The 72,089-nt window shown below is 44.4% G+C and overlaps 1 protein-coding gene and 1 pseudogene across 1 annotated transcript; both read left to right on the forward strand.

Annotated features, from left to right (window-relative positions):
• Positions 1 to 11,544: 11,544 nt before the first annotated feature.
• Positions 11,545 to 14,994, forward strand: Prr15 (proline rich 15). The gene is made up of 2 exons (XM_052172539.1): positions 11,545 to 11,979; positions 13,880 to 14,994. The coding sequence occupies exon 2, from the start codon at positions 14,030 to 14,032 to the stop codon at positions 14,408 to 14,410; it is 381 nt and encodes a 126-aa protein (XP_052028499.1). The 5' UTR covers positions 11,545 to 11,979; positions 13,880 to 14,029; the 3' UTR covers positions 14,411 to 14,994.
• Positions 14,995 to 48,798: 33,804 nt separating this feature from the next.
• LOC127677460 (ATP synthase mitochondrial F1 complex assembly factor 1-like) lies at positions 48,799 to 49,800 on the forward strand (annotated as a pseudogene).
• The last annotated feature ends 22,289 nt before the right edge of the window (positions 49,801 to 72,089 follow it).

A 72,089-nucleotide genomic window follows, 5' to 3' on the forward strand; every position in this document is an offset into this window, starting at 1 on the left:
CAGAGTGATTCAGAGTGAATTCTCATAAATTACATATTCCACAGTAAACGATGTCCTTGGGGGCAGGAACTGGCCATATCCAATAATATTGACAGTGCTTATGAGACACTGATATTACTTTCAAAAATATTTTGGAATTGATTGATGAGGGTTTTTTTTTTGGTTAGTTGGTTGGCTGACTGGTTAGTTGGTTAATTGGTTAACTAATTGCTAATAAAAGAAAGCAGTCAAATAAAAAGTCAAGCATTCACTAGGTCTCTATTATAGGGGCATTATGCCAGGGGACTGCTAAGTATCTTGTCTACTTTGATCCCCGCTACTGCACAGAGAAGTGATAGAATTGTCCCCACTTTACATATAAGAAAAGCAGAGCCTGAGACTGTTTTGGGCATTTCCCCAACGCCACCCAGCTAGCATCCAACCGAACCACCAAGTCTTTTTTTGTGCAAGAAACTCATAATATTTTGTGCAGAAACTCCTGGAGCTAGTCTAAGCTCTGTTTGAAGGTCTCTGTGTTCCCTGAGGGCATCACCAGTTAAGCAACCACCTGTGGTTTAGCTTGTATGAAAGGGAAAGTTAGAAGATAATGAACTAATCAGAATTTTTGAAGTATGACTGGGCTCTTCTGACAAAATAGCCTTGATAACAACAAAGGTTTATTGATCTAATGATTAACTAAATGCACGTTAAGACTTGAGTAGGCATATGGAGGAAAGACTGTCCTAGGCTCAAACTAACTGGCGCCTATTCAAAATCGCTCCGCCTCTAAGTCTGGTGACCTTGAGGAAATTGCTTCAGTTTTCAGGATGAACCTGGGAGGCCGAGGCTGCCCATCTCTTCAAGAGGCTCTGGCCACTGAAAAATGAGACGCCTGGAGTGAGATTTGGTTTACTGTTGCCACTAAGGTGCTTCCTCTTGCTATGTAAATGAAACGGCCTCTGTGCTCAGAAGCTTGCATGCTCACTGAGTGAGAGTATGCAGAGGAGATGCCCCTGCGTTTGCCCTGAGGACACATGAGCACCCTAAACTTCACTAACCCCCTCTGACAGCCTGAAGAAAGGAAAGCAGCAATTCCCTGTGTATTGCTATTCGGAACATTTGACAGTGGCCTTCATAGAGGGGAGGAAACCAAGAGGTCACCATGCATCAGGTTACCCTTTCATCAGATAACCACCTCTGCTAGGCCCATGTGACGCACAGTGCAGACACACCAACCAACCAACCAACCAACCAACCAACCACAAAAGAGAAAGCACAGCCAGGCAGACGGTGCATAACGGAACTGACACTTCGCATTGGGATATGACCAACAGTAGAGAACAGGTGACCTTTACAAGGAGCCAGGCACCAGGCCTGAGCTGGAATCAGGTAACCAGAGGAGAATCTTGCATTTAATAACAGCATGTGACTTCTACCCACATCAATGGCTTTCTGGCAAATAATAAAGGTGAATTCTCTGTTTCCTGAGCAAGCTCAGAGATCTTATTGTGAGTCTTGCTTGGGACAATCCTGCTCCGAATTCCTTAACAGTTTCAATCAAAGCTTCAACAACTACCCTCTAATGTATTGCCCCTGCATTTCGCCACGTAAACCATTTCTCTCTGGTGTTATTTCAACATGATGGTTTTCTTCCGATGTGTTAGCAACAGAAACAAAGCAAAAGCTAGGTTTGCTCTACCAACCACATTCAGAGTTAAGGAGAAATCAGCTGTGATCACACAGAATGACGAATGGAAAGGTGCTTTTCACTGCTGCTTTATTGCTTTTCTTTCCCCCAAATCAATCATTTTATAATCAGAGAATCCATATCTGTGTGGTCTGTGATTATTCATTCAGCAGTACTGAGGGCATTACTACAGAGCACCATGCCAGGGGCAAAGGCTCATCAGTGACACAGGGCTAAGTGGTGAGCTGTGTCGTGTCTTCCTGGGGTCACATGTCAGCTCTGAGTCCAACCAGCTTTGTGACCTCTACCAAGTAGGAAGTTCTTCATCCCTCAACTTCTTGATCTGTAATAAGATAACATCTGTGCTATGGGACTTTTAGGAAAATGAACATTTATAGTATGCTAAGAGTTGATTCTAGAACTACACTTGATACCAGCAGGTATCATGTAAATGATGGCTACATAAAATGGGGCTATTATCTAGCAAAGGAGTCATGTGATTAAACAAGTAAATGAACAAGAAAGCCCAAGCGATGATGATGAACACCAAGGGAGCCGTGTAATATGATGAAAGCAGCACACTCACTACCCTCAGTGGGAGTCGGTCACCGGAAGCATTCCCCACTGAAAGAGTCGAACGCAGAAAAAACTTCTGTCTTGGTAGCTTCTGGAAGAAAAGAGGCCATGTTCACAAGGCAGGGACTTACCTAAGGTAAAGATTAACAGAAGATGCTGTCCTCATTAACTCCGAGTCCCCAGAGGCCTGATGACTTCAGTGGGGGCATGACATAGCAAAAGATCCCTCTGCTCATCTCCCACAGGTCTGCATGCATGGTTAAGTTACAAAAGAACAGAAAAGACTGGCGGGGATGGGGGGGATGGACCCGTGCCCAGAGATCGTGAATGCAGACTCCTGCTCACCTGAATCTTAGGAATCTGTTTCCTTAAAACAACCCCGAGCTGTGAACTCCTGGGGCACCTGGAGTTCAGGGCTCCCCCCGAGCTCCTGAAAATCCCTGTTAAAATAAATAAGATTTTTTTTGTACCTTAAACAGTCAATAACTAAGGAAATCAAAGAACAATGTATACTGTTTGTATACTTTGGAAATAAGACTGTGTATGAGAACTATCAGGAAAAAAAAGGTAATAATTAGACCTTTAGATTAACTTCTGAATAATTAGTGCTTACAGCACAACCACATAGTTTGTGTGTTTCTATACATATATATATATAATTATGACATATGGCATATGATAATGTATTATATATGATAATTTATGATATATGATTTATGATATATGATTTATGATATGTGATGTGTGTATTTTACATTATTGTATAATATATAATATATTTTATATATTGTATATTGTGTATACATATACATATTCATTAAATGTATGTAAAACTTAAAGAATTAGGTCACTATAAGGTCAGGACATATCTGAAGTAACTAGGAAAGTATCCTAGTAAACTAGGGAGAATGTTATCAAAGATGTAGTTACAATGAATAAACTACTGAAGATATTTAACAGATTTTTAGGTACAGTATAATAGAGATGATATATCAGCATATAAATCAAAAGAAATAATCTAGAACACATCATAGAAAGCTAAAGGGTATGGGGGAAGAAGGTAAATTAGAAACCATAGCTGCAAAGTGAGTTCCAGGACAGTCAGGGCTACACACAGAGAAACCCTGTCTCGAACCTCCCTCTACCCCCAAAAAGAAAGCATGTCTGGGTAGACTAAGAAGGCAAATCAAAAGAAAGAGGTGGGTGGTAATGTTTGAGAAACTGGATAAAAGTTGTCAAAAGTTGAGCAAAGCACCAAGTAAGCTAAACCATGCAATCCTGAGAAATTATCCAAACGTAAATACTGAGAAACAGAGAAAAAGGTCCAAGACGATGAGAAAAATCTTAATAGTGGAGGTGGGATAGGAGACCAGTTACCTTTAAAAGATGTTACAGATCGACAGTTTACTTGTCAACAGAAATAATGTAAGGGGTGTGTGTGTGTGTGTATGTGTGTGTGTGTGTGTGTGTGTGTGTGAGAGAGAGAGAGAGAGAGAGAGAGAGAGAGAGAGAGATCTTTAAAAATACAGTGACCTAAAATTGGTACCCATCAAAGATATCATAGCAGAACTGAAATAAAATAGTGACAACAGCCTAAGGAGATCAGCAACCACAGATCATTGAGGAAGAGATGAAGAATGGCTAATCTCAATTGTCAATTTGAAGGGATGCAGAGCCACCATAGGAACAAATGTCCGGGCTTGTCTGTGAGGGATCATATCTAGATTCGGTTCTTCAGGGTAGGAAGATCCACCGTGACTATGGGCACCTCCTACCCGTGGGTCTCAGCGGGATGGGAAGGAGTAAGAGAATAAATGGTAGCATGCATTGCTCTCCGCTTCCTGCCTGAGTATGAGGTAACCAGCCAGCCCCTGTTCCAGCTGCCGTGCCTTCCCAGCTGTCCTGGTTAGTTTGTTGGTCAACTTGACACAAGTTCGAGCTATTCAAGAAGAAGGGGACCCATGACTGAGAAAAGGTCCCCTCAAGATGGCCCTGTGGGCAACCCTATGTGCAGTTTTGTGATGATTGATGTGGGTGAGTCCAGGCCCTCCCCGCCCCCTGCCAAGGGCTTGAGGGGAACTGACCCTGAGCATGTGTGTAGTCCATGGAGACCAAGCCATAAACAGCGCTCCACCAGTCTCTGCTTTAGTTCCTGCCTTCAGGTATCTGCCTTAAGTTCCTTCCCTAACTTCCTTTAATGCTGGACCGTTACCTGGGGTGTGTAAGCTGAACAAACCCTTTCCTCCCCAAGTCGCTTTTGGTGGTGGTGTTTTATCACAGCAATAGAAACCCTAACTAAGACTCTGCCTGCCAGGAAAGCCTGTATCCTAGAACTATGCAGGACATTGTTTTACCAGGTGTTCTGTGTGGCAGCAAGACAAGTGACTAATACAGATCTACTTCAGAGAAACCTGCTCTACGGCAGAGTTTACGAGGTGTAAGGACTGCAGAGCAAAGGAGGCTCACCGGACACCAGTGAGCCGTGAGAAGTAATCCGGGCAACCTGGATTCAGTAAGTTATCTATGCGACGTGGCTTTGTAGGGGCAAGTGAGCTGTCACAAAGATTTCACTGGAGTGACAGAGGTCAGTGTGACTGAAGGGCAGAGACTTTTGGGAAGAGCAGAATGAAGTGGATGAAGACTGCTGTCATGTGACCATGTTGTGTCATGTAGGGGCACAAAGTGTGTACAAAGTACAAGGGGGCATTACTGAGGGGCTTTAAGCATAGAGGTTGTTGTTAAGTGACCACTCTGGCTACCACGTGCGTGCAGGGTGAACCAGGGACAGAATAGGAGAGGGCCTGCAGATAGGCCTTTTTGTAGGTTCAGTTGAAACACAATGATGGTTTAGAATTTTTTAATTTCATTTTTAAATTTTTTTAATTAGATATATTCTTTATTAACATTTCAAATGATTTCCCCTTTCCTGGTTCCCCCCTCCCATAAGCCCTCTTCCCTCCCCCTGTTCCCCAATCAAACCCCTCCCGCTTCCCTGTTCTGGTATTCCCCTACACTACTGTATAGAGCCTTTCCAGGACCAGGGGCCTCTCCTTCCTTCTTCTTGGGCATCATTTGATATGTGAATTGTGTCTTGGGTATTCTGAGCTTCTGGGTTAATATCTACTTATCAGTGAGTGCATACCATGTGTGTTCTTCTGTAATTGGGTTACCTCACTTAGCATGGTATTTTCCAGTTTCACCCATTTGCCTAAGAATTTCATGAATTATTTGTTTTTAATATCTGAATAGTATTCCATAGTGTAAATATGAGCACAGGAGAAATTTTCCTGAACAGAACACCAATAGCTTATGCTCTAAGATCAAGAATTGACAAGTGGGACCTCATAAAATTACAAAGTTTCTGTAAGGCAAAGGACACTGTCAATAGGACAAAACAGCAACCAACAAATTGGGAAAAGATCTTTACCAACCCTACATCTGACAGAGGGCTAATATCTAATATATACCAAGAATTCAAAAAGTTAAACTCCAGAGAGTCAAATAACCCTATTAAAAACAGGTTACAGAGCTAAACCAAGAATTTTCACCTGAGAAATATAGAATGACTGAGAAGCATCTACAGAAATGTTCAACATCTTTAGTAACCAGGGAAATGCAAATCAAAACAACCCTGAGATTTCACCTTACACCAGTCAGAATGGCTAAGATCAAAAACTCAGGAGACAGCAGGTGTTGGAGAGGGTGTGGAGAAAGAGGAACACTCCTCCACTGTTGGTGGGATTGCAAGCTGGTACAACCACTCTGGAAATCAGTCTGGCCGTTCCTCAGAAAACTGGGCACCATACTATCTGAGGACTCTGTTATACCACTTCTGGGTATATACCTAGAGGATTCCCCAGCATGCAATAAGGACACATGCTCCACTATGTTCATAGCAGCCCTATTTATAATAGCCAGAAGCTGGAAAGAACCCAGGTGTCCCTCAGGGGAGGAATGGATACATAAAATGTGGTACATTTACACGATGGTTTAGAATTGTAAGAGAAAAGGAAGTGAATGGTGGCAGGGGAGTAAAGAGGCCACTGAGGACCAAGCTGACAGACTGGTCCACGCTGGGTCAGAACGCGAGCAAAGGAAGGACACGAAACACACCTTTAGACTGAACATTTACATCCTACCCAACAAGCAATGCTTTTTGCAAATGGGACCTTGTGACAGTATTGTCCCTGTCCAATCACAATAAAATATTAGTGCAGCAGAAGGCCTGTGATTGGATAGGGAAAGGGAGGCAGAGCTAGGAATTGAGAGCTTCTCAAGAGAGAGAGAAGAAGGCCACGATGGAGGTGGATGGACAGGAAGAAGAATCTGAACCAGCATGGCTTAAAACAGCCACAGGTAGTTATGATGTCATAAAGGTTCAAATAAATGGGATAACTTGTCTAATCTAGGTGGGCAGCTTTTATCATTATTAATTAGTTCTGAAATTATTGTATTAGCATCTTGTGAATTGAGAATTTATTGATACATAAATCTGTTCGGTTAATTATAAGCTTCTAGAGTTTTGTTTTTATGGGTTGCTGGGTGTCGGGTTGGGTGACCGCAGCACAGTGGACTGTCATTTTATGGGGCTGGAATGGCAGCGAAGGGAACTCAGGATCTCCTGCCCAGCAGGAAAGCTGGCCGGCAGAGAGCATCTCAGCTGGACCGTGCCAGGACAGAGTGGCCAGCAGTGATGCAGGAAGCCTGGCAGTCTTTTTTTTAATATTTCTTGCAACAGGGCCTTTTTCTATAGAGAGAATTAAGGATATTATGAAGGACACTAGGCAGCTCCTGGAGACCCATTTATGAGCCTGTAAGATGGCCAGATACTGGTGCTGCCTTGACCTTGAATTTCTTAGTCTTCAGAACTGTAAGAAATATATTTCTAGCCTTCATGAATTTTGAGTTACATTAGCTACTACTCCCAGTTACATTAGTTACTATTTGTTGTGACAAAATACACAAGGAAATCAACTTAAAGCAAGATGGGACTATTTTGGCTTAGAATTTGTGTAGTGAGAAATTTGGTTTCTTTAAAAACCCAGTGATGTTACATGAATATGTTTTTGTTTCAATTTCGGGTATGGAATGTCAGTCTGCTTCAGATTGGCTTTAGCACTAATTATGATTTGTCTCATGCTCTAGGAGGGGTGTGATTTTTGCCAGCTGCAGATAGTTTGATCCAGGGAACTCCTGGAGAGGGTATAAATGAGAGAGTACAAAGAGAGCCTGTGCTGGTAACCACTTGCCTGTTGCTGCTGGCTGTTGTTGTAGTGGTCTGTCAAGTGGTCTTGATCAAAGAGAAGAAGAAATTGGATATCCTGACCATGAAGATTGGACTTGCCTCAAGGAACTCAATGCCCCAATAAGTAGGAGGTAGTCTAAAGAGATCTAGGTCCTATTTCTCCATTAATCTTCTTTCTCTCCTACCTAGTGTTGGAGGGTTGGAAGGGGTCGGAGTGGAGATATAAGAACCCAATAAAGTAACAAAAGGTACAGTGACAATTTTGAAACCAGCATGGTGGGGAAGTCCTGTGGCTTAAGTTAGGTTTCAATTGCTGTGGTAAAGACCAAGACCAAAGGCAACCACGAAAGGGTTTATGCTACTTATAGCACATTATGAACAGAAGTCAGGACAGGAACCTGGTGTTGGTACTGAAACAGAAGCTACGGATAAATTGTACTTACTGGCCTGCTCCCCAAGGCTTGCTCAGTTTGCTTTCTTATATCAGTCAGGAACAGTACTGCCTGTAGGCTTAGATGTTTTTAAAACTTATTAAAGTTTTTAAATTTTATTAAGGCTTTTAAATGCTTTGACTGACCACAGTGGTCTGGGCTCTTCCACACCAATTTAGAAAGTGTCAACAGATTTGCCTATAGGCAATCAAATGGAGACATTTTCTCAACTGAGGTTCCTCTTCCCAGATAACTCTAGTTTGTATCAAGTTGACAACAACAACAACAAACAAACAAACAAACAAACAAACTAGCCAGTACATCATGGCGGCAAAAATGTAAAACATGATATCACATCACAGTCAGGAAGCAGAGAGAGGCGAATGCTGGTGTTCTGTTCACCTTTTGCTTCTGTACGTTTTACTTGGTATTAAATCACACTCCATGAGCTGGTACCATCGGTGACAGTGTATCTCTTAGGTAATGTTAAATCCAGTCATGTTGATAACAAAGTAACCATCACACTAGTCTTTGGCACATGATCATAGCAGCCCAAATGGACTAAGACCAGTAGTTGTTAGTACTGAAAGAAAGAGCATATAGATAGCACCGGGCATGATACCAATCTCACCAGGGCAGCAATAAACATGAATGAGTGAATGAATGAATGAATGAATGAATACAGATTGCCCTGATATCAATGGGAAGGAAGACAAAGAAGGAGCTGCAGTGGAGAGAAGGATAAAGATGCAGAATAGTGAGTGTTTTGAAAGATAGCCAATGATATTGATATAGGGTAGGGGAGAGTGTCAGTTTGTGCTCTTTCAATTCAATTTGTGTATATATATGTTTGTATATACATGTTTGTCTATATATCTGTATATGTACATATACATCACACACACACACACACACAGCTGGTTTCATCTGAGAACCAGGCTGACGAGAAAGATGGTGGTTGGTTCTAACAAGAAGGAAGGAAGGCTCCGGAGTAGAGAGAGGCAGCAGCTGTCGAGCAAGCTCAAGCTCCAGTGTTCTAGCCTCAGCAACATGGAAACCAATCAAGAAGGTGAGCCAAGGAGATATGTTGCAAGAAGAAAGATCCAGCACAGACCTCATCACTCCTTCCCTGCAGAACAGCTGGATGAAGCCCTAGCCAGTTCCTATCACCAGCATTCTGAATGAAATCGCTTTGTGAAAGGGGGAGAAGAGGAAACTGTGAGTTCCCACCCTGTGGTGATCTGGTGACAGGATGCATAGGGGAAAGAGGGAGGAGTGGGCCTGCTCAAAGGCGTGGTGTGGGACTGGCTTGGGGAGAGAGCAAGCAGACTCTGAACAAAATCTGGCCTTACTTAGATCAACTGTTTAGAAAACCCTAAGAAAGGAACATCTATGGACACTCCAGTAACCTGGCAGGGAGACAAGATGTTACAATGTTTCATGCCGGGTTACAATGCTTGCTCTAAAGGGTTAAATTAACCCAACACTGATGTGAGCCCACAAAGAGCACAACAGAATGTTCAAAGGGACAGAGTTGGAGGCTGTGAAGGAAAAGGTTCGTCTAGCTATCAAAGGGCAGGGGTGACCATAGAGATGGAGAAGAACAGGAGAAAGACATGGAGCTAAAGATTCCTTCCCAAGCCCATCCTCCTGTAGATATGTAAAGATATGATCAGTTTCCCAGCCCCTTCGGAAATTTCAAGTTTGCTGAATAAAAATGTCAACTCTAAACGCCAAGATTCTGATCTTAGTTGCTAGCACCCAGTTCTAAACACTCATTTCTTAAGCAGGTGATCATTTATTGTGTGGAGAAAGCAACTGTTAAGAGTCTGCATTGGGCCACATTCATAGCTGTCGTTGAAAGTCTGTGTTGTACTCAGCTTCCCAGCGCCACCTCCCATGTCACCGCAGTCACTCTCTGTGCTTACATCACCCATCTGCTCTTTGAACTTCCAGAAGCCCAGCATCCTTCACACCTTCACACACACACACACACACACACACACACACACACACACACACACACTTTACCCCCATGCAGTGGTTATTTCATTTATAAGGTGCTTCCACTCAACCCAGGAGATGTTACAGAGACATTCGACATTGAATGTAAATCAGGAGCTATCTTATGGAGAAGCCAAAGATCTGTTTATTGGGAAACGCTGTGGCTTTGTGAAAGCCACACTGGATGAAAATTCATTCAGCAAGCGTGCGTCCTTTTCCCGGTGTCTTCGGTGTCTTCGGTCTTTCAACAATGTGCCTGACAACAGCAGTGAGTACCAGCCCCATAAATGGTGGTGACCCCCAGACAAGCTCTTCTCATCCTATGACATCTGCCTCTGGAAAGAGCTCTTCCTTTAAAGCTGGCGCCTGGTCTGTATCAAGCCCCAGAGTTATGATTCAGTGCACCCCACTTTAAAACTAACCTCAAGAGTCAGTGTTGGTGGTAAGCCAGAGTCTGAGGCCAGTCTTAGTTACATAGTGAAATTCCACCAATAAAGAAAAGAAGAAGGGAGGGAGGGAGAAGGGGGAAGAGGAGGAGGGAGGGAGGGAGGGAGGGAGGGAGGGAGGGAGGCAGAGGAGTACTGGTGGAGGGGAGTTCTTAATCCCTGGTTAGAAACAAATCACTTCCAAATACACAGTGTGTGTTCATCTTTTATTTTTTTAATTAAATCCAAACTGAGGCGTCAACCAAGTCCTCGTGTTTTCCTCTTCCCTACTGTATTGAAAGACTATAAAATTCCTGCCTGCTTATCAAATCCGTATTGCAAGAGATTAGAGTTGGGCGGTCTGTCTCTCACCAGGCTTGTTCTGCAGAAAGTGCTCATAGCAGATGCTCTGCCAGGACTTTCCTATCTTAGAGGCAAGGAGTCCTTCTTGTATGTCTGTGAGCCTAGAGACCCCAAAAATCTCTCTTTCAAGTTGTAGCTTCCGTTTTGTCAAATAATCGCCTAGCTAAAGCACCTTGCACGGTGCTGGGGTCCACTGGTTCACCCTTTCAGTGGCTTTGGGCTGGAGTAATATGCTTGGATGGGTGTCGCTGGGTGGGTGCGTGGTCGCCCAGACAGGAATGATGCTTTGTAGCATAGGTACTTAGTTATGGTATGAACCCAACAAGCTGATATGCTGGAATCAAACTTCCAACCCTGTTACTTCATGAGCAACCCTGGACAAACTATTTAACCTTTGCGATGCCAAGGTTTTTTGTTTGTTTTTTGTTTTTGTTTTTCTTTCAGAGAGTCATAGTGCCCAGTCCTGGGGCTTTCTGATGAGCAAATGAGTCAACACATTTTATAGGACTAGGATAGCGCCCGATGACAGCAATGACAAGGTTTTCAACTCTCAGTCTTTTAGCTAAGGGTGCTTGAAACTCCCAAACATGACCGAGTTTGAATCAGCTCTCTGAGTTAGAAAACTTGAAAGCCTTGGGACTCAAACCCCAGGGCAAGAACGGAACACGAACAGGGCGGGCGGCGGCGCAGTACAGCTTTTTCTCCAATCAGAGTCCGAAGGGCTGGAGCCAGGTTTGCGACCTCAACCAATCTGGTCCCCAGAAGGGCGGGGACGCCTACCTGCACCTGTAGCTAGGCCGCCGCCTCCTGACCCACCCTGACCCTCCCCTCCTCCTCAGTTTTGGTGTCTTCAGGCCTTTGGCCAGTCACCAGCAGGTGGGCAGATGTCTCAGCCCTGGAAAGGCGAATGCGCCGGAGTCAGCAGCCCCGGTCCTATCTAGCTGCAGGCGGAGAGGGAGCGGAGTGAACGGGAAGAAAGGACGCACCCCAGAATGTGAGACTCCCACCGGGAAAGGCTGACTGAGCTCGCCCTGGGACGGCGGATCTGACAGCCCCTACCACCTGAGCTGACTGACCTGCCAAGTCCAGGTTGATCCCACAGTGTGCGAGAGTCAGGGGTGTTGGACGAGATCAGCAACGATTCCTGCATCTCTCCTAGTCAGCGACAAGGGACTCTGCGACTAAGCTTCAGGCACCCGAGACGCCTCTCACCGCTCTAGAGAGCACCGGCGCGGCGAGGTGCCGCAGTGGCCCTGAAAGCCCCTGCAGGTGAGTGACCCAGAGTCCCTCTGCGTCTCACAAGGCGGACCCCCAGCGCTGCAGTGTCCCTTGGGAACGCTGTCTAGCGCTTCTCAGTGCTCCTTCTCCTGCTGTCGGAGGAGAGGCCCCCAGAACAGTGATCTGCCTTCTTTTGCCATCTTTTCCTTGCGCAATTCTCACAAAGCCTTTCCGTACACACCTAGTTGGTCACTGTGGAGAAGAAAGTGTTGGGTGGCTGCCCACCACAAATGCCTTGGGGTTGGGGCGGGTGTGTGTGTGTTCCCTCTGCAAAATAGGAGGGAATGAAGCGTTTGCAGACCCCTGCGTAGATGTGGGCGCCTTTCTTAGGGCTGGTTCTGCTTTTACGGTTTTCAAGCCCCAGCCCGAGTGTGTGTGTGTGTCCTCGGGGCATCCCCAGGGAGGAGATGGTGCCAGCGGCCGCTGCGCCGCCTCCCCGTAGGCGCAGAGACTTCCTCTATCAGGCAGTTCCGGGAGAACCAGCAACAACAAACACTGCACAAGTTTCCCTCCTGCGCACGGACGAATCCCAGGAGCGCCGCGGTGCGTGGGCTGCAAAGCTGCCGAGCTGAAACCTAGAAATGGGCGGTGCGCGCGAGCCCTGCCCACTCGCGGTGGCCGAGGCCAGTAGCACACTCACGGAAAGTGTGCCAAGAATCTGGCTTGCAGTATCAGGAGCGTTTGGCCTCCGTTATTCAGTGTTTGGGGAAGAATGGTTTTCTGGAGTTCCTGGTTGAGCTCTCTCCTTTGGAGGATGGAAATGCAACACGCGAGGGAAAGTAACAGAAGCCTTTGGATTATAAGAAGTAAAATCCTCAATAGTTGGAGAACTATGAAAGAAGGGTTGGGACACGCAGCCTTCCTGCAATAGATTGGCTCTAGGGAGTTAAAGGAAGAGTGGGATAGCTGTTTCCAAGGGAAGTTACATCTAGACAGCTTCTGAAAGGCACAAGGCAGAAGTGGTTTGAAGCAGTTTGATGTAAGCACAACCATAAGTTTATGCACCCCACTTTCACACTGGGATGCTCTCCCAGGCATCACTGCTCAACATCCTAGAGAAAGGTGTTACAGAAATGTGAGCCATGTTTATGGATTGCTCCTTATGACCTAACCAGACGTTCTTTCTCGTCTTTGTTTTTGTTTTTGTTTTGGGGTTTTTTTTGTTTTGTTTTTTGTTTGTTTGTTTTGTTTTTTCGGTTTTTTTTTTGTTTTTTTGGGTTTTTTTGGGTTTTTTTTGTTTTTTTGTTTTGTTTTGTTTTGTTTTGTTTTTCAAGACAGGGTTTCAGAATAGCCCTGGCTGTTCTCTGTAGACCAGGCTGACCTTGAACTCAGAAATCCTCCTGCCTCTGCCTCTGCCTCCTGAGTGCTGGGATTAAAGGTATGTGCCACCACTGTCCGGCTTTCTTATAGAACCCAAGATCGCCAGCCCAGAAATAGTCTGACCCACACTATTTGAAATGTATGAATAGTATGACCCAGAAATAGAAATGGGCTGGGAACTCCCTCTTGAATCACTAATAAAGAAAATGCCTGATCTTCATTCATCTGTAATGGGCAGGACAAGCTAGGCTCCCCACCCAATACCCACACAACTCCCCTCCTGGTGTTCCTCAGAAGGAAGGTGGTTCGAGAGCGGGTGGGCACCTGTAGTGGTCCTTATACAGTCAGGCTGAGTGGCAGGCCAGGCTGTAATCCCTCTGGAGCCAGGCTGATCTCCACTGGATAGCTATTGCACTTGCTTGGGGCCTAAGGCAAAGGTTGAGGCCAAGCTTGTAGATCAGACATTGTTCTGCAGGTGGCCAGTGGTTACAGAGTTGAGTGACTCTGAAGAGAGTAGAATGAGGAGCCTGTTACTTTGACCAACCCAAGTTCTGGTTTTCTCTCCCCACAGGGTGCTCCCTCAACTCCCAACTAGCAAACCTGCGTGGGAGAAGCCTGGAAGGGCTGGAGTGAACAGTCGGAGACCACGGAAAAGAGAAGAGACGTCCTGGCCCAGGCCCTACCCGACGCGGGCTGCCCGGGATCGCCCGGCCTACGGGCCATGGCAGACAGTGGCAGCTCCACCAGCAGCTCCAGCCCCTGGTGGAAATCGCTGACCAGGAAGAAAAGCAAGGAGGTCACGGTGGGGGTGCAGCCTCAGGTTCAGTCAGAGACTGGCCAGGATCCCTCACCACCTTACTCAGATCGGACTAACAGCTCACAGGAAAATCAGCACTCCAATGTCCTTGGGGACTCCGGAGAGCCCCTCAGGCCAGATAAGTTGTGTGAGGAGAAATCAGGCAACAGCCGGCGCAATTTGAAGATCTCACGCTCTGGCAGATTTAAGGAGAAGAGGAAAATGCGCGCCACACTGCTCCCTGAAGGAGACAGATCTCCCGAGGAAGCTGACTTCCCAGATGACCCCCAGGAGGACAAGCAATAGCCTAAGCAAGCAGCCAGGGTTGTCTCTTTGCAGAGAGAGACACACACTAGTAGACACCCCTAGACCTAGTACTTGGTGCCTGCCTCACCCAAGTTCAGAATATGCAATTGACCAAGGCCTTCAAGATTGACTATTTTATAGAAAGTGAAGTGTCAGCTGAGTCTTCAATATTCCATGACTCAGGGACTGAGTAAGTATTTTTTTTTTTTTTTTTTTTGTGGGAAGGACAGATGTCTACTGCCGAGGAAGTTGGCTTTTACGAAAGTTGCTCTGAGGTGTCGCTATTGTTTCTGTCACCTATGGGAATGGCAAAGCTGGATTGGTATTTCAGAGGCAATAAGTAGATGACCCACCTCTCCAGCATCTCAAATGAAGAAGCCATGCTCTTACTGAGGACTCTGGAGAGCAAATGAAGCACTGCTTTTAATGGCTGAGAAATGCACTTTAGGGTAACACCCTAGATTTATTCCTATGTGAAGGGATGGGTGGATCCTCCCAGGTAGAGGCACTGAAAAGTAATATTGCTTTAAGTGAGGACTCCAGGGCTGTATACCTGTTTAGTGTGCACTATTAAAACTGTTGAACTGTAAGACTTAAGGTGACTTTGTATGCTTTTTTTTTTCCTCTAAGTTTTGAAACTCGTCATACTTAAAGGCAGGCATGCAAGGTCTTAAGTGACAAGGTTAATTATTTACCACACGGCTCCTGCTGGAAAAGCTGCTGGGCAAAGAACTTTTCTAGAAATCAGCAACACCCAGCTGGAACCAGTTTGCCAGATATTCCAATTTGCTAACCAAATTCAATGAGAGGGAGTGGTACCAATTCACACTCCCTCCATTCTCTTGATCCTTGGTGCATTTCCACAGAGTAACTCACAAAGCCAATAATGTGTCCTTTCTAGCATCCATTGTGAACCTCACAAGAATTGCCCAAAAACATTTTCATACATGGACAGAGCTCATTCAGTTTGTGCAAAGATGCATTCCCCACCTATTGCTTCAAAGCCTATATCATGTAGTCTGGGTCTACATTTATCTCATTTCAAAGCCTTTGATCTATCACTCTGCAGATTCTTACCAACAATAACAGAAAAAAAAAATCTACCTATTTGCCTTTCTTATGAACTTCAAGAAAAGAGTAAATGAATACCCCCCGCTTTCAGCAGATTACAAGAGAGTATTGTGCCCTACAGAGACACGAGACCCTGTCCGGAGACACGAGACCCTGTCCCAACACTCTGCTTCATTTACAAACAAATGCAAAGCAAGGAAATCACCCTCATGGAGAAGTGAGTCTTTGTAGTCCATAACAAGGAAACAAGTGGTTGGAGAGGCTCTGAGCGTGCCTATAGGAAGGCTGGGTTTCCTGTTGTAATTGTTATCAAATTACATATTTATGAAAGAGTAAAACGCGTCAGCCATCTACAGAAACCTTGGCGAGGGTGGCTAAAATGCATTGAAATTAATGACTTGAGGTTGGGTACCACAGAATAATAATAGAGCTAATGGTCTCAGCTTCTACATAGCTAAGATCTTACTCTAAAGGAAATTGCTGGAGATTATTTACCTGACAATTATGAATACATTACAGTTAAAGAGAAAAATTGCATTTTCCTTTTATTGGGGTTTTATATATTCTTTGTAAGCATGAGAAGATTTTGTAAGTGTATTTAGAAGCAGAAAGTGTGTGGCCAGTGTCACTGGGGTGGCAGAGCAGGGACCGCCCAGTGTCTCTGGGGTGAAGAGGGGAGGCTGGAGGCTGACCTCTCAGATGAGAAAGATTTCCCATGGTTTTAGTGGATGAGGGGGTGGGGTGGGCTGGATCTAGCAGTGCGGATGTTGAGGAGTAACATCTGGAGAACCTCTATATGATATTTCAACTTGTAGGAAATAATAAACCTAGAATAGGCACCAATGCAAACTGTCTTCTACCTGCAGGAGGACCCTAAGTCAGGACTGTTCTCATGTATAAAATCAGGTCTGCACCTGAATAATTTAAAATCTTATACTTGCCCTTTCATCTACTACTTTATTACTTTAAGAACTATCTTATCGTTGTCATCATCATCATCATCATCATCTTCCAAACCCCTCTAAATCCACAAAAAGCTTGGCATTTTCCCAGCTTCTGCGTGTGGTGTTGGATCCCATCCAAGTCTGTAATTGCAAGGATATCCAATAGCGGGCCCCGGGCTATGAGGTAGGAACGTGACACACTCACCCCACTATTCTGAAAGGAAGCCATGCCCCAGGCAGTTTTGACAGTGAGTGCAATTCACAATCTGCCAGCTGAGGTTTGTAATTACATCGTTTTCGAGTGCTCCTGAATTATGCATCAGGAAGAACACACTGATTTAATCCCAAGTCGGGGAAATCTGAAACCACACAAAATTAGTAGGATAATAAGATCACGAGGAAGATAAGATAATTTGACAAAGTGTCTTTCTGGGATTTGTATTCCTCGTAGACAATTAATTACATTCCGAGAATCTGTACAAACTTTCGACATTTCTTAAACCTTGCAGTCTTACAGTAAATAAAGGGAAATTGCTACAGAATGAATTTGGAGTTTATTAAATTAGAATTTTTTTTATTTGCTTTCAATGTCTTTATAAGTAAAATTTCACTCCCAAATTTGAAAGCCAGGACAGAATCTTTAATACAGTGCCTTCCTTTCAAGTGATGTAAATGGAGACACAAAGGTCCAGTGGTGTGCTCCCTAAACAGTCTTGTAACCATGACGATTACACATAGGTAGTTTCGCCCCAGTGGGTCTCCTCGCAAACCTGGTGGCTGAGCAGTGACTCATATTTCAGGTCTGCTGGCTATCCCTTATTATTTGTTCTGCTGCTGCTACCCCGCTCTGGTGCTCACTTCAAAAACCCCAGCCTCCGTCTGTATGTACAGGGACACACTCGGGTTCTGCATCAGCTTCTGAGCAGTTTCTAAAGACTTTGTTCTGAGACTTCCTGTGAAGTTAGCACCTCAGGAGCTGCCCGGTCTATCTTTAGAAGGCAGACGTAAGGCCGATAGTGAGCAGGAAGGTTGGCCAAAGCCTCATCAGGAATATTTTCTTGAGAGGCACAGAGGAACATTTCAATGCTTTAAAACGAATACATCAGACAATGAGAAGAATGCCAAGTAAAAGGTGAACATGAAAGCAATATGTGACTGGGCGTGGGCAACCAGGAACTTGTTATGGGATAAAAAAAACCCGATATCCTTTGTCCTAAGCTGAGGCATCTGAGCCACACTAAAAACCAACACACAAAAAGCTAGCTTGGTAGCTTAAAAAATTTGTTATAAACTTTTTTATTATTAAAAAAAACCAGGCTCAAAGTCTATAAAACTCAATGAACTTTTCAATGAACATTCAATAAAAATAGACATTTGGAACAGAACTGATTTTTTAAATCATTTTTTCCAAGAAATATTTTTTAATAGCTACATTATTTTTTAAAAGTTTCAATAGAAAAAAATGAAAGTGGGAACTTTTGGGTATCAAGCTACAAGTACACTTTTCTCGAATTAACAGTGGAACTCAGTGTGAACCAGTGACGAGTCTGCTCTCTAGTGACAGCACTGTCTTTGTCGCTGACCTCAGCCCTTCCTGGTTCCATTGTCACCTTTGAGTCATGGCACATGCCTTCCCATAAGGCTCAGCAGTGTGGAAGGGGACCTCCAAGAGGCCCCGTCAGAGCTTCTCCAGCCACTAAAGGTCTGGACTAAAGATCGAAGAACATATAGCCCAGGCAGCCACTGAAAGAGGAATGTTAGGGAACTAGAGGGGTCTGACCATAGCAGAGTCAGCTGGGCATTGTGAGGCAGGGTGAGGGCTAGCGGCCTCACAGTAAGTAACAATGAAGGCCAAAGACAAGCAATCCCTACAGACATGACAAGCAAGGGCTCCAGCTGAGCTGGACTGCAGGTAAAAGAGTAGGCTTATAGTCACTGTGCCAGAGTTTTTGGCCTAACCCCATGAAATAATATGAACCCCAGGGTGTGGAACATGACTGTTAATCCCAAAGTTAAATTTTTCTGGCTCCTAACTGGTAAGTTTCACATTAAGGAAGACGAAAATAAAAATGCCCAGCCCTAACTGACTGGATAAGGGATTAAGACCCAACCTCCACCTGCCCTGTGCTTCCCTCAGAACCCTCTGTCCCTCCCTGTTTGTAAGAGGAGCTAAGTCTTCCCCAGAGACTTAGCTCCTGTTACAAACACCCTGCATGAAATGCTTCTCCTCAGCACAGCGAGGTTGGCTCACACTCCTGCAGAGGATGCCCAGCCGAAGCCCCCTGTGCTTTCCAGGACACCTGTTCTGGTGCCTTCTCTGACTTGTTCTTCCTCAAGTCTCAGGTAACCTGGGTATTTATCTACTCTGCCCTACAATGAGGAGTGGAGTTTATATTCCAGCTTTAAAACACTCTTTCCTGCGCTGCTATTTTAAGCAACTGGTAGTAAAATTATATAACGTTCAGTGTTTGCCGTAAAACGGGAGGAACTAGCTACTTGGCAGTCAGATGCTCCCAACACCTTGTTGTCACTTGGTGCGGAAATGGACTGTTCTCCAGCTACCTGGGAACATCACAGCGTTTTATCCACAGGGAAAATGCAATTGCACAGATTGTAGCAAATAAGCCTTGAAGGGTGTAGCATGGGGACTGGGAACAGAGCTCTAAGCTGGGAAATGCTTTCAGCACAAGCATGCAAACTCAAGGAAAAAGCTGGGCATGCTGGCATGGGCTTGTCATTTTAGCTTTGCAGAGTTAGAGACAGTCAGATCCCTGGGCTTTGCCGGGCATCTTAGACTGATTGGCATGCCTCCAGGCCAATGAGAGACACTACCTTAAAAACAAAGTGGTGGCTCCTGAAGAATGACACCAAAGGGTGACCTCTGGTCTCTACACACACACACACACACACACACACACACACACACACACAAGCATGGAGATAGCCACTCTCAATTCTTTATCCTTTTCTGAATCCCTTCAGGGAAGACTGCACCCTTCACAAGGCCTACCATCTTGCTCTCCATCTTTCCACAGAATATGGAATGCCGCAGCATTAGGAAGGTAGATAGCCACTGCTCTAGGCTGACCCAACGCTCAACTCTGTCAGCTACCAGCTGTGTGACCACAGGCAAGCCCCTCCAGCTCCCTTAGCCGCTTACACAAATATTTTGTCTCAGCCAAGGCCTACCATCTTGCTCTCCATCTTTCCACAGAATATGGGAATGTGGGTATGCCTTGCACCATGCAGACTTCTGTCCATCTTGTCTCTGTCAGAGATCACACTGTTCCCACACTGTGCCCTGAAAACCCTCACGAGACTGATAGATACCTTTCCATTTCCATCCCAAGTGTTCTCCCAGGTTCATGCATTGAACACTCATTCCCCAGCCTGGGATAAAGAGGTTGAACTCTTAGGCTATAGAGTCTAATGAAAGTCGCTGGGGAGTGAGGCACAGGAGCACACACCTCTATTCCCGGTGCTTGGGAGGGGAAGGCAGGAGGATCGGAGTTCAAGATCATCCTTGATTACATAGCAGAATTTGAGGCCAGCTTAGGCTGCATGTGTCCCTGTCTCTAAACAACAACAGTGCAACAAAAATATACAAGGTCTTCAGTGACCTCTTCAGATGGGACGCTGGGACCACAGCTCCTTTCTGGCTCTTTCTCTTCATGGATGCCATAAGATGAGTGGCCTATTCCTTCTTGTGTTGCCTGTCATGATGCTCTGTATCACCAAGGACCCTAAAGTCACGGGACCTAGTGACCATGGAGTGAAACTTCTGAGACTGTAAGTAAGGCAGAACTGTGAGCAGTAAAACAAACCTTTTTTTTGTGAGAAAGGGAAAACAAACCTTTCTTCCTTGGAACTAGATTATTTCACACACTTCGTCACAGTGACCAAGTCAACTAACACAGTATTCCACGCCTCCAGCGTTTTTCTACCGCCATTGCTGGCCACACTCCTGAGACTCTTCTGGGCTTTCCAGCCTGTGCTGCCTACTACCAGCCACCTTATCTCATGGCTGTGATCATTGGTCTCCTGACCCTTTGAGCTGGTCAGCTGGGGGGGGGGGACTTAAAGGGACAGTGCAGTTCCCTTTGTGCCTTCAGAACCCCCAGGGTAATATGCAAGGAATAGACATGTCAATAGTTCTTAGCAGGTTCTTGGTCTTTCTTTCTCTCTCAGGAAGCAGGCTGTTTTTGGCTGGGAGAGGGTTTTCTGTAGATTGTGAAAAGGCAGAGTCCATTAGAAGAGAGAAACCACACAGTAACAAGAAAACTGGGTACCTAATGCAAAGAACTATTCCCCATAACAGGTGTTTGAGGTATCAGGATTGACTACTAAGACTTAAGTTAGGGTGTCAGGTAAATGAGATGCCTCTAGCCTTCAGGCTGCCAATTCTTAGTAGAAATGACAGAGTCATGACCTCAATGGATAGAGAAGTCATCGTGATGCTCCCAGGGTCACGTTGCTGGAATTCCACCCTCTAGAAATGGCCACTGCGTGCCAGTGCCACTAATGCACTCTTTAGTGCGCTGCAAATCTCATGGATGATGTGATCCTATGAAATAGCACTGTGTGCTTACAGTGCGGGGCGGAAATTTGCATTCCTGCGAAGTCGCCTGCCTCAGACCCATAGCACCTATCTCCTTCTGCTCGACACTCATTAGACAGCACCCTCAAGGCATCAGAACTGCTTTAAGGACTTCATCTCCTCTCCATCCACTCCAGCCGAAGCGAGCGCTTTCCAGCTCACTGCCTGGGATTGCCTTCTACCTCTCGATCTTGGAACATATTCTAACTAACTCCCACCAAGGACCCCTCTGGAGAGCAGGCTCTGGGGGTACCTGGGAGCTTGGGGACCTCTTAAGGTAGACTCTCTCGATAGACTGAAGTGATGCTAAGCGTACTTCTGCCGCCCGATCAACCATACGGAAACAGCTTGCGTGGCTCGACCTCCCCGTCCTGGCTTCAGTTCCCCTCACTAGCCGAGCAAGGCTGATTAACAGCTCATGACAAGTGCATACAAAAGCCCTCTGCTCATATCTTTGATCCAGAAATTAGCAGGCAGGTGTGTTGCAATAATTATTAAAAAGACAAGGACAGAGAAGATGGAAGAAGGAGAGGGTGAGCCCGACCCAAGTGGCTTTCAACAGCCACAGGTAGCTCTGGATGTCACAGAAGGGAGAGAATGAAACAGGACAATCTGTCCAATCCAGGTGGGCAGCTCATAGCAATAGCAACTGGCCCTGAGTTCATCATGTGGGCGTTTTGTGAGTGGAGAATTTACTGTTATAAACCTGAGTGATAAATTATAAGCCTCTAGAGTGTTGATTTTACTGGGTTATGGGGATTTGTGACAGCTCGCTGCAGGGGGTGGATGACTGGGAATGTGTGCGGGTCCGAGGCAGGCGAACCATGAGTTGGGTGGCCACCACATGAGAAGCATGGGGGTGAAGAGACTGCATTATTAGAGTGTAGCTGGTGATATCGTGGGTTGCTTTTTAATATTTACCACAACACCAGTGGATCTGGAAGAGTCTGTGGAAAAGGAGGGACATGGATGATAGAGAGTGGATTACATGCTATCCTATTTCATCCTGAGTTCAGTCTGATGTGGCAAATTCACTTAAGGTGCTATAGATCCCCTAAGGAAGGGATAAAATAAGGAAATTAAGAGGCAATTAACAATGCCAAGTTCCAGGAATGGCTACACCCGGTGTACAGTTTATTTTGCAACTTGAAATAAATGACCTGCCTCAGAGGAGGGAATCTGAGTTGAGGAATTGGCTTCCATCAGATTGACCTGTGGGGCTTATTTTCTTGATTAATGATCAATGTGGGAGAGTCCCGCTCACCAAGGGTGGTGGTACCACCCCTGGGGTGCATAAGAAAGCAAGTCCATCATGCCAATGGGAGCAAGAGAGTAAACATTGTTCTTCTACTGCCTCCTCAGCTTTAGTGTCTGCCCCCCAGCTTCCTGCTTGGCTTCTCTCCATGAACTGTAGACCGTGAGCTGAAATAAATGATTTTTCTCTTCAACTTGGTTTTGGTCAGTGTTTTATCATAACAGAAAAGGCAAATTGAATACCTTGCTTAGAATATTTATGCTTATATCATACTTAGAATACTTCATTTCTTCAAATATATATTATTTAATGTATAATATATTACTATGTTATATTATTAGATTATATGTCATATGTTATTTATTACACATTATATAGTAATCTAAATAAGAAATAAGAATTCTGCCTGCATTTCTGATCTTAGAGAAAGTAGAAAAAGCAGGAAATATTCTCGTTTTCACAGTTCCACATGGATTATTCTAGATGTCCACCTCTGTCTGGGGCATGACAGTTTTATATGGGGCGTCTTTAGAAAGGGAACAGGGCTGGGATCGTGGCTCCAGGTAACTTCTTGGAAGCTCCCTGTAGGACGTCAGAGCCAGCAAGCCTTGCAAGCCGTGCAGCAGAGAGCTTGATGTTTGACTGAAGGCATCTCCTAACATCTTCTTCCCCAGGGTGTAATCCTCAAGTCTTTCTTTCCCACTGAGGTCCACTCTCAGGGTTCACATGGAGAGACTGGGCCAGGAGAGCCTAGGTACCACAGCATAGCAGATGTGTCTTAGTGACGGTCTCCAGAGGCACAGGTGTTTCCAAAGGAAGTGTCCCTGCATCAATCTCTTCTCCAGCTGGACGATATCAAAGAAGGATTTGTGAGCACGTCTAACTCTTCAGAAGTGACACTATCAGCTCCAGAGAGCACTCAGAGGGGAAATGTCCCTTGTCACTCCTTTTTGGTCACAGAGACCCAGGAACGAGGCTTCCTGGGAAGAGGAGGTAGATTTCACCCACCGCACCTCTGACCGTGGGAACACTTTAATGCTTTTAGTGGTGCAGTGTGCTCAGTGTATTATATTTGTTTCTGGGATTTACAGCCTCAGTACAATTCATCACACCCATTGTGTGTGGTACACAAAAGCTCCTGAAAGAAAGCAATGGAAGTCATTCATGCATTACTCATTTCATAGGTTCAAGCCCTGGAGATGCTATTCATGTGTTCATACATTTATTTATTCATCAAATATTTACTGAGCTTATCCACTCTTCTGTTTAGTCAATGTACTCATTAGGTACTAGGCAGAGGATTAAACTTCAGGTACAGAAAGAAAACAGGACCTGAAAGTTGGCTGTAACACACTGTAATGGAAGCAAGGCAGACAGTGGATCAGTCAAGAGCCCTCCAGGATATTTTAATTTATTAACAGTCCGGGCTGGTCTGCTTCCTGAAGGTATCCAGGGTGCACCACATTTGAGTGACTAAGATCTTTGCCTCTGCACCAACACGCCTGAGCCAATCCATAGGGTAGATAGCTAGAAGATGTGACATTCTGCCTTTCAGTTCCAGATCCACAGAGCATCAGACTGGTCACAGAGCCTGGTCTGCCACCCAGAGCTTGTCACAGCTATGGGTGGCCTGGGTCTTCACTCCATTCCTAAAAGCTTAACAAAACTGAGAGTGTTTTCTCCAACAAGCAGGTTCTTATGCTCCCAGTGCCTCCTTTTCCTCAAACACACAGGCTGTGGTGGGAGGAAGGCTGCTGTACCCGGACACACCTTTGCAAGCGTGGAGCATTTTCCATGGCCACAGAGCTCAGTGCTGGAGTCCAGCCGGCTGTCTCCCTTGGTCGGTCAAGGAAGTAGTGAACAGACTAAACACAACTGATTTCATGACCTGCTTTCTGTCCTTGCTTCATTTGTTCAGCTGTTCTTTAATACACAGACCAAGAGACTCACTCAGGTTCTTGTTCAGGTTTTCCTGCATGTGAGTATGCAGTGTAGCCACCCAGACCTCTCCATCTCGATGCTAAACTATGGTACTGGGATTCATTCATTAGATGACAGCATGTATGAGCCCCTGGGGCAATCTGCCATATAGATCTGCCAACCAGTGCACCTTGTCTGGTACCTAAGACTTCAGCTAAACAGGCCAGATTGCTGACCACACCCAATGTCATAGACAACTTGCCCATCTAGGAAGCATTTCATATTATTTGATCTGGGCAAAAACTGTATGCTGCTAGGGTGTTTGCTTATTGTTTCTGGATCTGCAGCCTCCTAGTTCAAGCCTTTGCAGCTCCCCCTGTGTGGCACCTGTTTCCTAGCCCTTTCTGGCCTAGCCTGCTCTGGCCAAAAGATGCAATCGGCAGATACTACTCTAATTCTTGTGTGTTAGTGTTCTCAAGCTGCTGTAACAAAAGACTACAGGCTGAATGGATTAAAGGATAGAGGTTAATTTTCCAAAGCTATAGGGATGAAAAGTTCAAGATCAAAATGTCAAGGCAGGTTTCTAGGTAAGGCTCTCTTCCTGGGTTGCAGCCAATTTCCCTCTCAGAGTGTCACTCAGGGACTTTCCTATTTGCATGCTTAAAACTTGCTCTGATATCTATCTGTCTCTGTCTGTTTCTCTGTCTGTCTGTTTCTCTGTCTCTGTTTCTCTGTCTCTGTCTTTTTCTCTGTCTGTCTGTCTCTCCCTCCCCTCCTCACTCACACACACACACACACACACACACACACACACACACACACTTACCATCTTTGAGGACACCTTCTGGATCTAAATGCCAGCCCAAGACTTCGTTCATCATTTATTAACCCCTTATAGATCTATCACCAAGTAAACTTTAGGACAATTTGAAATAGTCCCAGGCCTTGAGGGCCTTATCAGCTGTACTTTTTCTGAATCCCATCCACAACTTGAGGCAGCTCTGAGTTGTTCTGCTGCCTCAGAACAAATGCTGCTTCTTCCTATAGGGAGAAGGAAGGCCATAGTAGCAGAAACTGGCTGCTCTCATAAGGTTTCCTGAGAAGAGCAGGCTAGTGTGTGTGTGTGTGTGTGTGTGTGTGTGTGTGTGTGTGTGTGAGATTTGGATATGTGTGTATATATAATAGATATATTTATAGATAGATATACACATGTGTATCTGTGTATATATAATAGATATATACATAGCAATTATATGTGTGTATGTATAATATATACACATATGTATGTATTTGCATATGTATATATATAATAGGTAGATATATGTATATGTTTGTGTTTGTCAGATATGTGTGTATATGTAATATATAATATATATACACACATGTGTATATATGTGAATATATAACAGGTGTTGTGTGTGTGTATAATGGGTGTTTGTGTATATGCGTATGTGTGTCAAAGTGGCTTTCGTTGAATTTCTCTTAATACAAATGAGTTTCAGTATCTCTTAAACATACATTTCTTTGTGAGCATGTGTACCGTACATGTTCATGTGGGTGCATGGGCATATCCAGGTGCAGGAGCACACGTGTCTGCAATTGTATGAAGATTGGAGGTTAACTTTAGACTTCAATCCTCAGGAGCCATCCACCTTGCTTTATGTGACAGGGTCTGTCACTAGGCTGGGCCTCCCCAGTTGCGCTAGGTCAGACAGCTAGTACGTGCCAAGGACCGTCGCGGCCTCCCCAGCACACAGTACTGTATGGCCTCTTTACAAGGGTTCTAAGGACTGAACTCTGACCATGAAGGCTGTGGCGAGGCCAAACATTACGTTTCTGCATCTCCCTGTGTGGGGGCTGACTCTCCTTACTCTTCTCAAAGCTCTTGTCTGTGCTCCTGTTATAATCAGTTCCGTTGTTCCTGTTTATTAGTCGGGAGGCATTCGCTTGTCTTGTTCCTTCATCTAGACTCTTTCAGCCACATTTACATCGTGACAGGATTCAACTGTAATGTGCTTGCCTTTGAATTATGGTTGTTTTGTATTTTCCTGCTTCTTTGTTGGATGTTTTCTACTTTTATTTTTCATTTATTTATTTATTTATTTATTTATTTATTCAATTTACAACATTCACAGCACCCACCCAGTTCCCACCTCACACGGCTCCTCCCCTTCCCCTTCATCTCTGAAAAAGGGGAGGTCCCTCCCCAGGAACTAACAAACCCTGGAACCTCAAGTCATCCTCTCCCACTAAGGCCAGACAAGACAGGCAAGTTAGGAGAACAGAATCTACAGGCAGGTAACAGAGCCAGGGTAAGCCCCTGGCCATGTTCTTAGGGGACCACATGAAGACCAAGCTGCACATCTGCTACAGATGTGCGTGGGGGTCTGGGTAGCTGCTGGATCCAGCCCTTGTACGCTCTTGGACTGGTGGTCCAGTCTCTGAGAGTTCCCAAGGATCCAGGTTAATTGACTATGTTAGTCTTGTGGAGTCCCTATCCTCTCCTGGTTCCTCAGGCCTTCCCCCAACTCTTCCACAAGACTTCCTGAGCTCCATCTAACGTTTCTTTTGCTGTGGGTCTCTGCATCTGTTTTGGTCAGGTGCTGTGTGGAGCCTCTCAGAGATCTACTTTTCTTTCTTTCTTTCTCTCTGCCTTTCTTTCTATTTATTTATTTATTTATTTATTTATTTATTTATGTTTTGAGTGTTTATTGAGGCTATCCCAGAGGATGTACGCTACCAAGGAATTGGACTCCTTTTATTTTCGTCCAGTCTTAAGCCAAGTGATCATTCTCCAGCAATAGCCATAGCACCTATTGAATGGGGGGGGGGGGCAAACAAACAAACAAACAAAACCTGGATACTATCTGGAGCTGAGAGACTTGTCTGTAGGGAACTGAATGGTAACCATTCCCCAAAGTACTTCCTAAGCTCTTCAAATGTAGGATTAGGATATAACCATATTAGGAAAAGGGATTTTACAGTTGCCATTAAAGCTTTTAAATCACATCCTGGGTTGTCCCAGTGAAGTCTGCATATTCACAGCTGCACATAAGGGACAGTGCTGTGGAGAGGCACGGCAGGAGAGGAGCTGGCTTCGCTGGTGGGAAGCAAAGGCCAGAGTCAGGGGGACCCAGGGGAAGGGCAGCTTTGACCAGAACTCGGTTTCACACTTTTGGCCTCCAGACCCGTGAAAGCCAATTTGCGCTGTTTTAAGTCACTGAGTTTTTGTTCACCCATTATGTCAGCTAGAAGGATCTACCACATCACCCACAGATGCAGAGACCTACAGCCAGTCGATGGAGCGCGTGGAAGGATTGAGGAACCAGGAGGGGATGGGACTCCACAGGACTAACTTAGTGCCCTCTCTATCACTTTAGAACCTGTACATTTTATCTGTTGATGAATTATGAGAAGAAAAGAGGGGAGGAGTTCTGAAAAGTCCAAGAGAAAGGGGGGAATAGAGGTTTTCGGTGGGTGGAGAATGCTAATTCGGGGAGACTGACAGAAGAAAGAGGGAAGGAAGAAATTAAACAGAGGAGAGAGCAAGAGAGAAATAAGGTAAGGATCCGATGGCATCCACCCGGATACTTTACCCTTTCCTTGGGTTCTCACTCTATCTCCGGCCCCTCTGTGCGCTGCTCTGATCTTCGTCCACTTTGGCATTCTGCTACACTAAACAAGTTCATTTATTCGTGCTCTTCAGACTTCTGAAGGCTCTTAGTCTGTAACCTGCAGGCGGGTAAGTTCAAAGCTCACCCAAGGAAGCTCCCCTTGCGTATGTTATTGGGAACCCTGAAAAGTGCCTGAGACCACTTATTGCCAGAGTCAGGGTCTCCTCGGAAGCTCAGGCTGCCACAAGCACCCACTTGGAATGCTTCCGCGGTCACATCGCCCCACTCTTTCTGCCACCCACAACACGAGCTCAGCAACGCAAGTAGCCCCCACGTGCAAAAAATTCCAAAGGCTGGGAAAGCCGCCGAGGTTGTTTTTACTGTTTGTGGGCTATCTGGGCTTGACTAAGAGGACTTCTAATGCCTTTGCTGCCTCTAATGGTCACTGGACCCAAAGCTCCCGCTACAGGGTCCCAGGAGCATGGGTGTTGACTTGAGGGCTGTGAACAATTTACAAGTGCCATTCTCTACCCGTGGCCCTTGTCATTCTTTGAAAATTCCCACCCAATTTTTGAGAATTTTGCTGAATTTCTCTCTAGGCATTTTTCTTTTAAATCATTTTTTAAAGAGAGAGGATTTTTCAGAAATTGAAAAGTCTATTTTATATTGTGTTCAAAAAAGCATTTAAAATTTTACATATGATAAAACAAATCTCTTTGATATACAACTCTGTGAATTTGTGGAGGATTTTTGGAGGGGCATGCCCATTGCCCCATCAAAATGCAAAACAATTCACTTTTCCCTCAGTGCTGGCAGCTGCCCAGTTCCCGGATGTAGTAAACACCATGGAGTTTGGTAGACCTGAAAAGGCCCACTTGTCTCCAGGTACTCAAGCATTAGCTAACAAGAGCTACACGGAGGAGTAGGCGCCTGCGGCAGTATTTGAAGCAGTCTGTGGCCCACCGGCTGGTGCCGAGCCTCCCTTTCTGGTCCCTGGCCCCACTGGCTTCTGCCATGCCCTCCCTCCCTTGGTACAATTACAACAAACCCAGCCTGCCGGGAGGGAAGGAACCCTTGGCAAGTGTGGCCCTGCCAATGCGTAAGACATAACAGGGTGGAGTTATGGAAACCAAAGAAGACGATGGCACTGATCTCCTTGGATCTGAGGAAGAAAGCCAAGAAGCGAAGAGACTCGGAGAAGAGCGCCCGCACTGCACGGTATGAATCCAAGAAAGCCAACAAGCCTGCACTGTCACCAAGTCTCCATCTTACTAGATGTGAAACCTTGGGATGATGAGCCAGACATGACAAAATTGGAGGACTGTGGCGGAGGCATCCGGGCTGATGGCTGGGTGGGAGGCTTTGATTCCCGTGGGTTACAGAATTTTAAAGCTTCAAATACAAATAATGACGAAGTTGGAAGTTATGTTGAAAAAACAGATTGCTTCTGAGGACTGTGTGCAGTCTGTGGGTATGGCTACTTTTAACAAAACTTAAAATCCTCCCTCACCTAAAGTCAGTACACTTAAGTAAAAACTTGAAAGATTTTTTTTTTTAAGATATGACATTTTTCTCTTGGTAAAAAAAAAAATACAATATTGCATCTCAATATTGTATCAATAAACGTAATCAAATCCTCGCTCCTTAGACTTTTGCAGCTGATCTGGTTTCTTCCCTGTGGTGTTATTTCTTCCAGAATTTTATATGAATGGATCTAGCTGTTTTGACCCTTGGTTTCTTCAATAATGCATGGATTCATTTACTACCTCTACACTGAGAACCTTGCATGTCACTCCTGCTTATTGCTGACCAGTTCAGTTCACTAAACACCACTGTTGATTTATCCATCTGGCCAGTGGAGGCTGTCTGGGGATTTCCAGTGGGGTATTTTTATGTTTCTTTGTTTGTTTTTTGTTTTTGTTTGTTCATTTTCTTCCATTTATACGTGGTGCTGCAGCAAGTATCTTCATGCAGCTCTTGAGTGAAACTGTGTTTGTTTCTTTTTATTTTTTTCCTCTAAGGAAACATGGACAAGTACATGCTTAATGTCTTGAGAAACTGCCCAAGTGTGTTTTCTGAAGCAGCTGCCCATTTTGGGTCCCACCACAAATACACACAAGTCCTTTGCCAAGACTCGAGGCTACTGGTGTGTGTTCTTGTTGGCCATGTTTAAGGGTGTGGGGAAGTTTCACACTGTAGCTTCAATGTTCATGTTCCTGGTGGCTAGTAATGTTGAATAGCTTTCATTTTCTCAGTTACTATCCACATAACCTCCTAAATAAAATATCTAAACCTTTTGCCTAGTTTCTCTTTATTTTTAATGTTCTGCTTTTTAAGTTAAAATATAATTACATTACTTCCCCCTTATCCCCCTTCTCTTTCCTTCCTCCAATCCCTTCCATGTCCCTTCTCCCTCACAAATTCATGGCTTCTTTTTATTTTCCATACATACACATACATGCACATGCATGCAGATACACATATACATACACATCATACACACACACACACACCCTGTATTCTCCAGATGAAGTCTGCATAATTATTCACAGCTGCATACAAAGGACAGCCACTGTGGAGAGGCACAGCAGGAGAGGAGCTGGCCATGCTGGTGGAACACAAAGTGTTACACTGGGAGCCACAGTGTAAGGAATGGCTGAACCACTACCTGTGGGTGGCAAGGACAATTCTCTCCTGAACCTGCAAAAGGTTTAGATACTTTGTTTTATATTTGTTTGTTTGTTTCCATTTATAAGTGGTGCTGCTGTAATTAAATTATCTTAAACTGTGTTTATGATACTTAGGTTTATGGTACTTAGGTTTAGGTACTTTATTTAGAAGGATGTGTGTGTGTGTGTGTGTGCACATGTGCAAGCATATAATTAATATAACGTGTTGTGGGAAATATTAAAAAAGAACAGCAAGTTCTTGTGCTATGCTGGGCACCAGTGGGCCACATGGCTGCAGCAGGGTGCTCTCATCTCGGCAGATTCTCTGGCCCAGAGCTCCTGAGTCCCCTTGGTGGGTCGTTGCCACGCCAGCCCCAATGCAGTGGCCTCCCACTTTGTGGTTATCTATCACAATTCCCAGTAACCCAGTAAAATCAAAACTCTAGAAGCTTAAAATTAATCAGTCAGATTTATATATCAACAAATTCTCAATACACAAGATGTCCACACAATAAATTCAGGGCCAATTGATAGTGGTACAAGCTGCCTACCTAGATTAGACAAGTTACCCCAATTATTCTATCCATATATGATATTATATGGTTCTATGTGGTTCTCTAAAACAACATGGAATCTGAATAATCCTCTTTGTCCTCCATTTTGCTTCCTTCACCTTCCCTGTCTCCTCCATCTCTGTCTCTGGACTCCTCACTCACGTCCCTTTTCCCTGTCCAATCACAGGCCTCCTGCTGCACTAATATTTTATTGGACAGGGAAAATCCTGCCACAATAATGTGCTTAGTTTGTTTAGTGCCATTTGGGTGTTTATAATTTTCATTCCTATAGAGTATTTCTTCCACCATCAGCATTCTTCAGTTGTTTCGGGATGAGATCCCGTGAGGTTTTCACCATCCACATTAGTGTATCTATTAGTGTTATCCTTACTCAAGTCTTGTTTAGGCAGCTACATTATTGAGGTATCAAGGGTGGGACTTCCCAGTCTGCTATTGGAGACAAAATCTTACAGTATTTTTCCTGCTTTTCTGGATTTCCTCCACTTTTTCCTTCATGTTCCCTGAGCCTAATACAGGGCTTGTACTGTAGATATATCTGGGGATCAGGTGTTCTCTGTGTTTTGACCTGTAGTAGATTTCTGTAATGACTTCTATCTGTTGCAAAGAGACACTTCTTTGATAAGGGTGGGAGCTAAAGTTATCTGTAAGTATAAGAGTAAATATTTAGAATGTAGTTATGAGCCATGTTGGTTTAGAAAGGTGGGGTATAACATTTTCCTCTAGGATTCATAACTGTACTAGCCCCAGGAAGTTGGAAAGATCTCTCCTGTTGATCTGTCCATTGGTTACCACCAAGACGTGAGCACCATTATTGTGCCCTTAGGTATATTTTACTGTGCTGGTAATTGGTGTGGTTCACAGGCCTCACAACCACGGAAAGCTATTCATTTGCTTCCTGTCCTTGAAAGTTCACATAGCACCTTCTAATTCTAGGAAAGCTAGTCCTTAGGAAGCAAGGCTCCAGGTCGGATCTAGCTTGGATCCTCTGGGCCCTGTGTCTGGATTGTGAGGTGTCTTCATCCGTTGGGACTTATCTTCAACCTCTGGGAAAAAACTAAAATCTACCCCACTTTTTAAAAGAAGTTTTCTTTTCTTGACTTTAATTTTTTTCTTTTAATTTAATTTTTTGAGAATTTAATGAGTACTATATTTATATCATTTCCACACCTCTGTCTCCTCATTCTAATTACTCCTCTGTATCCCCACCCTTTCTCAAATCCGTGACCTCCTCTTATTTATGTGTTACATAAATGTGTATGTCCATATACATATATAAATACAGCCTGCTGGGTTAATTTAGTGTTGCTTAAAATTTGTATTTGTTTAGAGCTGACCACTTGGGATTGGATAGCCTATCAGAGGGCTCATCCCTAAAGAACACTGATTCTCTTCTCTCTCCTCTGTCTTTCTCTCCTCTCTCTCTCTCCCTCCCCCTCTCTCTCTCCTCTCCCTCTCTCTCTTTCTCTCTCCTCTCTTTCTCTCCTCTCTCTCTCTCTTTCTCTACTCTCTCCATCCCTCTCTCTTTCTCTCTCCCTCTCTCTTTCTCTCTCCCTCTCTCTTTCTCTCTCCCTCTCTCTTTCTCTCTCCCTCTCTCTTTCTCTCTCCCTCTCTCTTTTTCTCTCCCCCTCTCTTTCTCTCTCTTTCTCTCCTCTCTTTCTCTCCTCTCTCCCTCCCTCTCTCTCTTTCTCTCTCCCTCTCTCTTTCTCTCTCCTCTCTCCCTCTCTCTTTCTCTCTCCTCTCTTTCTCTCCTCTCTCCCTCCCTCTCTTTCTCTCTTCCTCTCTCTTTCTCCTCTCTCTCCCTCTCTCTTTTTCTCTCTCCTCCCTTCCTCTCTCTCTTTTCCTCTCTCCTCCCTCCCTCTCTCTCTTCTTTCTCTCTCTCTCTCTCTCTCTCTCTCTCTCTCTCTCTCTCTCTCTCTCTCTCTGTCTATCGTTGTTAATTGCCTATAGCTCTTCATCTTGACGTAGGCCTCATGAGACTTCCACCATTCACACATCATCTGGCATTTCCCCACCGCCACTGTTAGGTTACCCTGTGGTCTCATGGGTGAAGCTTCCCTTTCCTATATAAAACACACAGTCTTGCAGCAGACATCAGAGTGTTGTCTCTTAGGATCTTTATTGCCCCTCTTCCTTAATGTTCTCTGAGCCTTATGTGCAGAGGTTTGTGTTGTAGATATATCCACTGGGGCTGGACCCTCATTATCAGTTGTGCTATATAATTTGAGAGAGACCTTGTTTGCTACAAAAAGAAGCCTCTTTGAGCCAGGCAGTAGTGGTACACGCCTGTAATCCTAGCACTGTGGGAGGCAGAGGCAGGCGAATTTCTGAGTTGGAGGTCAGCCTGGTCTACAGAGTGAGTTCCAGGACAGCCAGGGCTATACAGAGAAACCCTATCTAGAAAAAACCAAATCCAACAAAACAACAAAAAAAGAAGCCTCTTTGATGAAAGAGCTATACTTACCTGTGGGAATAATAATAATAATAATTTAAAATACAGTTAGAGATTTCACTGGCTCAGGAAAGTGGCAGCAGTAGGTGCTCCTCTAGGGTTCACAATGTCATCAGCCATGGACAGGTCACAGTATCAGGCAAGGATTCCCTCCTACTGAGTGGACCTTAAGTTCAAATAGATAGCTGTTGGCTATCCCCAAGAAAAAAGAACACTTGTTGCATCCTTGGGCCTATCTTGCTGTTCTGGTCATAGCTCTGATTCACAGTTTTACAGCTGGGTAGGACTGTAAACTGCCCCCATCCTTGGCAACTTGTACCATACCCTTAGTGAGATGAAACCTAGTCAGTTCTCAGAGAGCAGGCTTCTAGATTGGTTGCATCTTGATTCCTCCAAGTCCTGTGTTTAAAGGGGGTTAGTGTCTTCAGTAATAGGGCCTTACCTATAGTTCTAGAGGCAACCAAGGACAATGACAATAGCCTATACTATTTTGAGAGTCTCTGTAATTCCTCTGGTCAACAACTCAAAGAAAGGTTTTCCATGTCTGGTATTGGAGGTTTTGCTACATAATTCTATGACTCTTGGGGGGGGGGTGTTATCACTTCAGGTGATAAAACTTCATCTAAACAGTGTGTGTATAAACACATTTTATATATGCTGGGTATGTATGTTACATAGACATAAAATAATGCTTCCCTATGGTCTTTTCAAATATCTTGAATGCAATTTGTCTTTCTCCCTCTCTCCCTCCCTCTCCCTCTCTCTCTGCTCCCTTCCAAGTTAAACTCTCTCTTCAATTACTATTTCCCCCCTTATAACACCTGTCTTCTATTATCCCCCTTTCCAGTGTCCCGACCCGCAGGGCAGTCAACAAGGTCCGTGGAACTACCTAAGAAGAAGGCGAGAGACAAAGAGACACGGAGACGAACAGCAAGTCTGTATTCTGATCAAGCTGTCAAACTTTATTGTTTTACACACTGCAATGTAAAGGAAAGCAAGCAGGTTGTAGGGAGGGAGTATGAGGGGGGGAAACATTGTCTCCAGGGAACCATCTCTCAGGGGGCAAGCACTGTCCCTAAACATTGTCTCTAGGAAGTAGTCTCTCAGAATTTTCTCTCAGAATCTCGTGACTTGGACTTCAAGGAAGCTAGCAAACTAAAATGATCACGATGGGTGAAGTGAAAAGAGATTGTTATAGTAGCCTAACTGCAGGTGAGCTCTGTTTGTTCTAACCAACATAAGCTCTATATGTGCTGACCAACTTGATATTTGCAAACCTGAGAGCTAATATTTCTTCTTCCAAAGGCAGGCTTGAGCATGTAAGAGGGCAGGAAGGAGGAGGTTTTGAGATCTAAGTGAGAATGGCTCCTGGCATCTCTCCCTTCTCTGTATTAAAGAGCAGAGGTCAGACAGCCACCGATGAGAAGCAGAAGAGGCACCAATATAATGGAGCAGGGCCTGTCTTAGGATCGTCCCAGTCGCTAACCATCATCCTTCCCCGTCCCTGGGTGTGTCCACCAGCCTCTAGAGACCCTGTCTTAGGTGGATGAGGTCCTGGGAAGGTGCCGGTCATTAGCAGCTGCTTAGCAAATTTATTGTTTATTGGTACCTCTAGCTTGTGGGCTCCTTCTGGAGTCCCGGCTGGAATGGCTGTGACAGGAATGCTCTCTTTGCCGGGGCACATAATTGTGCTGTTTGGGCTGTTTTGTAACTGCCCTGGGGGGGGCTGGGTAGCCAGTTCTCAATCCTCCATAGCCAAACGATGGTAACATATCTGAATGGGCTTGGCTGCCAAATCATCTATCTGTTATTTAATTAGGGTAGTGAGGTGTTTAAAAGCCCATGGTCCAAAAGAACATAACAATAATTACAAAGGGTCCTAGGATCCTGGGTAAAAGTGCAGTGAGCCATGGAGAGGTGGAAAACCGATTTTTATACCAACTTTCTGCCTGTTCTCTTTCTCTCTTACATTTTTCTAGTCCTTCTCAGACTTTTTTCATGCTATCTTTTACAACTCCTGTTTTACTAGTAGAGAAACAGCACTCTTCTTTTAAAGCTGCACAAAATTCACCCTGTTGGAAGAACAGGAGATCAAGTCCTTGCCTATTCTGGAGGACAACCTCAGCTAGGGAGTCAACTGAGTCGGAGAGATCAATTATCCCCTGCTGAAGGCGCTGGGTGTCTTGATCGATGGTGGCACTTAGCTCTGTGTACCTAGAGTTAGAAAGAACAAAGAAGAAATGCCTGTCCCTGCTCCCACAGTTCCAAGACCAAGTAGGACAGAGATGGTAAAAGCAGAGATAGGTTCTCTGCGAAGGTGGCTCAAAGAAGAGGAGTCTCCAGTGGATGTGGATTGATCCCACAAGTGAAAAAATTTTTCAGAGCAATAATAAACTGAGGAATCATCTTAATAGGGATGCAAAACTCAGGGTTCTCTCCATCCTTTCAATTTTGAAAAACTGAGGCAGAGAGGCAAGGTGTGAGGCCATCGAGGCACACCCACCAGGTTCCATGGTGGGGGGGGGGGTAGAATGAAAAAATTGCCAAGAATGGGAGAAAAGGTTTCATTACACAAATGAGTGTAAACTGAGGGGACGTCTGTTCCATTAGAGATCACACAAAGTCCCAGGCCAGATATTTGGGTTAATGAAAGACCTGGCCAAGCACCCTCTTGCCAACAGCAGTTCTGTGGATCATCAGCATGGAGGGGATCACCGAGAATGGCAATTCCTTCATAAAAGGGTGGTTGGGAATGGTATCACAACTAGCAATCTTCAACAAGTTCAGGGGAAGTTTCATTTAAAGTAAGAAAAGTCTGATTAACTAAAGAAAGTACAAGATTTTTAGTGGGAGCTGGCTGTACAGGCAGTGTAGAGGCTGATGGCTTAGCTGGTGACTGGAGGGGAAATACAGAAGGTAGGGAGGTGCCTTTAAGAGAAGGAGCACGGGTAGTGCCCTGGTCAATTCCTTTAGGAGGAACAGGATGAGGTACCAATTCAGGATTAGGCCCCATTGGGACTTGCTGGGCATGATCTAAAGGCCCTTTAAGGAGCTTAATAGAGAAAATAATACCTGGATCACTGCCTTTTTGCCAGTTTAGATTGGGAGATTTTGCATGGGTGGCAAACATAATTCATAAAGGTGTGCACCATCCCTTTGTAGAGAGATTAGAGGCCTTACAAGACTCATCATCTGTTTGAAAACTAGCTGGGGGTGTAAAATTGAGTTTTACTTGGATGTAATCCCACAAGGAGAAGTCCAGAGGCTCTCCCAAGAGTCCCAAACAACCAAAGTAAATCCTGTGGGTCTCTTAAAAAAAATAAATGGCAGGCCACATTCTATCTGGTCTACACTTTAAATCTGTAAAATTTAAATATATGGCCTTTTGACACCCTGAAGGGGGGGGCAATCAGCAGTAGCCAATATCTCCCTTTTAATCTGTTTATAATTTGTCTAATTTTCAGCTAAATAACATTGCCATGCAAAGAGGGATGTTGAGTCTGTAGATGTCTGTGATGTCAGCATTAGTAGGAAGCATCCAATGGTTTTGAGTACTGTGGCCATTTTTGATTATAATCAGCATCTTCTTTGTCTCAGCATACTCTGGCAGATAGCATGTTCTTTCAGCGTCCTGCAGAAAAAACACAAACATGCCCTCTTCTCTACACTCTACACTGGCATTAAAATTTTAATTTTTTTTGTGGTATACAGACAAATGATTCTCCCCTCTTTTATTTATAAAAATATTGTTTTAAAGTTCTATGGGCCTGTTTCACAATATCTTGTCCTTGAGAATTATGAGGAATCTCAGTAATATGACTAATAATAACTTGTTAATAAAACATCTCAAATGACTGACTATAATAGTCATTTTTAATATTTGTCTTAATCTGATTTGAAACATCCAATATAGAAAAATAACATATGTAATGACTAATTTTATTTTGTTGTTGTTGTTGTTTCTTCTGTTAAAACATTTATAACTAGAAAGCTTGAAAAGCTGTTCATAATCATATGCATGCTTTTAATTAACTTTTTATTGTGTTTGTATAAATAATTGTAAAATTTAAGAATTAGTAGAATTTAGAAAAGAAACAATTTTAAGCAATTGTAAGCCATGATATATATATATACATATATATTTATATATATTATCAGTATATAAATCAAAAGTTTGATTTTTAACATTTTAAAAAGAGCAGCTACAGCACTCAATTCAATTATCTGTGCTGAAGCAAGATAACCATATTATCTAACATTGTTGAAAAAGAAGCAAAATAAAATTCTAGACGTGATTCTTGTACTCTGTTGACTCAGTATAGCAAAGATCAAATATTACTCTCCATGGAAGTGAATCATTCAACCACACCTTAACAATCACAAGAACAAATGTCGCCTTGATTGATATAGGGTTTATAAAAGAGATTCTTATCTTTCCTAATTCTATATTACTTTGAACACAATATTAAATGGCAAAGGTCTCTTCAAGACTGGCCATTAGTTCTATTGGGTTTTGGATAGAAAGTTATTTTTTATTAAACCTAAGATAATACATGTGAGACTCAAATTAAAGATCTTAGATTGTCAGAGCAGAATAAAAACTAAATTGTTTAGCAAAGTCTTATTTTCTTTATAATAACTGGGAAACACACTTAAGACAAAGTCCTTTTGGGAGAATCTAAAATTTAAAGAAATACTTATTTTTTTCCTTTAGGTAAATCTAAAGAACAATGATTTTGGATTCACAATGAATTTATCGTACCTTATTCTCAATCATCTAAAGTAAATATGATCAGCATAAGTTGTCAAAAATATTATTTCCATAGAAAACTCAACTATTTCATAAGAAAAGCATAGCTTGTTAAATGAGGTCTTTTTCTTACTAGTTTGACTGAGATCATAGGCATGGGACCTTGTTCTCTTGTACCCTGTATTCTACATGATTTGACAAATTTCTATTGTGAAGTCACAGGTACCCAAGGAAACATTGCTTATTTAAGCCATATATTTATAGAACCTTATTTTAATAATCTAAAATTAAGAAAAACTGACCTAGAACATATGATATGGACAGAGATTAATTTGGATGGCCAAAATTGTTTATATTAAAACACGATTCATTCAAATTTCATGTAGTATTTGTAGAGGCTTAGATCATATAGAAGGAAGCCTCAAAACGAAAATAATAAATCCCAAGATGAAGATATGCGTGTGTGTGTGTGTGTGTGTGTGTGTGTGATGGTCTATTCTTACTTTCATTGTTTGGAGTCAGGGTCTCTCTTTCACTGTTGCTTTGTATACCAGGCTAGCTGGCCTGTGGATTTCTGGGTTTTGACGGTCTCTATCTCCCATCTTAGCAGAGGAACACTGGGAACACACTGTCACACTTGGCTTTTACATGTGTGATATGGGGACTTGAACTCAGGACCTCATATTAGCCCAAATGCTTTGCCCACCAAGTCATTGACCTAACCCACAAAGTATATAATTCCACGTGTAGACAATTACTCACTTGAAAAATACCTCTTCTCCCACCAAAGATCCAACTCTCACAAAAAGTATTATAGAATATATTTTAAATCTTCATAGGCTCATGGTAAGACATTTAACAAAAGCTTTCTGACTCTGTTTGTTAACTGACTATTGAAAAATGAATCGTCCTGGATGGACTTGTGGGGATGGTGGGTGTGGCAATTTGCGTGAGAAATGTCCTACACAGGTCAGATAGGCACAGGCTTGCTCCCCACAGCAGGGTGCTGTTTGGGGAGGTGGGGAAGCCTTGCTGGAGGAAGTTCATCTCTGGGAGTGTGGACCTTGAGAGTTCATAGCCTCGTCCCACTCCAAGTCTGCTTTCTCTGCCTTGTGTGTGTGTGTGTGGTTGAAGATGTGTTCTCTCAGTTTCCTGCTCCAGCTGCCTGCTGCCACCCCTCCCACACCATAACTATCTCTTCCTCTGGAAGTGTGAACCCAAATAAACTCTTTCTTCCATCAATTGCCTTCTGTTATGGTGGTTTATCACAGCAACATAAAATTAACCAGTACAAAGGTAAACATTGTATGTATTCCTCTATCATCCCCTGCCTTTTAGTATATAATCCGGGTTTCTCATTGAACCCAGAGCTACTATGAGCCCCTGACTTCATGTCTGGCTCTTATGTGGCTGCTAAGGATTGAAGCTCAGGTCTCCAAGCTCACCCAGCAAACACTTTCCCAACTGAACCATCAGCCTACCCTGCGGCTTTTTTTAAAAGTCTATGCTTAGTTGATCTCTCTCTCTATCTCTAGGTCAACTGAAACTATGCATCTAGACAAACAGTGCAAGATGCTGGGAAGCTCCCTGGTTGGTAGAGCAAGATAAGGAAACGGCCAAGAGCCTATTCTGCCCTCACATGGGAGTAGGGAGAAAACTGGCCCTGAAGAGGTGGTGTTAGCCTGGGGAGATTCTGACTCAGCAGGAGTTGGCATTTACAGGCGCTGTTAAGCTGTTTAAAGATACGTGGTCCAAAGATATTTGAACGAAATATTATGTTCAAATGTCCGTTTATTAACTAGATCGCCAACTCTTGGACAGAAGTCTGGAATGAAAATGTTGCTTGGAATGCAGTGTGATACGGAGTAAATGCTTTGCAGTAACATTTGCAAACTGTTACAGCCAGCATCCCACGCTCCTGCACAGAAGTCAAGTACATTCTCATGTTGGTACAACAAAATTAGTGCTGATTGAAAGGATAGCTAGTTCAACACAAAGCCAACCCCAAGACCTTTCATTTCTAATTATGATAAACATACATTATCAAATGGTAATGGTTTTCCCCAAGTATTACTAATGAATAATATAGATTTGGCTAGTTCAACACAAAGCCAAACCCAAGACCTTTCATTCCTAATTATGATAAACATATATTATCAAATGGCAATGGTTTTCCCCAAGTATTACTACTTGGGGAATAATATGAATAATATAGATTTACTTTTCCAAGACGTCAACGAATTTGGATAAGACAGTCACAAATATGTGCATGCACAATCATGCTACACATATAAACATATAATGGGCTCTTCATTCTCATGGTATCTATGATTAATTGTCTCCACTTTATAGAATCAGTAATTCACCAAGTTAGTCAGTAGCAGACCATTGCTTCCAGGGGAAACATGAAGTTGGTTCCCATGTTTGTCCTCTCACAGAAGTTTTTTTCAGCTCATCAAATACACATGAAGTATCCTTTTGAAGAAATCTTATTTAATATACATTATTGACTAGTTAATTTTAAATAGAGCCTGCAGCACTAGTTGAATGAAGCACACAAACATTTTCTCTGTCAGGAGAAAACACTAGAAACACTAGAATGCCCTTCAATGTTATACTTGGGCCTATTTTAAATGGTGAAATTGCCAACACAAGACACAAATAATGTACCAGGAAAAGGTCACTGGGTTGCAGTGTGAGGGTGAAAGCCAGAAGTCAGGACATACCCTGCTTCCACTGGCTCCAGAATGTAAACACGTGCGTGACACTTTTCTAGTGCTCTATACGTGTCTATGAATGATTACATAAATGTCACCGGAACAGACCTTAGGGCTGTGACCAAATGTCAACAAGTAAGAAATTCAAAGTGTGGAAACGGACTACTGAGGTTGACCGACTGTGTCTATGTGATCCATGCAGCCTTCTAACAAAGGAAGTTGGGGCCAGAGCTGCTGAGAGTGCTTGCAGCCACACTGCCATCTCCAAACCCAGCAAGAGCATGCTTGCGTATGTCTTCAGGGGCAAGTACATTTCTGTGGAGTGTGGGTTTTTTCTTAAGCTTGCAGACTCTTGGGACTGTGTGTTCCTTGGAGCTCCTTATAAAGACCACCTTATTTCCCTTTGACATGCTTGAAATGGGAAAACCACAAAGGTTCCTATTCTTGAAAGTAGCAGGAAATCGGAACCTCCAAAGTCTCTTCTGTCATCCTAGAGTCAGGAAAAGCCAAAGCCACAGCCTTCCCCTGGCCAGGAGCTGAGCGTAGCACTTTGTGTGACTTGGCATGAATCCACAGGGGGAGGGTGGGTCACACCGGGCCTGGCACTTTGTTCTTCCTGGGTAATCTTTGGCTGTAAAGTGAGGATAATAACATTTATCTCATGGTGTTGTAGAAAAGCAGAAATCATTCTGCGTTTGTTCTTATCACAAATAGAAACAATAATCATCATTATAGAAAGCACAGATAACGCATTAAATTCAAAGGAACCTAAGGTCGTGTTAACAAAATAAACATTTTTCAAAGACACTATATTTGGGCTAATGATAGAAAAAAATGCAGGCTAGCTTTGGGGTAGCCATAGAGTCTTGTGGGGTCGCTGTAGAGCCTTGTGGGGGTGTGCTAGCCTGTGGAGGGCACTTCAGGACACCCATACCCTGGCCATTCAGGACTGCTCATGCCATCAGCTGTCCCAGCAATGTCCCCGCCCTGCTCTCTGCAGAACACAGGAGGCCAATGGCCATGCCAAGGATTCTGCAATGGAGCTGACCGTAACACCAGCAGCTCCATGCTCACAAGGCTCTCTGTGTCCCTCACTCGGTTCTTCATGGGCTTTGAGCTCTGATTCAGGGCTGCTGTGTTGTACCTCCCATCTGGCAGTGGGGTTTTGGGGGGGGAATAGATTTATAAAAGATTAACATTTTTATTTCCCTTTAATCACATGTATATGAGCATCTGTGCATCCATGTGCGTGTGTCTGTGCGTCTGTGCATGTTTTCGTGTGTGCTCACTATGTGTTCATGGGTCTGGTATGAGTTTTATCTGCCCTGCTGCTAGAGCATACAGAGTGGGAAAGGGGCTGTGATAGGAAATCTGCTTGAAAAAGGCAAATATCAGAACATAAATTTGTGTATCTGGCATAAATTTCTAGGTGAAGATGTGGATGCCCGCAAACACATGCTCATGAGTATTATATATAAAGACTGAGATAGATATTTGCTATAGACAGCTATCAAAAAATAGCAGGTTATACTTACACAAAATAGCTTTGTCCTATAGTGTTATGTGATCACAAATTTCCTATCACGTGAGTTCCCTCTCACAGGGCAGGACAGGCAACCTGACTGTGAGGCTGTGGTGCTGGCTCAGTCCCTTCCTGAATCACCCGAGGTCAAGAAGCCCCTTTGGTATGGCTGTCATGTAGAAGCCCTGGGCCTTTGTTTTCATTCTCTGTCCAGAGGCATCTAGCAGATGCTTTCTTTAGAATCTTCTGTGGGATTTATAATTCAGTGCACACTCTTGGCAGGTCTTGAAAATCAATAGATTTTCAAACTCACTGAACTTCATGGAAGATCCCCTGCCCTTCCAGCCTTCTTACTCATACCCTACTCAGGGAATAAAAACAGTGTCGTATTTCTACAGACGAATGGGAGGGGCCAGGAATCCAGCTCCTCACAAGACACACATCTCTATTTGCTATACCAAGATAATAATAAAAATATTAACCACAGCTAATGATAGTATACAGTATCATAAACCCAAAGTTCAAATTCCAGCCAAAAGAAATATGTACTTCAAAAGTAAAAACATCAATTAAGAATTGCATCATCATGGCCAAGTGTGGTAGCTCATGCCTTTAAGTCCCAGCACTTGGGAGGCAGGGTCAGGTGGATTGACATGAGTTGGAGGTCAGTTTGGTCTACAAAACAAGTTTCAGGACAGTCAGGGCTATGCTGAATTCTGTCTCAAGGCCTCCCACATCCCATCCCCCCAAAACAGACAAAAACAAACAAGACCAAAACAAGAAGAAAAAGCATCATCATCTTAAGACAGTATGATGCTTAAAGTCCAGTCTTCCAGACTGTGGAATCTGGCCTCTGTGCATCCATAGCTATGGCTAGAATATTTCAGTGCCAACATTGCCTGAAGGTAGCTTTTCCACAGACCTGAGGGGCCCTGCAGCTGGCAGGAGTAGAAGGAAGATCTCTCAGTGGCCTAAGGACTGTCTGCTGTTTTTTCTCCTTGAACTAAGGGAGTAACTGCAAAATTTTTTTGTTATTGTTGTTTTTGTTTTTTTCAAGATAGGACAGACTTCTTTCTCTGTGTAGCCCTGGTCGTTCTGGAACTTACTCTGTAGACCAGGCTGGTTCCTGGAAAGGACTGGAGAGAATGTGTAGTTCAGGCTTGGTCTCTTTGCTGCATGATAGGCCCTGGATCACAACTAGTAGATCCCGATAGGGGAAGCAAGGCAGCTATGAGTGTGAGAACAGACTCTCCAGAGAGGATTTCCAGGGCCAGGGTGCTAGGAATGCCTCATTTGCATAAGGAGGAATTCTAGGTGCTGCTGAATGTGACCTTATGAAGGGAGAGGAAGCATAACCTGGCTACCAGGCTACGTGATCTAGAGAGGAGAATAAATGTGGGAGCACAGGGCTACATGGACCAGGCACTAAAGACCCAGGATGGTAGGAGCGGGGTGTGGGAGTGGTGAGATTTCCAGGAATTGGAAATGCTTCAACCTTACTCTTGCTCTGGGCCTGCTCCCCACTGCTCCCCAGCCCCACAGAAAGGTCTTCATTTTGTAGGGTGATGGTAAATTGGCCAAAGGGAATGGTTAATTAGAAAGTCAGACTAGCCAGGCAAAGCGCCAGAAGCACACAGAGAAATCTTTTTTTCTCTGCAGTGAGGAAGGACCCAGTTGTTCAGGTTTGATCTCCCAGGGATGAGAGCTTGCATTACCCAACTGATACTATATAATCCTGCCCCCACACACACCAAGTTCTTCCTGATTACTGAATAAAAATGCCTACAGCCAATAGCGGGACAGAAGAGAAGTAGGCAGGGTCTTGGATTCCTGGGTTTGGGGGTCGGAGGAGACCAGGAGTGGGAGAAGAAGAGAGGAGGAGGCCCTCATGAGTGAGGTGACTCATGAGAGTGTGAGGGCTGGCCAGTCGAAGTTCAGAGCAGCCCCAATGGAACATGGCAAATTATAATTTGGAGCTATTGATAGGAAAGTATATTCTAATAGCATAGAGGGTAAATATCTGCCCAGCTTTAGTGCTGACAAAGGCTTATTATAAATGTAAAGGTCGTGTGATGTCTTTTAACTGGGAACTAAATAATTAAAGGCAGAGTGAAAGCCCCTGATTAAGATTTAATATTTTCAACATCAAGGCACTGTGTACTTATCTGGAAAAGCCTAGAAAGTGTAGGAAGCTTGGGTTACTCTAGAAACAGTCTGTTTTATTTGTAAGTAGTAAATTACAACAAATCAGCTTATAACTAATGTCTCCCACAAAAACAAAGTCCCCGGAAGGCTCATCAACCAATCTCCCTCAACCTCAAAACCCCACTGCAGAGTGTGCTTAGGTAAGCAGTTCTCTGACCCATCACCTACGGGCAGAAGAGAACCCAGTGAGGGCAGAGGTCAGCCACTGCTTCTAAGTGGCTCTCCTGCAACTGTGCTTTGTCAGGGATTTAAGAACTGAGAGGTGCCTATAGCTTTATCACCTATGGGTTATTTTTTTTTTTTTGCATTTTATTTCAGGCTTTTAAAAAAATGTGTTTTAAAACTAGTCAAACAGATTGACTATAGTGACTGTTCCCATCCCTGAAAACCTTTTGGAAATGACAAACTTGAAAGTTAAGAAAATTATTAAATACGTAGGTTGTTTTTTCCCCAATCACTGTTACACCTATTAGAAAAATTCACAGATGGATCAGCCAGGAACTCAGAGAGCGGGAGTTATAAATGTCCTACGGTTATGAAAACATGTATATTTATGAATAACGGAGAATTAAAAATGAAGTAAAACAAGTCACTAAGTTTAAAAACTTTTTGATGATCCCTCTGTTACAGTAAAAATTAATTGACCCAACCTTGGACCATTGAGTTCCCAGATATAAAACACAAAACTTTTATAGTCTTAACAACTTAAGCAGTAGCGCTGGGCAGATACCAACCTCTATTCTGTCTATTTCCCTGTTAATATCCCGGAGACATAACTTGTCATGTTCCGCCTGGGCCGCTCGTCCTCCAGTCGGCCAGCCCTCATAGTCATGCTCTCGTGATTTGCCTACCTCATAGTGTCCTCTCCTCTCTTCATCTCCCTCTCCTTGTGGTCTCTGCCTAAAGACCCCAAGTCTGGAAACTGGAGCCCACCTACCTCTCTTCTGCCCGGCTATAGTCTGTAGGCATCTTTATTCAACCAATAATTTTAAATTAAGGTTATATAACTTCATATAGTATACATGAGATCTCCTTGTCGCTAGAGGCAACCAGTCCTTGGAGGGGGGGGTGTCAACATTTAGCACTACAATATATAGCAACATACCAAATCTCAACACCTTTAATGCTGTTGAAGAAATGAAAAAAAATAAACTTGCAGAGGCTAGATAAACGAGAAGTCAACATTATACCGACGATCGCAGCTGCCGTATCATTTGTGACACTGGAAACTGAAAATAATCAAGGCGCCTATCTATCAATAGATAGTGAAAATTATGGTAAGCTAATACAAAGGAACATTCTGGAATCTTTAGAGAGAGAAAGATAGGTTTTATATACACGTTGATACGGAAAGTTCTCTGGAACACATTGATGCACCATGAAGTTTAAAACAAGAAAAATATTACTTCAGCATTTTGTACTCTATGCCCATGCTATTAGTTTGGGGACAGATTAGTTGAGAAAGAGGAGCCCCAGCTGAATCAAGAGGTTGCACTTGTTGTGTAGGACCATCGAGCAGGGACGTGTTTCTTAGGTTCTGGGGTGGCAATTTCCTTTCCTTTTGATTTATATGCCATAAAGCCGTGGCACAATCCCAGCTGCAGCATCGTAATTGTGGTTAGCTCTTCCCGGCTGGTGTGCAGGTTGCAGTCTTTCATGATAAACACTGTGCATCCACATCGCTCATCCGCATCGCCTGGTCAGCTCCATTCTGTCCCCTTTGCAGGCTTCCTTTGAGCAACTTGGACTCTCCATTACTGCGTCCACACCTAAGTTCACCACACGACTTTCTTCTGCTTCTTTGGATGGAACGTGCTTTCAGTGACAAGCCCTTTGCTAGTCAACAGAGGCTTAAGCTTTTTCCCAAATTAAAATCAGACAGTGGAAAGAGAAAAATAACACGTGTTGCAACAGCTCCAACAGAAGCCAAGAGCTTCCCGGAACAAGCACAAGCTCTTAGTAGCCAGGAGCGCTCACCCGAATCTCTTAAGCTGGCCCTTCTGACCCAGCGTGAAATCACATACTGTTGAATGATGTCCTCAAGTAGGGTAATGGAGTTGTTATGACATTCCAAAGACAAATAATGTTATTTCTCATCATAATTAAGGTAGATTAAGTGAAATGTTTTGAAGAAAGATTATTCTTAGTGTTAACATGCAAAAAATACCTCTTATAGAATGTTAGATTAATCAGTTAGCCATTGTTATAACTGGAATATGAAAGTTGGGAACAGCTCAGGAGTACTTTTCTTCTTGGCCCCTTAGTGTGCCATTTACGCCTTTCTCATAGGGATACCATCAGATTGGTTTTCTTGGGCTTTCTCTAGTTGATTGTGGATCATTCTTGTGGCCAAACTGATTCACAGATTGTCAGATACCACCTCCTCCTCAGACTGCAGTGTCCCCGCCCCACGATCGAGGATTCCAAGAAGTGATTTATTTAGGTCAGATATAAAATTAACTTGTGTTCTGCCCCATGTCCCTTGATGTCTGGGCGGTGTTCACTGCACCTGTTGGGTTTTCCACGCCTTGTACACACTCCCTGTGTGGCTCTAGTGAATTCCAGGCTACCCAGCCTTGTCCTGACACTAGCTGTTCATTTCATAAAGAGTAACGTGTACAACAAAGAGATGTTCTCTTTTCTCTTATGGCAAAGTTGGTAAAGACTCTGGCTTTCCAGATTGGAGGGTGAAGATCCGGGGCACGGTAACGTGTTTCCGGCTTCACTTCAGGCCTGTGGAGTTTCTGAGAGTCGCAACTCAACTCCATGAGCATGAGCTCCACCCATTCCAGCAATCCTGACACCCACAGTCTGAATTTGGAGGAAATTTGGATATTGTCTATGTTTTAATGAGCAACCGAGTAAGGCTACACACGGGTCTTGCAGGCACTCAAAGCCAGTGGCTTGTTTCCTTTGGGAGAGGACTGTCCTCTGATTGCAGATGTCCGGGCCCTCCTGTGGCTTGCGAGCCTGGCAGGACATGACCTCAGAAGTCACCAGTTTGTTAATAGCCATCTTCACTTTGGTCTTACCGGTCCAGCTCCACATGACCCAGAGAGGAAGCAACTCTGTACAGCACAAACTGCAATTGCTGCTTGCTAGGGTGGTGGGGGAAAGTAGCTCTGTGACCTTAGTGCCCAAGGCTTGCCATGAAAAGGCAACATTTTGGCTGAAGTGACTTCTTAAGTTGTGCTAAGCAAAGTGAGGCTGAAGCTACCATTAAGAGAGAACAGCCTATAATATAAAAAACTTCGCATATGTCCTAGTTGTCTTTGCATTCTGTTGCTGTGAAGAACATTATGACAGAAAGCACTCCAGGAGGCAAGACTTTACTTGGCTGATATGTCCCAGTCACCATCAACCATTGAAGGAAGTCAGGAAGGTGGTGACTTAAGTAGGAGCAGAGGCAGGAACCTGGAGGAACACTGCTGATTGGCTTGCTTCCACGGTCATGTTCAGCCACTGTTCGTACACAGCCCAGTCTCCTCCCTGCTGCTGCCCATGGTGGGCTGGGCCCTTCCCCATCAGTCAAAGACTGAGAAAATGTCCCACAGGGTGTGCCCACAGGCCAATGTGATGGAAGCAATTCCTCAGTTGAAGTTCTCTCTTCCCAGGTGTGTAAAGTTGACAACTAAGATGAGTCATCACAAAATATATAAAACACATCCAGGCAAGAAAACCACTGGCCTATCTTGGCACATGCAAACTTCAGAATCAAAGAAAATCTATCTTAGGAGGTGCTCAGCAAAACACTACATAAAAACCTTACCTTTTTATATAGATAAAATAAACTCTTGATTATTTAGTTTGAGTGGAGTTTACAAGAGCCATAAACAACTAGATTCAGTTGCATGAGTAAGAAACAGACTGAAGAAAATCCATAAAATTACCAGTTTTTACCTCTAACTTAATAATTGCCCATTACTGAGTTCTTACTTGATGCAAAGTTAGGGTCAAAAATACGTTACATATATATTCCATTTTATATCTTTTAATCCTCAAGATAAAAATAAAGATCTACCAGATCTCTTTTTGTCTCCAGTTACATAAAAACCAAACCAAACAAAACATAAGTTTCAAAAAAGTTAAGTATTGAGGAGGAGGAGGGGGAGTTGCAGGCGGCCATGGCAGCCGTAGTGTCCGCTGCGGGTGGAGCGTGCCCCGCATTCCTCCAGGTGGCCAGCCTCTATGGAGGCCTGTGTGTGTGTAGTGTGCAGCCGTGCCCTGGGGCTGGGGTTCAGGTCACCAGCACAGTTGCGCGTGTTCCCAGTGTGCCGGGCTCGGGCCTGCCCTTCCGGGGGAGCAGACGGCAGAGGGGTCAGAGAGCTGGAAGCTAACCCCTTCTATGACCACTACCCCGCTACCGCTACCAGGATAAGATCCAGCAGCCGCGCGGGTCTGACCCAGCTGCCTTTGGGTCTGGAGAAGCGCAGTGAGTTCAGAAAGCATCGAGAGGGACACTCCAAACATCGTGATTTTATCAAGTGTATGAAGCAGAAGACGATGCCTTGCGGAAACAGCCCGTGAGCAAAGGATTCACTAAGGTCGAGACTCTCAGTTCAGTCTTCAACGTTGAGATGGTGAAAGGCAAAACTGCGGAGGAAAGAAAACAGATTTGGTAGTAGTATTTTTCAGCAAAAGACAGTCTAAGCAGGTATTCCTCAAGAGAAGTTTGAGTTGATCTGAAACTGGGCTCAGTCCTGCCCAACATTTCTTTGTGCGCTATCAAGAAGGGATGGTTATGGGTTCTTTGTAGGACAATGGACGGGTACAGAACTCCACTTCACTGCACTTGTAAATATTCCGAGCCGAGGGCAGCAGCAGCCAGCCAGCTGGTTTTACATCACTATCCTGAGCTTAAGGAAGAAAAGGGCATAGTGCTGATGACAGCAGAAATGGATTCCACGATTCTGAATGTTGCAGAGGCACAGTGCTTCACCAATCAGGTTCTGCTCGTCTACGCCACTGACCGGAAGGAGATCTATGGGCTAAGAGACCTTTAACTTCAGACGGAATGAATTTAAGTATATGTCATCGCTGAATTGGAGTAAAGTGGACTTGGAGCAGAACTGAAGAGGGCCCGGAACTAAGAGAAGACTTAGAGGTGTCTGCATTGGCCATTCACAGTGTTGGCTCAGTCCTGGGTGGCCTGAAGCCCACCCCACACCCTTGAATTCCAGAACTCAGCATCTGCAACAGCGGTCTGTAAAGAGTTACTGTGTACACTTATTGCAAGAAGTGATTGTGGACATGAGCCCTAATACTTGATATTCAGGAACAAAGTTATACAAACATTCTGATAACTACCTCTCAGTGTCAGGGTTCCTTTTCAGTGTTTCAGGCCTTTAGAACAAGGAATATTCAGGGATCCACAAGACTATTAACTGGGTTTTATTTAGTGTAATAGTGCAGTTGCATTCTAGCCATTTTGACCTCATAGCTCCCACTTCTGTCTTCATAAATTGTAGCAATAAGCTTGAAGAAATGTTGGCTTTATATACTCTTTCCATGCACCAGTGAGCTGGCTAAAAACATAAGCCAAAACTCCTCGCCAGACTCTAATACAACCAGCTATTCTTTGTTTTGTTGGGTTTTTTTTTTTTTCAAGACAGGGTTTCTCTGTGTAGCCCTGGCTGTCCTGGAACTCACTTTGTAGACCAGGCTGGCCTCAAACTCAGAAATCTGCCTGCTTCTTCCTCCCAAGCGCTGGGATTAAAGGTGTGCGCCACCGCTGCCTGGCACAACCAGTTATTCTTATCAGAATAAAGATCTGTGGATGCCCCTCCAGAGTTACCCAGTGTAACTCAGTGAATTACGGGTATGCTTAGCTAAACAGGTACAATGCCTGCATGCTGTTACACTCACTTATGGCTCTGCTCCCTGAACTCTGCCTGTGAGAAGCTGATGAATCACTAGTGTAAATAAAACCATTTTCTAAGGAAAAAAAGTTAAGTATTGTTTCCTGAGCATGCCAGCTCATGCCGAGCCTTTTAAGGCTATATTCCTATATGGGTTTTTTAAAAATTACGTAATGGAGCTCTGTATTAAATAAATACTCTGATTCTGTGATAAAATATCTAACAAGAAGCAAGTAAAAAGAGTAAGGACTTATTTTAGCTGGTGATTTGAGGTTTGATGGACTATATAGTCCATCACAGCAGGAAAAGCACGGTGGAGTTTACAGAAGAGGGGGTATGGAGCTGGGAACATTCACATGTTAGAGATCCGAAAAGCAGAGAGAGAACAAGTCCAGCAGAGTGGTGCCCATCTATAAAGCCTAAGACCTTCCCTCCCTGCCTCCCTCCCCACAGCAACTCACATGAGGCCCCACCTTCTAAATCTCCTATAATTTCCCCAAAGATAAATGTGGTCAGAATGGCCCAAGTGTTCACACCCGTGATCTTGTAGGGCAATCTCCACATTCGAACCACAACCGGGTTCATCTTATCTCTGGTCTACTAGGACTGGAATATGGTGCTTTTTAAGAACAAGGGTCTGATAAGGTTCAACCTTGCCTCAGACCCACAAAACCAGCAAGCCAACCAAAATAAGCCTTGTCTCTTTAGCTCCCCAGTGTTAACCATACAGCAAAGCCTTCAGGTCGCCTCACTCACTTGAGAACTCCCCAATATTTGCTCTTAAGACAAATGTTTAAAATCACATGAGAGGGAGTGAATTTAGGAGGTGAGAAATGCAAGGTCAGCGATGCCAAGGGGCACATCCAGGGCAGTCTGTTTGAGAGAAAGAGAAAGGGCTTAGCTAAATGGCAGGTCTCCTGGCCCTCGCACAGGATTTATCTCACAGTGTTCTTCAGTCAGCAAACAGCCTTTGACACTATAACATCTGTAAGCCAAATCCACACACACTCATTCCTCTTTGCTCTTAAGAACAAAGTCCCCAAGGGCTTCTTTTCAATGACACAAAAAGCATGCAGAGTAACTAACACCTGTGATTCCAGCACTTGGTCTAAGGCAGGAGGGTTGCTGCTATGAGTCTAGATCTAGCCTGTGATACATTGCCAGTTCCAGGCCAGCCTGAGCTATAGAGTGACCTTCTGTTTAAAACAAACAAACCATTAAAAAAAAAAGTATAAGTTAAACTCAACCAAATGCACTACTTAAATTGAGATGCTTGCCAAAGAAGCAGAAATTTATTTTACTGTGGTGTTCTGAGAAGCAGGACACGCCTGTGGCACAGGGGCTGAGTCAGAGGGTGTGGTGAGAGCAGAAACAGAAAACTGATAATCTCCCCTCAGCAAGCCAAACAAAGCAAATGCCACTGCGGAAACTCCATTCTTCTGGCTAACAAGGTTCTGCTCCTTTAAAGCTGGCCCTTGCTGCCTGCAGGGGAAAGGCCCAGAGCAGAGCAAGGGTCACCGTGCTGTGATCCTGCATCTGCCTTTGCCCTGGCCAGCCCTCACCTCCATTCTGTCCACTCTGCTTGCCTTAGGCCTGGGCTGTACTGAGCCTGCACCACTGTAGGAGCCTACAACAAGGACTCCCTGCAGTGTCACTGTCTGCAGCTGGTAACCTGTCACATTAATGGTGACTTGTCCGGTCACACAAGGCAGCCATACTTCTCTGTATCTACAGGCAAAGTCCAAGCTCTTTAGCTGCACCCAAGACTTGTGGCTATCCTCTCCTCAGCCTGCCCGGGCGCTCTCTCTTGTCCCAGCTGGGGTCATTCATTCTATGGGTTGCTGTTCTTGGTGTGGGTCAGGTATACATTATCCATCCCTGCTCTTGCTCAGCCTGAACCGCCAACCCCCTTCCCTGGCAGTGTTTCTGGGCCTTCCTGTGCTTCCTTCTGGATAACTCAGAACTTTCCTTCAGGAAGGTGTCCCTGAGTGTCCTAGAACAAAATGCTTGTGCTAGCGCTACTTGTAGACATTAGGGACTTACTCACGTGGCAACCTAGCTTGGCATTAGCCCAAATCACTCTCCTACAGTGTCTCTTTAAATCTGTACCACAATGGAGGAGGGACGGGGACTTGGGAGGGGTCATAGGTGACAATATCTTGCTCCCCATTCAAAATGAATCAACATGTGAAAAATTTCTGTCTCTTAAGTAAACTTTTGGGAAAGGGGTGGCTTTGAAGGGCTACCAGGAGCCATCTTGATTGGCTCGACTTCTTTCTCATGCCAGAGGGGAGCTAGAGACGCTGCAGGCTCTGGTCTCGTAACCACCAAGCCTGAGAAAACAGAGAGACTTAGTCCCAGACTCCCCAGAGCGGCTTTGTCACCATGGCCCCGGTTATCCTTGAGGCATATATACTACCTGCCTTTTGTCCACCTGTAACCATGGAGGCTGCAGAGTGACAGCAGTTCTGTGAACAATGCTTTTTCTTCAAGTAACTCTTGAGAGAGGAGAGAGCATTCACATAATGTTTATTACAACAAATTACTATGATCGTTCTATCTTATTACTGTCGTTAAGCTCTTGCTGTGCCTAAGTTATAGACTAACCAGTCACAGAGTGAGAGAGAAGTAGGCCGCAGAGGCCTGGTGGGTGGGTAGACAGGGAATCAGTGCCTCCCCACTGTTCCCAGCAGCCCCTGAGTCTCAGGGTGCATCCCCTGCCAGTGTGTGTGTGTGTGTGTGTGTGTGTGTGTGTGTGTGTGTCTGTGTGTGTGTGTCTGTGTGTCTGTGTGTCTGTGTGTCTGTGTGTCCTAAACCAGAGTTCTAGCTCAGGACATACTCTTGTGTAGAGTCCAGGTCTTTTGCAGAGGGATCAACAAAACTAATGTGCACCCTGGGGACTTTGCCATGAGCTGGCACTTCTTTACCATTTTAACTTCTGGCTAACTCAGCACATTTTATATTTCTTAACTAGTTGGGTGAGTTTTGTTGTTGTTTGGTTGGGGGGGAGAGATTTTTTTTATTTGGGTGTTTTTTTGATTTTTTTTTATTGTTGTTTGTTTTTGTTTGGTTTGGTTGGGGTTTTGTTGTTTTGTTTGGTTAGATTTTGTGTTTTTTTTTTGTTGTTTGCTTTTTGGTTTTATTGGGTTTTGGCGGTTAGGGGTTTTGTTGTTGTTGTTTGTTTTGGTTTTTCTTACATGTGTGGGTATTTCACCTGCATATGCATCTGTGTGCCACATGGGTGCCTAGTGTTTATAGAGGTCAAAAGAAGGCACTGGATCCCCTGAAACTGGAGTTACAGACAGCTCTGAGCCTCCATGCCGGTGCTGAGATTTGAAGGCAGCCCCTCTGGAAGAGCAGCCAGCTCCTAGAATTGCCTTTTTCATTGTGCTGTTAAATTCCTCATCTCTGCTTTACAAATCGCCCTTCAGAAACAATCGGAAGTTGACCTGTAAACCAAACAAACAACAGCCACAAAATTATATTAAAGGACGAAGGCCTGATGTCGTCTCCGAAGCTGACTTCTCAGTGGCTAAGGGAGAAGCGAAGCCGAGCCTAACTTTCACTGTTATGATGAGGTCTCTGAACCAAACCCTCTATGCGCTCTTACTCGCACTTTCTGAGCCACCTTTATAACTGAGCTCCACCTAACAGACAGAAGACTGAGTTCTGGAGAGAGTCACTCAGTCCCCAAGGCCACCAAGCCATACAGCTACACTCCAGCTCTATAAAAACGTTATGGAAGATTGCTGTTGGCATAGAGCAGGTTCTCGTGACAGATGGCCACGCACAGACGTGACGCCGGGCATGCTTAGGTGAAGCGGGGAGGCGCTCTGACTGCTCTCACGCTGGCCCAGAGCGTGGCCTCCAGCCCCTGCAGACGGCTACTTCCTTCTCTTAGCTGAGTTAGGGACTCATGGCTCTCCTCATGGCGAGCTTGTGGAAACCCGGCCGGCTCCGTTTCCATCTCCATCCTCTGTTTCCCATGCCATAGACGCTAAACCCCGCTTCTCTTCCCCAACCCCAGCCCTAAGGAAGGAAGAACTCTGTGGATAGAAAAGGCAGGCATGTGCTTGACTTAAATGGGAATAGCCTTTTGTCCGTGTGCACCTCAGTACGGGTCGGAGAGCGGATGGGTAGAGGATGCACAGGGCCAGTAGCACATTCCAGCCCATCCTTTCTCTCCCCACCGCTTTGAGAAGCAGCCCCAGGGGTGTGTGGGAGAGCTCGCCCAATATAGGGGGCTCTCCTCCTTTACCCTCCCGACAGGAAACTACAATCCTAGCTTGCATCCTTCCAGACACAGTCCCGTGTCTTGAATTAACCTCAAGCCTTATAATTTTCTACATTCTGGAAGTGGGGGCAGATCTCTGTGGGTGAGAAGTTTCCTTTGTAAGCCAGCCCCAGAACTCATGGAGGAGTGGAAGAGAACTGACTCCACATGGTTGTCCTGTAACCTCTATGTTTTGTGGCACACACACACACACACACACATACACACACTACAAGCACCAACCATGATGATGATTATGGTGGTGGTGATGATGGTAGTGGTAAAGTATTTTTAAGTTCTTATGTTTCATGAGTGGTTTCTCACTCTAAATGATTAGAGTGAAAATCGGCACAGCTGTATACCTTGTCCTGCTCGACAGACTGGCCAGTGTCCCGGGAGCAGTCACTCACTTAGCTTACCTCTGCAATGCAGGGGGAGTGAGGGTATTTTAGATGGGGAAAAACAGGTTATGGGGAGGGTTCTTGCTCCAGATCTCATAGATCTTCAGCCTACACAGGCTAAGCAAACGGCACCCTTTTATCTCTAGTGCCGTGTCCACAAGGCTCCTGGTTTGAGAGAAAAAGTTTGTTTCTCTTTGGGCTTCAAAACTAAAGTCCTCCCTTGCAGTGGACTGTGAACTCTCCTCCTGTCTCCCAGGGTCATGCTTCTGCCCTCTCTGTCTGTCTCTGTCTGTCTCTCTGTCTCTCTGTCTCTCTGTCTGTGTTTGTCTCTCTGTCTGTCTCTGTCTGTCTCTCTGTGTGTCTGTCTCTCTGTCTGTCTCTGTCTGTCTGTCTCTGTCTGTCTGTCTGTATCTCTGTCTCTCTCTCTCTCTCTCTCTCTCTCTCTCTCTCTCTCTCTCTCTCTCTCGCCCTCGGTGTCTCTTGGTGTGGCTTTCTTTCTGTATTCCTCATTGTGCAGGTCTGGATAGGATGTCTGCATTGGCAGTAGAGCAAAGGGCATCTCCATCACTTATCCCAAAATCCTGGGCTTAACTAATACCAGGGCCACTCACAGAAGGCAGTGCCACACACTTAGGAGAGCACTGAGATAAGGTGATCGCCCATGCCAGGAAGCTTAGCAGATGGTGAACTCACTGAACACGCACCACCTAGTGGCAAGCTGGAGTAAGGCCACCTCAGCACGGGGGGCGGAAAAGAAACCTTGTTTCCCCAGAGCACAGCAGAACAGTGCCCTGTGAGGAGTTGTCCCATTGTGTGGTTTAATCAGCACGTGTATGAATCTCTCTGAGTGGGAGCTAAAGAATAAGTTACAACTGCGAACTTAGATCCTCTGGCTGCAAAGATAGACTCCTTGCACAGCACACATTATGGGAGACAAGGACAGCAGGCAGTTTCTCTGATTAGGAAGCTAGAATTCAGCAGGGATAACAGCTACTCTCAAAGATTTGAGTAAACACCAGAATGTCAGAACAATAGACGGTTATTTCACATTTCTACATTTGGACACATTGTAATAGCTAGCCGACTCCCTGTTCCCATAAACAGAACCTATAATCTCCAGTCCAGTAGGTAGCAAGGACAGAGCCCCTCCACTTTGTTTTTTTACAAGAGTGGATAATGTTGACATTTCTCAGCCCAAGAATCATTTTAATCTTTGTTTTTTCATCAATAGTGAAAGAAATACTCACCTGCAGGAAGAGGCACCAGTGTGTTCTGGGACGATTAAATTCAATTAAATGTCAGTGTTCACATGAAACAGCTAGTCAAAACAATATTCACTGCTTTTGATGATGTGTATTGAAATCTGCCAAACTGAAAAAGCAGACCTGCCTCACATAGACCCACGCCAGCAAAACTGGAGGCACTCTCACTCTCAGAAGCCCTTCACACAGTCTTATGGCCTCTGGAGCAAATACCAGCCCAGTGGGCCAGGAGGCTGGCCTGGGTGTGGGAAGCAGTGAAGAATGCTTACTAAGTTTCTCTTGTCACCATCAGGAATCTGGGGGCTGCTGTTTGTGACTGAGCATAAGAGCCTTTCAGGCCCATGAGGTGGAGACATCTGCCTAGTCCTGGAAGAAGGAGCACCAGCAGAAGAGACTCTTCCATTCTGCAGCCCAGCAACCCAGCCAGGACCTGCCCTGCCAGGACCCTAGGCTGTACTGCACACATCTCCTCCCCCACCCTCCCATCGCGCAGTAAGAGGCATTTGCTGGGTTGGGCCTTTGTTAAACCAGCATGGAGGGCAGACCAACATCAACCCTCCACTTAAAGGAAAGTCGCCACTGGCCATGGGAAATGGTATGTGTAGGTGAATTCATTGGGCTTAAAGTTGCTGGGGACTCCCTACTTGAGTGAAGAGGAGGGTCACCTTGTTCTACAATATTGAAAATGCAGAGATTGCTAGCTGTGTTCCTTTCCCTAAATTCCTGAAGAAATGGGTCTTAGTTTACTGTTGGGCACATAATGAAGCTTCCTATAATGAAGCTTTTAGGGTAAGAGAGAGAGAGAGAGAGACAGAGACAGAGACAGACAGAGACAGACACAGAGACAGACAGAGAGAGACAGACATACAGACACAGAGACTAAAAGATCAAAAATGTAGGTTGTCTTTTGGGCCCCTGGGCCTGTGGGTCAGCATTGATTGGGAAGCTGCCAAGTAACTCTGGTGAGAGTCCAAATGAGGGCATGGAAAGAGAGAACAGAAGAAAGGGTAATCCAGAGAGAGAGAGAGAGAGAGAGAGAGAGAGAGAGAGAGAGAGGATGGCAGAGTGAGGTAAGGCAGTGGAGGAAGAACAGAAGGGAAAAGCAGCAGAGGGCAAGGAGAAGAGGGTGAGTGGGGACAAAAAGAATCAAAGACACTGCAGAGAAGACAGACAGAACAAACAGATGGACGGACGGAAACAGCTGAATGAGACCCGAGAAGCCCAGGTGTCCAAGGGCCAGCACATGCCCTGGGCCATGAAATTGCAGCAGCTGGGAGGGCAGCCTTTGCCACCAGCATCCAGGAGTCTGGGAATGTCTCTGCTCTGCATGGCTAGGCTGGGCTCTGCTTTCACAGCTTGGCTGGCCATGGTAGCTAGGATGGGGAAAGGAGCAGAAGGGAGGCAGAGCCCTAGGGAGGGAGGGAGGGGGGGGAGGGAGGGAGGGGAGGGGGGAGAGAGGGCCGACTGGACCAAGTTGCAGCAAACCTGTGTTAGACTTCCTTTATTCTGCTTGCAGACACACCCTGCTTGGCTGCAGCATGCATAAGCCCTGGGAAGACAGTGAGGAAATCCCTAGGAGCGAGACTTGGGTTTCCAGCTTCACTGTCCCCTGAGATCCTCCGTGGGAGTGTCAGGTGTCCTGCCCATGAGAGGACAGCAACACAAAGGAAATCAGACCAAAGAGAAACCTCGGGGCTTTTCTGTCTCCACTTTCTTATAAGTAATGAGAGCTCATCCCTTCTTTTATTTACTTGGTCCAAATCGAGGGGAGACGAAGTTCATGGTGAATCGTGCAGAATCACTGGACTTTCTTTCCAAGTTCTATCCCATAACTTATAGGAAAGGTTGACACCCACATTATAATGCTTATTAGAAACCCAAAGTTGACCAAGAATCAAAGAAACAAAAGAAGAGGCTTACAAAAGAAGGTAGGTGGAACCTATCTGTTAAAGAGTCAGGAGACAAAGAGCTTTTGTACTTCAGGGGCAGCATCAGCCTCTAGAAAGTAAAGAAAGAGCAAACCTCCATTTCAGCTTCCTTATGGTTAAACCTCATATGATCAGCACATTCAAAAAGGACCTGAGACCATCTAATAACTTTAAGCTTTTCATTTTCAGGACAAAAACAAAACAGGAAAACAAACAAAAAAACAAAAAACGAAAACCAAGGCATGGGAATTAGCTCGCATTTCCTTAGTTTAACTGTATTAGCTACAGTTAAATGTAAGTTGTAAATGTAAATGTACAGTTAATGTATCCAACACTTACTACTCGGCTAATGGAAGAAAGCAGAGAGGGGGTCTCTGGGAGCTTCGGCTAATGGAAGAAAGCAGAGAGGGGGTCTCTGGGAGCTTGTAGATCTCTTTATGGACAAAGAGAGATACAAGGTACCTCTTTTTCCACTTGGATCTTGGAGATGTCACCTGACATCTCTGTTTCCCCACATGTAAAATGAGGCCTTTGGAATTACTGTTTGGGCAATCCCGATGCTCCTTAACCAATGATGGGGATCTATACTGGTGAGCCCACTGAAGGTTGACAATACCACCTAGTCTAACCCATTAAGCATCACAGCCAAATCACACAGCACAGAATAGCTACAGTGCAGCCAGTGGCACTGCCCAGCTTCTCTAGATAATACCATACCGCAGACGGTTAGACAAGGAAAACAAAATTCACCCGAAATTCTAGCACTTGGGTGGTTGAGGCAAGACCATCACAAGCCTGAGTCAAATAGCTAGCTGTTGCTCAAAACACACAAGATCACATCTCATAAGATACTTTCTACTGAGTGGGTATTGCTTCCATGACATTGTAAGATTAAAAGAATTATAAGCTGAACCATCATAAACTGAGGCCTTTGCACTTCTTTAACTTGACACAAATCTAGGATGCTGTTGTAAATGCTGCCTAAATGCAAATGTTGGATCTCAGTGCTTTAGCGTCTGAGGGTTCGCTGGCTCTCCCTTCCAGCATTGTTACCAGGCCAGTGTCTCCTCTGTGAACAGTAAATGGCTGCTAATCAAAAGAACTGCTGAATTTCAAATTTTCAGAGGCAATTCATTCCTATTCTAGCCTAGTGTTTGCTGCTAGTGAGGTTAACTATAACTAGAGTTCTATTTTTACTACTTCTCTGAAGAACTGGGAGTGTTTCTCTACTTTGAGGACTCTGTGATTAGATTGTGCCCTCCAAATAATCCAGGGTCTTACCCAAGGTCAGCAGCCCTCACTCTGCCTGCACACCCAGCACACACACACACACACACACACACACACACAGTGGAATGACTTCGGAGGGTTTCCTATTATCAAAAGCTGACAACAGCACCATGTGCATCCAGTGCTGAATAGGTTCTTTCTGATACACTATCTCTTTACCTGGAATATTACACATACAAATGAGCTATTGATGAATATGTAGCAGCACAGAGGAGTCTCGTGTATTGTGCTGTGTGAAAGAAGCCAGACTATTGGCTATGCAATGTTAGATTCCTACTCTAGATTCAGATAAGATTAGCCATTGCAAATATGTCAGTGGTTCACCATTGTATGAGTTCGTTAGGACCCTTAGAAATATACAGTGATCTTGTATACAGATTAGACATAAGCCTAACTTTTAAATGAAGGGCACTTGGGGGAGAAAGGGAACTATACTTGGAAGGTCCTTTGGGCTAGAAGCTATGGAGGGAGATCCACTGAACTATGTCTTCCTTGTGTAGTAGTAAGAGGTCAAGGTGCCCAGGCTGAACTACGATGTTCAATGTTCAGGGACCACCTCCTCCACCGTAGACAACGTTAAAGATCATATTTGTGATCCAGGTAGCACACACTTTTATCCCAGGCAGAGGCAGGCAGATCTCTGAGAGTTTGAGGTCAGCCTACTTTACAAAATGACTTCCAAGATAGGTAGAGTTGACACACAGAGAAACCCTGTCTAGAAAAGAATTTTAAAGTAATATTTGTGACGTATGAGTAAAAATCCTCCCCCCTAATTTTCAGCAGAGAAGTCAGCCTGCTGAGACTCCACAGTGAATGGCTGGATCTAAAGCCCCCAGTGCAGCCATTAATTTTCCAATCTCTTGCTGCAACTGGCCAACCTCTCCCCGTCTCAGTCCAACACATATAAAAGGGATACACTTTCAGCGCATGCTCTAAAACGTGCCTGTGGATCATGGGTGTTAGCTTGTTCAACAAATCCCTGCTCTGTGCCAGGCTCCGTGCGGTAGGTGGGGAGATTCAACAGAAGCGCCGTGCCAGTCCCTAACATGAATTCCCTGCAAAGAATGTTCTTATCTCTTAAAAACGTACAAAACAGGAGCTTCTTGCCAAAGCGTTTGCTTTTTCTCTACTTGAAAACGGTTCCTTTACTATCACCTGGCTCATGGAGAGTAGCCGCGGGATTTGTTTATAAATTACCATGAAATCTTGCATTTGCAGCGGCTGCTCTCAATCAACAGTTCAGTAGTATTTCCTACACTAGTGTTTGTTATGATGGTTCAGGAACCATTGTAGGACATCTCCATAAGGCAACATATACCACTTCATGTTTCCTTTCACCCCGTTGTTTGAACTGAAGTTGAGTAGGAAGGGAGTGAGTGAAAATCTTGTAGGACTTGAAAGCAGGAAGACAATGGTTAAGACATTTAAATTTAAGAACTGCTTTAAATAATAAAATATTAAAAATAATAATAATTGGGGGCTTACTTATAGTTTCCGAATGTTAGACCATGGTCATAATGGCAGAAAGCAGACAGGCATGGCACTGGAGCAATAGCTGAAAACTTTACATCCTAATTTGCAAGTGGAAGAGATGGGGAGAGAGAGAGAGAGAGAGAGAGAGAGAGAGAGAGAGAGAGAGAGAGAGAGAGAGCTAGGCACAGGCTTTTGAAGCCTCATAGCCTCCCCTGGACACAGTAAGGCAGCATCTAATCCTTCCCACGCAGTTCCACTGAGGACCAAGTATCCGGACATGGACCCACAGGAGCCATTCTCAAAGCACAATAGTGCGCTCATCGGAAAAAAAGCCAGCATTTAGGAAGGGAAAAGCCAACCAAAGGACAGAACTGTCACAGCAGGCTGTCAGGTACAGATGGGAGGCCCGCAGTGACCTTCCACAACATCAGGGTTTGTTTGTTTGCTTGCTTGCTTGTTTTTATTGTGCCTACCAACCGCCCCCATCAATTCAGTTCAGTAACTGTTGTAAGAACTTTCTCAAAAAACATACAAAACCCCAATAACAACAACAAAAAAATCCCTGCAGAACAAGGAAGCAAAATAAAACCACGTCCCAAACAAACAAACAAACAAACAAACAAACAAACAAAAACCCCACCAAACTATAGCCAAATAAAAGCACACAGAAAAAAAGAATAGGAAAAAGAAGAGAAGGAAGAGGAGGGAGAAGAAGAGAAAGACAGGGAAGATGAAACAAAGATGAGGAAGAGAGAAGAAGGAGAAGGAGAAGAGGGAGAAAGAGGAAGAGGTGGTAGAGGAGGAGAATCCCTCCTCTGGAGTCTACCGTATGGTGGTTAAATACTCCTGATCATTAGGCACGTGATAAAAGTCCTAGAGAGATCAGGGATTCAAGGGACATACCTCAATATAATAAGGGACATACCTCAATATAATAAAGGCAGCTGACAGCAAGCCCATAGCCAACATCAACTTAAACAGAAAGAAACTCAAAACAGTTACATTAAAGTTAGTAACAAGGTTGCCCATTCTCTTCATACCGATTCAATATAGTACTTGCTAGAGCAATAAGGCAACCAAAGGAATTCAAATTGGAAAGGAAAAGGTCAACATACCTTTATTTACAGATGATATGACAGTATACATAAGTGGCCCTAAAATTTTCACTGGGAAACGTCTATAAATGCTTTCTTTTATAAGAGTTTCCTTGGACCCAGCTATACCACTCCTAGGCATATACCCAAAAGATGCCCCACTATATCACAGAGACACTTGTTCAACTATGTTCATAGATACTTTATTTGTAATAGCCAGGAAACAACCTAGATGTCCCTCAACTGAAGAATGGATACAGAAAATGTGGTTCATTTACACATGGAATGTTATTCAGCAGTTAAAAACAAGGACATCATGAATTTGCAGGCAAATGGATGGAACTTGAGAATATCATCCTGACTGAGGTAACCTAGAGGCAGATCCTTCCTCTGGACCACATCTTTGGGCCTCAGTAGGAGAGGATGAACCTTGTACTGCTGGGACTAGATGTCCCAGAGGGGCTACCCAAAGGGGACTCCCTTTCTCTGAGGAGAAGGAGAGAGGATAATGGGGGAGAGGGATTTGTAAGGGGTGGGGGTTGAAAGGAGAGGAGGGAAGGCTGAGATAGGGATATAAAGTGAATTTAAAAAATGCATTAAAAAAGAGTTGCCTTGGTCCTAATGTCTCTTCACAGCAATAGAACAGTAACTATGACAATCATCGTAAAGGTTCAAATACTTACTCCACCTAGCTTTTGCAGCTGCAATAGATACATTGCAAATTGGGCTAAGAGAGCCAGACCAGAGAGGAAAGTTACATGAAGTGACCACTCCCACTCACCACTCACCACTCCTCCTCCTCCTCCTCCTTCTCCTCCTCCTTCTCCTCCTCCTCCTCCTCCTCCTCCTTCTCCTCCTCCTCCTCCTCCTCCTCCTCCTCCTCCTCCTCCTCCTCCTCCTCCTCCTCCTCCTCCTCCTCCTCCTTCCCCTCTATCACCACCACCAGCAAAAATATTTATCTGTGCCCTGGAGAATAGCTTAGTAAAGTATTTGCTATGCAGTCATGGGGACCAGAGTTTGATCCCCAGATTTTTATCCCCAAGCAGTAAGGTACTGTGGCAGAAGTGTGGCATTCCAGAGAAAAGCAGAGACAGGAGGATCACTAGCCAGACAACCATGCACACGCACACACATACACACTTATCCCTTAGCTCCTGTGCTAGGGTCTGTGCTGTCAGGGAAGACAGACATCTATGATGATCCCAGTGAATATTGTTCTCATCCTTCTTGTGATGGGGAGATGGGCACAGTGACAGAGCAATGTGATAAAGTGGGGTTGAAAGATGAAGACACAGTGACAGTGGTGACATAGTATCAGGCCACAGTTGGGATCACTTGAGCACAGATTCCATGACTTTGTGACAATGGAGGTTTGAAAATCAAGATGGCCTCTGGGTGGACTGATGGGTTGGTCACAAACATAGCAGGGATCAAGGGATAATTCCTGTCCTTAACAGGATGGTGAGCAACAGCGTCCTGCTACTTGGAGGTGGGAACATCCTATATAATACTTCTAGAATTTTACATTTCTCATTTTTACACCGTGGTTGATCATAGTAGCTGAAAACACAAAATCTGAAGCCTGGGCTGCTATTGTGTCCAAAAGTGGAGGGGCATTGTTTTAAAGAGTAGGGGATGGAAACCGAGGAAGAAGGTCACAAGGACACTGAGGACAACCTCAAAGAACCTCCAATGGCCGGTGGCAACAATTTGAAGAACAATTTGAATAACACAGACCATACTGCAGGATAGCTCAAGGCATAAACCAAACATCTGTGAGCACACACTGATATATGGTTGAATAAAAAAAATGCATGGAGAAGAAGGGGAAAGAATTCCAATGTCAGTTTTGAGACATTAGAGTACTAATTACTGAAGATGAGATTCCCAGATGAATGCTCAGTCAGTGGGTAAAACAAGGCGTTATCAGGCAAATGGATGGAACTAGAAAATATCATCCTGAGTGAGGTAACCCAATCACAAAACAACACACATGGTATGTACTCACTGATAAGTGGATATTAGCTGAAAAGAAGCTCAGAATACCCACAATACAACTCACTGACCATATGGAACCCAAGAAGAAAGAAGACCACACCAAAGTGAGTATGCTACAGTCCTACTTGGAAGGGGGAAGAAAATAATCTCAGAGAGTAGGGGGAGAGAGGAATCTGGGAGGGAGAGAGGAGGGGGAGGTAAAAAGGGGACCAGTTCAGATACGGGAGGAGATGGGGGGAGAAGTACAGAGGGTCAGGAATTTGAAAGTAGGTGTGTAGCAGTGGGGGAGGGGGAGCTGAGGGTAGCCACTAGAAAGATGCCAGGGATTCAAGAGATCCTCAGGACCCAACAAGGAGGACATTGGCTGAAATACCCAACAAAGAGAAGATAGAATCTACAGAGACCATACCCAGTGGATAGTCATCGTCCCCCGTTGACGGATGGGGTCACCCACCAACCTCAAAAATATTAATCCAGAATTCCTTCTGTCGAAAGGAAATGCAGGGATAAAGACTGGAGCAGAGACTGGAGGAAAGGCCATCCAGAGACTTCCCCACCTAGGGATCTATTCCATTTGCAGACACCAAACCCAGACACTATTGCTGATGCCAAGGAGTGCTAGTACAGCTGTCCCCTGAGAGGCTCTGCCAGAGCCGGAGCAATACAGACATGGATGTACATGGTCCAACATCGGACTGAGCATGGGAAGCCCAATGGGCAAGTTAGGGCAAGGACTGAAGGAGCTGAAGGGGTTTGCAACCTCATAGGAAGAACCACGATATCAACCTACCAGACCCCTCATCCCCAAAGCTCCAGGGACTAAACCACCAACCAAAGAGCACACATGGAGGGACCCATGGCTGCAGCTGCATATGTAGCAGAGGATGGCCTTGTTGGACATCAATGGGAGGGAAGAGTCCCTTGGTCCTATGGAGGCTTGATGTCGCAGGGTAGGGAAAGGCTAGGGTGCTAAGCAAGAGTGGGTGGGGGGGGGAGGGGGGGAGGGGGGGGAGAGGGGATTTGTGGAGGGGAAACTGGGAAGGGCGATAACATTTGGAATGTAAATAAATAAAATAACCAATAAAAATGAAAAAAATATAAGGGGGAGGGGGAGGGAGAGAGAGAAAGCCATATCCACTGGGTTTCTTTTCTTACCTTTACAAACGAACAAACAAAACAAACAAACAAACAAAAACATTTTTTAAAAAGGCATTATCACAGCATCTCTCTCAAAATATTTAGTTATCATGGTGCTTTTAACATATCACTGTTTTTGTTTTTTTATTATTTATCACTTGGTTACGCTCATCTTTGCTTGAAAGCTGGTGGGGCTTCATAACATATGGACACGTGTGTATAATAAAGTAAAAGTGCCACTTCACACTAGAGGAACCTGGGGACACACCCTGACCAAGTGGGCCTCACCAGTGATGAGCCCCGTTGTCATCAGGTGCTACTGACAGAAGAGGGAAGGAGGAGGAAGAGGAGGAGGAAGAAGAGGAGGAGGAGAAAGAGGAGGAGGAAGAGGAGGAGGAGGACTCAGAACTGCAAAGATATTTTCCCCCAAGTCCACAGCCCAGATGAATGATGGGATACCTACCAAACAAACTCAAGTGCTCCATACCGGAACAATGGGAAGGGTGGGTTTTCTCAGATGGGAGACGTCTGAGGCGCATTAAATAAAGATAGTACGGCACTTGTCAAAACTACAGATCTCCATAACAAAACACAACAACCGTATATCCAAGAGGGGTCCCAGTGAGGTTCTAGTATTGATAGAGTAGCAGAAGCCAGGGGCTTCGTACCAAACCATCAAATCATTGCAATGAACATTTGCAAGCAAGGAAAGGAGTACACTGTGAGATACACTGGGACACACTACAGCTTCCACGATGAGGTGTTCATTGGCTCTTTGGGAGTCGGGGTGGGTTACCAGGGTGGAGGGCAGGTAAGAGGGGAGTGGGAGATGAATGGGATTTGGGGTACATGATGAAGAATTCACAAAGAACAAATAAAAAGTTTTTAAAGCATTGAAAACAAAATGCCTTGAGTCAATTTTTTAGTTGCAGCAAGTGAATCACATACAGGAGCTCTAAGTACTGTCTCTACAACTTCTCCTTAAATCTATCATTTTTTAATGTATAGATTAAAACACGGAAAGAAAAACACTTTTAAATATTCGCCAGTGATTGCAACGAGTCGCCAGATAGAGATAAGGGCAGTTGTGGGTAAAAGAAGATTGATTTGGGCTTCGAACTGATAAAAAACTGATAAAAATCAGATTTCTCTGAAAAAAATGAAAGGACGTTGCTGTGGTAACTGTTTTCTATTGCAGATATAGCAAAGGATGCTGGGAAATAATGGAAGGTGGGCCTCTAGGTCAGATTATAAATACTTTCTATACATTCGCTTCTTAAAAAATGTTCACGACTTTATGTCTATAAGTATATAAAAAAGATACAAGTCAAACATTTACTAATAAGTCATTTTAACTTGTTAAGCAATTCTCTCTGTATATTATTCTGTCATTTATTAAAAACAAAAGCAAGTGAGATGGGTGTGATTTTTTATTTTATGCAAATAACTAAATTCCAATGAAATACTTAGTGTTGCAGGGTACAAAACATCTTCATCATTTTCCAGAGTTGATCAATAATTAGATTTTATAATTGTAAATGTTAAGAATGCCATTTCACACAAATATGTAGTATAAAATGCCGTAGGTATTTTTAAGGTCATTTCAGAAAATTGTTGAGAATCCCATTCTACTCTTGAGCCAAAATTCATTGGGTGGGTTTTGTATGTGTGTGAATCTTAAACTAGCAACTCAAATAGCATAGATGTTTGACAGAGTGTATTTCATTAGTGTCTGGACTTCAGTACATCATTCCCAGGAGGCTTACTGCTGTGATCCAACATAAAGCAAGCCAAGGCTTAGGTAATTTTTAGGATCAGAAATGTTTACAGTATGGGGATTGTGGAAAATAAACATTACTGTATTTATAAAAACAAACGAACAGCCTAACACATATGGTCTAAACATATACCTATTTGATATTTACATGCTGAGGAATAAGTATAGAAAAATATTAAATATACCACTGTTTCCACAAGGGCAGAAAGCCTTGTATGCACAGTAAAACCAATGTAAGTCCTAACTTGCAACAGTCCCAGATCTGAGCCCAGGTGCTCATGCAGTTTGTTGGTGCTGTGTGGAGAGATGGTAGCCCCAAGAGCTGCCTTGATCCTGTGTTAACTTGCTGACCGTGGCAGCTGGGAGCTAGTGTTGGGTCCTTCCCTAAGGGGATCTCAGGATTTTAAATTGCAGACAAACAGTGCTGGCCTGCCTGGGAGAGAGGAGAGGGCTGTGTTCCAGGCCATCCTGGGCCATAGAGAGGTCACCACAGGTGCTTAAATGAAAGTCTCACATCTCTGGAGCCTCAGAATGCCTGACAGCCCTTGTCCGCATCCATACCAGGGCCTCTCAGATATGCTAATACAACTTCAGCCGTGGGGTAGAGGGTTGGCCCCTGTGTGCAATCCCTAGGCAGTTGAAATTTGCAACTGATCCTAGAATAGATGGCTCTAAAGTGTGCAAGATAACTAGCAGCCTCTCTCTCTCTCTCTCTCTCTCTCTCTCTCTCTCTCTCTCTCTCTCTCTCTCTCTCTCCTTCACAATGAAATAATCCATTTCATTTGAATCAGTCTTCTAGAGAGCCCCTTGCATCGGTGACCGTATGCATCTGTGAAGTATGTAAAGTTCCCACAGGCTCCTGTAGGCCCTTGCTTCATGATCTTGGAATACTTCTTACACCTAGCATATTTTAATTTTTCAACCATTGTAAGTGCTAATTATGTCAAAGAGGAGTAAAAAAGGAAAGTGCTTATACCCACAAATCATAGCGTTCTTCATTTCTTATCTTTATTATCTTATATGGCATTCCCTTACCCAAAACTCACTCTTCGGTGCAAGCTTTTTCCAAACTTAATTTTTTGTGGGGAAAAGGAGGTATGCTCTGTTCTAATGGAACTTTTATTCTTCATGCGTCTCTAGCAGCTGTAGCCCGTGCCAGAGTAAATTGTCAGAAGTAGTTCATAAAGGTGTGTTCTCGGCAGACCTACACGTTATTGTCTCTATTGCTCTGAGTGGGATAAAATTGCCCCTCCTCTATTGGAGTATTTATTTTCCTGGGGGGGGGTAGTGTTCCCCCCTTACTCCTGAATGTCTATAGGAGTTTCTACCCCACTTCTTGTTTTTTCGTTACCTAGTAGATGACACAGAAACATTGTAATTTATTTAAGAGCTGCTGGCACTGAGCTGCTGCCTCTGAGCTATGCTAATCCCTCCACTGGTTAAAACACACTCAATGTCAGTAGCTGATATCTCCTGAGTTGCTTTTGCTCCATCAGCCTGTCTTCAGGGTGGCTTCTCTCGGCCACATGTTCCTGTTCTGTGGAGTCTAATGGAGACCTCCCACTCTCTTTGTCTTCTCTTTCTTTCTCCTCGCTTCTTTCTCCCAAGACCTACTACCCCCCCCCCCACACACACACACACACACTATTCTAAAGCCTGCCTTCTGCCCGGTCATAAGCTCCAGCCATTTATTGACCAATCAGAAATTGTGGGGCAAGGTAGATACCCCAAAGGCCAGTCCACGAGAACCCACTCTTCTGGATGCCAGCAGATTTGGGGGTTCAGAATTTAGCATGTGTATAAGTAGCACCAGACCAACCTCCAACACTCCAATATCTTTTAATGGAATTTCCTCTGCACTTCTTAGCAAAGACTCTCCACTCAGCTCTCAACACCCTCAGCCTGTGATTGGAGATAAGCTTTGAAATGCTTCTAAATATTCCAGTCTGACATGTTTTCCAGTCACAGATGAGCAGCTGAGCCCCCCACCCCCACCCCTGGGTTGCCAAGTGCAGATTTTACAGACTTTAAACCGTGTGTGCACTTTGAGTCACCCATGCATCCTAACTAGTACTCTGTGCACTGCAGTCTATTTCTGTGCCCCAATCCATCTCCAGCCTGTAGTCACATCACTGTTTTTCTTCCCAAACCTAGTAATGTGTCCATACAGGCAACTGTATCCCAGCAAAATGGGGTTTGTGGTGCTTTGTGGCAATTTCCTTCTAGATAAAACCTCCATCTTAGAGGAAATCTCATTAAGACACAGTATGTTCTAAGTGGAGCTGAAACATTCCATCTGTTAAGTTCAGAAGGTGAACAATTCAAGAGTTTCAGGAAATCCCTAAAACTGACCAAATTCATTAGGTGCCCCCTGCAAAGCATATATAAAATACAAAGATTACTGGGAGACACTCAGAAAAGCACGGGTGGCACGACCACTTTGCAAAATAGCATGACCTAAAAGCACCCAAAAGTTAGAACATCCTGAATTTCAATGAGCTGGTTAATGGAAACAAATTATGATATATCCATTTTATTGGATATTGTATAGAAAAATGGGTGAAATAATGTATACAGACACATAGATCAATATCAAAGACCTCAATATAAATGAAAGATAAAACAATGAATGATACGTGATTCCATCTAGTGATTTAGCACGGCATTGATCGGAAGCTGGCTGGTGGCTATCTGGAGCTAGGGGGCAGTGTGGGGGCTCCTGGGGAAATGATAAAACCCTTCAGGAGAATGGTGGTCTTCTACATACAGCTTGACTATGACAGAAGTTAAATGTCTGCATATGGTCATCAAAATATATCAGGCAGCGTACCTCACACAGGTGAATCGTATTGTATGTACCATAGATCCCAATAAAGCTAGAAGGGAGAAAGGAAAGAAGGGAGGGATGGAGGGAGGGATGGAGAGAGGGCGGGAAGGAAAGTAGGCAAGCTGGCAAACTGAATATGGTGGCGCACACATATAATCCCAGCTCTAGGAAGGCTGAGGCAGGAGGATTTCTGGGAATTCAAAGCCAGCAAGACCTTGTTTCTAAGTAAGTAAGTAAGCATGTGCCAAGAATAACAAATACTTCTGAAAGCAAAGGAAACAACTTTAAAAAATGTAAAACAATCTCACTGGGCCGCAACAAAAAGAAGAAAGAGAAACACTAGAATAGACTTTTTTTACTCGATGTTAATCACAGGTTCTTTTGTATTTCTTTGTAACACAAGTGCAGTCGGTGAAGACCAGTGTGCACTTTCGACTTCTCCATATGGCGTGAGACACCAAGAGTCAAAGACATGGCTAGCACTTGCCAAGCCCTGGCAACAGGGGACACACAAGCCTTCAAAGGGTGGTGATTACGCTCTCTGAAAACAAACTGCCATTTTCACTATGACATTTACCTTGCTTTTTTTTTTTAAAAAAAAAATGGTTATGTGGATGAATTGAGCCTGTTTCCAATGGCAACATCTCCAATTCTCAGGAACAGCAATTTTACATCAATTTGCTATTATTAGAAAACAGAATGGCAAGCAGACAGAGCAACCAACTTAGTGCCTACGATGGCTAGCGGGCTGTGGAGCAGGAGGGGGAGCGTGCCATTTGTAAGGCGACTGCTGCTTCGATGGGCGAGGTTATGTAGCAACAAGCCCTCTGATGACTTTGTAGGAATAGAGTCTTTGAGCTAAAATCAGCTTTGGAAGATAGCTGGAATTTATTATTTCAAAGAGAAGGAAACTCAGTCCCAAGAAAGGGAAAGGTTCAGTGAAGGTCATTTGATTGGAACGGGGCAGAGCCTTGGCCAGAGCCAGGATATAGACTTACCCACCTAGCCTGAGATCTCTTACAACATAGTATTTCCCCCTTCCGACTATCAGTTCTAGTGTGTGTGTATATGTGTGTGCATGTGTGTGTGTGTGTATGTATAGTATAAGTATACTGTATATACTCAGCAGAAATCAGGAAGTTGAGGAAGTTGAAAATGTAAGCAAACAAATCCCTATATTTTCATGCCTTACTACCTGTTACATTGTGGGTGCAGGTGTGTGTGTGTGTGTGTGTGTGTTGTAGAAATCTCTTGTGCTGAACACCAAGACTTTACTAACCTGATCTACCTACAGGGAAGCTGAGGCCACCAACTGAGGCTAGACAGGGTTCCCGTCTATCACGGAGAATAAGAAGCCATGCAGCAAGCCTGTAACTACCAAGTCAACACAGAAAGAGAAACCAAACCACAGCTAGGGACTGGATGTGGAATGAGACTCAATACAGAGAAAGTGACTAAAAGACTGAGTCCACCATGTGGTAGACTCCCAGGAATGACCCCCAGAATGCTGTAGAACTCAGTCACCGGGAACCCTGTCACACCTATCGCAGCTAGAAAGGTCAAAAAACCAAGAGTCAAGGCACTTACCCTGGAAGTCCTGAGTGTAAGATAAAAAAGCCATCCACTCAACGGAGGCGCAGGACCAAACAGGAACTGGTGGCCGGGGAGTCCATGGCACCTGTATGCCAAGACTGGAGAATGAACACTGGACCACTTCCAGGGTGGGAAGGAAACAAACTCAACCTATGCCTGTGCCTAGCCTCGGTTCAAGATAAAAAAATCAACTAAAAGATGTTCCTGCCCAGTCTCCACCGTCTAGTTTCCAACGCCTTCATCCTGTTTGTAGGATCTAATCGACACTCACAACAGAACAGGCAGTGGGGCCTGAGACTAGAGGGATTCGCTTGCTTGAGTTTTCAGCTTCCTGACTTCTGCTGTACAGAACGCTACAGTGAGTTGAGGAAGGAGGAACAGGGAAAGGCTGAGGAGGCAGAAGGATGGTCTTGTGAGTCTGATGACCCGAGTGGGGTCTCGGAAGCCACGTACAGCTCCAGACGCAGGGGCTCAAGCCTG

The sequence above is a fragment of the Apodemus sylvaticus genome, chromosome 2 (genome assembly GCF_947179515.1).
Source record: "Apodemus sylvaticus chromosome 2, mApoSyl1.1, whole genome shotgun sequence".
Classification (NCBI taxonomy): Eukaryota; Metazoa; Chordata; class Mammalia; order Rodentia; family Muridae; genus Apodemus; species Apodemus sylvaticus.

Coding starts and splice junctions, on each gene's coding strand:
- Prr15 (XM_052172539.1), top strand. CDS start 14,030: ATGGCAGACAGTGGCAGCTCCACCAGCAGCTCCAGCCCCTGGTGGAAA.